The sequence below is a fragment of the Prunus mume genome, linkage group LG5 (genome assembly GCF_029339155.1).
Source record: "Prunus mume cultivar Tortuosa linkage group LG5, ASM2933915v1, whole genome shotgun sequence".
In the NCBI taxonomy this organism is placed as follows: Eukaryota; Viridiplantae; Streptophyta; class Magnoliopsida; order Rosales; family Rosaceae; genus Prunus; species Prunus mume.
In genome coordinates this window covers 13,326,269-13,382,546 of record NC_142702.1, presented here as the reverse complement: position 1 = coordinate 13,382,546, position 56,278 = coordinate 13,326,269, and the positions used below count along the sequence as shown (strand labels likewise).

General features: G+C 37.2%; 5 protein-coding genes and 1 long non-coding RNA gene across 58 annotated transcripts; 4 read left to right on the top strand and 2 right to left on the bottom strand.

Moving 5' to 3' along the window:
* Nucleotides 1-7,199: 7,199 nt before the first annotated feature.
* Nucleotides 7,200-12,264, bottom strand: LOC148916994 (GABA transporter 1-like). 3 transcript variants are annotated; one of them, XM_089053610.1, is made up of 7 exons: nt 12,099-12,264; nt 10,104-10,334; nt 9,738-9,835; nt 9,400-9,586; nt 9,110-9,240; nt 8,214-8,447; nt 7,200-7,766 (listed from the first exon to the last, which is right to left on the bottom strand). In XM_089053610.1, the coding sequence occupies exons 1-7, from the start codon at nt 12,223-12,225 to the stop codon at nt 7,386-7,388; spliced, it is 1,389 nt and encodes a 462-aa protein (XP_088909736.1). In that variant the 5' UTR covers nt 12,226-12,264; the 3' UTR covers nt 7,200-7,385. The 3 variants fall into 3 exon arrangements, with proteins under 3 accessions (XP_088909736.1, XP_088909737.1, XP_088909738.1); XM_089053611.1 differs by having other exon boundaries at nt 11,905-12,238; XM_089053612.1 differs by lacking the exon at nt 12,099-12,264 and adding an exon at nt 11,085-11,888.
* A 2,556-nt stretch (nt 12,265-14,820) lies between these two features.
* LOC103331196 (OVARIAN TUMOR DOMAIN-containing deubiquitinating enzyme 5-like) lies at nt 14,821-17,015 on the bottom strand. Of its 3 annotated transcripts, none has more exons than XM_089052783.1 (3): nt 16,771-17,015; nt 16,360-16,544; nt 14,821-16,056 (listed from the first exon to the last, which is right to left on the bottom strand). In XM_089052783.1, exons 2-3 carry the CDS (start codon nt 16,449-16,451, stop codon nt 15,186-15,188), a joined length of 963 nt encoding a protein of 320 aa, XP_088908909.1. In that variant the 5' UTR covers nt 16,452-16,544; nt 16,771-17,015; the 3' UTR covers nt 14,821-15,185. The 3 variants fall into 3 exon arrangements, with proteins under 3 accessions (XP_088908909.1, XP_008232027.2, XP_088908911.1); XM_008233805.3 differs by having other exon boundaries at nt 16,360-16,461; XM_089052785.1 differs by lacking the exon at nt 16,771-17,015 and having other exon boundaries at nt 16,360-16,587.
* Nucleotides 17,016-17,271: 256 nt separating this feature from the next.
* Nucleotides 17,272-19,903, top strand: LOC148916993 (uncharacterized). The gene is made up of 2 exons (XR_016127131.1): nt 17,272-17,551; nt 19,681-19,903. It is a non-coding gene; the product is annotated as an uncharacterized LOC148916993 (long non-coding RNA).
* A 2,967-nt stretch (nt 19,904-22,870) lies between these two features.
* On the top strand, nt 22,871-28,100 carry LOC103331203 (P-loop containing nucleoside triphosphate hydrolases superfamily protein). The gene is made up of 7 exons (XM_008233813.3): nt 22,871-23,214; nt 23,874-24,521; nt 24,805-24,893; nt 25,694-25,793; nt 26,172-26,423; nt 27,075-27,241; nt 27,646-28,100. The coding sequence occupies exons 1-7, from the start codon at nt 23,056-23,058 to the stop codon at nt 27,929-27,931; spliced, it is 1,701 nt and encodes a 566-aa protein (XP_008232035.2). The 5' UTR covers nt 22,871-23,055; the 3' UTR covers nt 27,932-28,100.
* A 2,254-nt stretch (nt 28,101-30,354) lies between these two features.
* On the top strand, nt 30,355-35,852 carry LOC103318535 (uncharacterized). Of its 49 annotated transcripts, none has more exons than XM_089053305.1 (12): nt 30,362-30,651; nt 31,501-31,556; nt 31,649-31,790; nt 31,907-31,986; nt 32,138-32,190; nt 32,500-32,592; nt 32,697-32,760; nt 33,037-33,172; nt 33,405-33,464; nt 33,632-34,432; nt 35,311-35,400; nt 35,589-35,852. In XM_089053305.1, exons 3-6 carry the CDS (start codon nt 31,664-31,666, stop codon nt 32,570-32,572), a joined length of 333 nt encoding a protein of 110 aa, XP_088909431.1. In that variant the 5' UTR covers nt 30,362-30,651; nt 31,501-31,556; nt 31,649-31,663; the 3' UTR covers nt 32,573-32,592; nt 32,697-32,760; nt 33,037-33,172; nt 33,405-33,464; nt 33,632-34,432; nt 35,311-35,400; nt 35,589-35,852. The 49 variants fall into 49 exon arrangements, 46 of the variants coding, with proteins under 46 accessions (XP_088909386.1, XP_088909391.1, XP_088909387.1 ...); XM_089053306.1 differs by having other exon boundaries at nt 32,500-32,609; XR_016127347.1 differs by having other exon boundaries at nt 30,363-30,651; nt 31,671-31,764; nt 31,912-31,986.
* Nucleotides 35,853-39,378: 3,526 nt separating this feature from the next.
* On the top strand, nt 39,379-43,834 carry LOC103331195 (glucomannan 4-beta-mannosyltransferase 9-like). The gene is made up of 9 exons (XM_008233803.3): nt 39,379-40,118; nt 40,210-40,308; nt 40,871-41,123; nt 41,573-41,683; nt 41,782-41,918; nt 42,326-42,439; nt 42,520-42,719; nt 42,999-43,193; nt 43,351-43,834. Exons 1-9 carry the CDS (start codon nt 39,837-39,839, stop codon nt 43,511-43,513), a joined length of 1,554 nt encoding a protein of 517 aa, XP_008232025.2. The 5' UTR covers nt 39,379-39,836; the 3' UTR covers nt 43,514-43,834.
* The last annotated feature ends 12,444 nt before the right edge of the window (nt 43,835-56,278 follow it).

The following is a 56,278-nucleotide window of genomic DNA, read 5'->3' as shown; positions in this document are numbered from 1 at the left end:
GGAATGCACCAAGCTGATTCTTTCTTTGTTTTCTCCAAAATCCTAAAAATCCTTGAACCAATGGCATCTTTCCATTTCTCACAAGATGCTCTTCTAGTTGCCATCAACAACATAATATAGTATCTAATTCTCTCTAGCATGGTTAAAATAGGTTTGTCTCGTACTTCTACAAGGGCACCGTTAAAAGCCTCGCACATATTATTCAAAAGGATGTCACACTTGGAATGAGTTTTAAAGTGAGCTCTACACCATTGTGATGGATCTAAGGCCGCCACCCAATCAAATGAAGCTTGGCTCAACTGTCTCATATTTTTCATCTCAGCATCCCACCATGGGATGATTGTGCTCCTTGCAATTTTCTCCATTTGCAATTTCAACACCAATTCTTTGTGACCAGCAAGCAAAAAATTTGCTTCTAAGTGTTTGAGGCAGTGTTTGTGCTCAGCGTTTGGAAAATGATCATGTACTGCATCAATCAAGCCTTTTTGCTTGTCTGTGATAAAGACATATCCGCAGATGTTTTCGATTCCAAGGTCCTCTGCCAACAGTTGACAAAACCATGACCATGTTTCATAATTCTCCACCTCAGCCACTGCATACGCAATAGGATACATGACATTGTTAGGATCCACACCAACAGTAGATAACAATTGTCCAGGGTGATGACCCTTTATTTGAAAAGCATCAAATCCTATAACTGGCCTACATCCCTACAAAAACCCTTGTTTAACTGCAGCCAAGCAAATGTAAATCCTCTGAAACCTTGGTCTTTCACCTTCCAACTCACATTTCATAATGACTGTGCTACCCACATTTGTCCTTCTTAGTTCAGCAGCATAATCCCAAAATAATTCATACTGTTTTTCATAAGTCCCCTCAGATATGGATGTTGTCTTCTGCCTTACCCTATATATTTGGGATTTAGAAGCTATCACAGACAAATCTTCTCGTACCTACTGCTTAAAAGTTCCCATATCCCAATTATGCTTTCTAGATAGTTGAGTAGCATATCTCTGAGCTAACCATGTTGAGTTAGCATAAAAGTTGTGATCAACTGTCCCACAATCATGCTCATCAACCAATTTCTTCACTTGAACCCAGTCACTACCATTAACTGCTGAAGCAAAACAAACCTATTTACAATTTCCTGCACACACTGCCCTCACCCTATCACGATCATTGCATTTGAATTTAATCATCCTCCTGTTCACAATTGAATAGTTCCTAATTGCTTTCCTAAATAGGTCAGTGGTTGCAAACCTTAAACCCAGCTTAAACACAGGGTTGCGCATGTCTATTTCAGGCCTAAAATCTTGAAATGTAGGCAATTTCTTCTTCCTTTTCTTCTGGTTCCCATAATCCTCATCATCTGAGCTACTATACAAGCTCTCAACATCACTTTTAGCTACATCAGTTGACTCCCGATATTCATCTACAGGGGCATTTGGGTCTTTAACTACTTCTGGCTGGTCTACATAATTTTCAAATGCTTTATCGTCATTTCTCAACAACTCACATTCATTTTCACTCTACTCATAAGCACTGTCAACAAAATCAGGGTCCTCTTCCTTGTCTTCTTCTTCACTGTCTTCACTGTCTTCCACATCAGTGTCACCTATATCAGCCCTACTACCCTCATTGTTCAAGGGCCCATCATCATCACTTGAAACCCAGTCTTCAACTCTGCAAGCAGGCCCATGATGCTCAGTAAAAGGCCGGCCCTCTTTTTCATTGTTCAGTGGCTTACTGCCTTCAGTAGAAGCCCTATTTTCACCACTACCAGGCCCAATATTCTCACTATCCTCATTCAATGCCACAGCTACCTCTTCACAATCCTCATTCACTGCAACACCTTCCTCTTCAATGTGTTGTACATAAATCAGCACCACTCTCTTATAAGAAAGTGGTACCTTATCACACAAACTTAACAGATCAGCATCCTGTATATATCCAGTAACTCCTCATTTACTACTCCTTTAAGAGATACTTTCCCCATGTGCCCAAGCAGTTTCACTTGCTCCCACATCTCTAACATATTTATATACTCTACAGTACACCAATCCAAATATCCTACAGACCCAACAGTATAACACCACTTATTCTGTTTGTTTTTCACAATTCTGCCACCATGATGCACTTCAAAAGTTACAAATTCTTTGTCCTCTACACAGAAACAAAAAGGGTTTGTTTTTAACAAAAGCTAAATAGTATTCTAAGACACTTATTAAAAGCAAGACAATAACCATGGTTCGATTAACATATTCAAACCTAACTAGAAGAAAACAAAAATGGGACCACATCAGGAAAGGTATACTACTTTAGAACCCCCTTTACCGACAACACATAACACAAAAAGACCTAAACCCTATCAATTTCTACACAATGCGTATCACTATCATGTCAAGATTCTTTTCCACGTCAAAGGACAAGATTTCTTTTAAGAAAACAAGTCCCTTTTCAGAAGAATCACTTATCGCACACAGGTTGCCCTGCTCCCGCTTCTCACCAAACGGGCATCGTCGTCGAGTTGAGTAAGTCGCGTCGCTTCTTTTTGCCTTCAAGTAGTTGTCGAAACCAACTGAGACCGCTCTCCCTTTCTCGATCCTTATTCTCAAACGCTAGATCTATAATCCCCAAATCTCAATTTTCCCTCCCAATCTGATTTTATGTTTTCATTTTTGAGTTCTAACACTGATTGTCGTGGCTGTTTTGTTAGATGGGTCCCCAAATTCCACATCAGCATGCAATCAATCCGTTGGAGCTATATCAGATGTTAGAGGTCGGCTCCACATGTACACGTCACACCCTCAAATTGGTGGGAAAAATCCCAGCTCAGTTGAATGGACCAAACTACCCCTGCCACATCATTGGTTTAACGGAATTTGGAATGGCGTAGACGGAAAATGGTTAAGTTAAACACGAAACATTGGTCAAGGGGGCAAAGTGGGTCACTTTAACTTTGAGGGGGTAAAGTGAGAATTGACCAATGTTCCAGGGGGCACTGTAACACTTAAGCCATTAACTTATGATCCAGCTTCTCCTTAATGAAATGCCGATCAACTTCTACATACTTAGTTCGATCATGTTGCACCGGATTGGTAGCAATTTCAAATGCAGACTGATTAACACAGTGGAGCTTTGTAGCAGCATTCGGTCTAAACCTAATTTCAGCAAGTAACCACCTCAACCACAGTATTTCACAAACCCCTTAGGCAATCCCTCTATACTCAAACTCTGCGGAGGACTGAGACACAACGTTTTGCTTCTTGCTACGCCACATAACTAGGTTACCACCAACAAAGGTGAAGTAACCTGATGTAGAACGTCTATCTGTAATATTCCGGCATAATCTGTGTCAGTGTACGATCCAAGTGACCATTTTTCTTAAATAATAAACCTCTCCCAGGAGCAGACTTTAAATAACTCAGAATACACATCACAGCAGCCATATGATCCTCACTAGGTGAATGCATAAATTGGTTAGCAACGCTTATAGAATAGGCAATATCAGGGCGTGGCAATGATAAATAAATCAATTTCCCAACTAACCTTTGATATCTTTCTCTGTTAGTTGGGACCTGATTCACATAAACACCAAGTTTATGATTCTCAACAATAGGTGTATCAGCTGGTTTACAAAGCATTCCAAGATTCTAGCAGATCCATGACATACTTCCTTTATGAAAGAAATAAGCCATGTTTAGATCGAGTGACTTCCACTCCTAGAAAATATTTCAGACTGCCCAAATCTTTCATCTCAAATTCAGATGCTAAACGTTTCTGCAGTTCCTCGATTTCTACAGTATCATCACCAGTCACAATCATATCATCAACATAAATAATCAACAAAGTCACCTTACCAGCCCTATGTTTAATGAATAAAGTATGATTAGCATTAGCCTGTCGGTAACCAAACTTCTTCATAGCTGTGGTAAATCTGCCAAATCATGCCCGAGGAGACTACTTTAACCAGTACAACGCCTTTTCAATTTTCACACCTTCCCCGTTTCACCGGTAACCTTATATCCTGGTGGAAGACTCATGTACACTTATTCTTCTAGTTCACCATGTAAGAATGCATTTTTTTACGTCAAATTGCCTCTGGGTCCAATCCAAGTTTACTGCTAAGGACAACAAAACTATGACAGTATTCATCTTAGCCACAGGTGCAAAAGTATCATGATAATCAACTCCATATGTCTGAGTGACTTTAGCTACTAATCTTACCTTGTACCTCTCCACATTACCATTTGCATTATATTTAACTGTAAACACCCATCTGCATCCTACAGGCTTCATTCCCTTTGGTAGATCAACAATGTCCCATGTATTATTTTTTTGCAACGCCTTCATTTCAATATTCATGGCTTCAGCCCACTTTGGATCATTAAATAACTCCTCAACACGGGTTGAAATTTTAATATTATCCATTCTGGTCACAAACGCTTTGCACTTAGGAGATAACCTGTGATTAGACACATAATGGGCAATAGCATATCTCGCTTTGCCTTTTGGTGAGTAACGATCAGGTGGAATCCCACGGTTTCGTCTAGGCGGTAAAACATAAGAATTATCAGAAGTATGAGTAGAAACACTTACCTCAGGAATATCCAGGGGAGCTTGATCGGGTACTATTAGAGAAGCTTCATGGGGGTAATCAATTCAAGAATGAGTGACATCGCTTAAAATAGCAGTTCAAGAGTTCACGGTTCTTCCCTTTGTATCAAACTATCCAATACTACTTCCCCTTGTAAATCTAGCCAGCTATGTCCTTCACTACTAGTTTCCCCCTAAAGGACATGCTCGGGTGTATCAGAGAAGAACATTTCATCCTCAACAAAGGTAACATCCATAGAGACATATGGACGTCGGGTTGCAGGATGATAGCATCGATAACCTTTCTGATGAGGAGAGAAACCCAGAAAAACACAACGGAGAGCACATAGGTCCAGCTTACTCCTCTGATTCTGATGGAGGTGAACATAGACGACACAACCAAACACCTTTGAAAACAGAGTCAACATAGAAGAGGCAGAGACATGATGGGTCAGTACCTGCATAGAAGTTTGGAAATCCAAAACTCGTGAAGGTAGACGATTCAAGAGATAGACTGCATAGGTAGCAGCATCCATCCGAACCGCTTTGGAACGATGCACCAAGCAAGAGCAGCAGAAGCAAGGATCTGCCCATTTTTACATTCAACAACCTCATTCTGTTGTGGTGTTTGAGGGCAGGTGCATGGAGTACTCCCTTAGTGTGAAAAAAAATGGGATAACTTTGAATTAACAAATCAGACTCTTACCTAAAATACAAGTCAGACATTGGAAATCAGACTCGTTGACACCACTAAATAATGAAGGAAACAAATGCCGTAAATATCCAAATGAGGCATGACCAAATCGGTAATGTAACAACCAAATTCGGCGACGCTGAGAAGTTTCGGCGCTACCAGCACGAAGAACCCGACTAGTTGCCACATCATCCACATAATAAAGCCCCCCTTTTTTAGTACCACGACCAAAGATCTCCCGAGTTTGGATATCCTGTAGTAAGACAAAAGACGGATGCATTAGTATAATGCAGTTTAACTGCTTAGTAACTTGCGGTACAGATAATAAATTACTAGATAAAGATGGAACTAGTAACACTTTGTCCAATGGTAAAGCAGGTGTCAAGAGTATAGAAACAACACTCGTGATAGGAGCAGCATCATTATTAGCAGTTAGAACATGATCATGATGAGGCGGAAGAGTAGTAGAGAATAAAGCAGAATTATACGTCATATGGTCAGTAGCTCCTGAATCAATAATCCAACCTGTATCTCGGTATCATGGGCATGGAAAGCCTTGCCAAAGCTACCTGAAGGCGGAGGTGTTGGAGTGCTTGAGATGGCAGTCAAAGTCGGAGGAGGAGTAGCAATAAGGTGGTTGTGCCTAGTGGTGATGTCAGCCATAGAAGTGGGGGCAACAGCCACATGAGCTTTGCTATCCAGTTGTTCCTTTTTTAAATGCCTATGCTCATTCTCCCAATCTGGTACCCCATGTAATGCCCAGCATGTGTCGATAGTATGTCTCTTTTCACCACAGTGATCACACTTCAGCTTTGTCTTTTTCTGCAAAAGTCAGCGACGAGGCGGAATAGCGAAGAGCTGACCAGACGAGAAACCAAAGCAGTGTTTTGGAAGCAAACACAACAGCAAGTTCCCCAATCTTGGTGCCAAATCCAAGCATAGTAATCTGGCGTTGAGCCTCTCGACGAACCATAAAAAATATATTTTCGATACTTGGAACTTTATCACTTCGTAGAATATCACTTCGGACCTTGTCATAAGTACCGTCAAGGCCAGCCAAAAAATCACACACAATCTGCCATAACAGCAGACTGAAAAGTCTTCATATCATCAACACACTTCATCTGAAAAGGACGTCTCTTGTCAAATTCAAGCCAGATTGCCTTAAGTTCGGCAAAATAGATAGAGACTAAACGACCCTCTTACTTGAGACAGGTAGCCTGACACCGCAATTCATAGAGCTGTGATATGTTAGAGCCATCATAAAACATTTGATTAACAGCATCCCAAATTTCCTTAGCAGTAGTTAGAGTATGAAACATATTCAACAAACTGGGTTCCATAGTTCGCAACATCCAACTTTTCACAATAGCATCAGCAATTTTCCACTTCCCAAATTTTGGGTCTTTGGAATCGGGGGCATCAGTGTCGCCAGTCAGGTAACCCAATTTGCCTTGTGTAGTAGCATGTAGTACGTTCATCGAAGCCCATATCTCATAGTTGGATCCATTCAATTTGAATCCCATAGGTAGGTTGGTGGACGATTCGGTATAAACTGTCATAATAGGAGTAGAAGAAGAAGAGTCAGTGACATCTGACATGGTGATAGATAGTGGCGGCAGCAAAAGATTAGGTGACGATGACGACAGTAAGAGATATAAGACAGCACAGGCATAGGTGTATAGGCTAGGTGCAACGGAAATATGTATTTTTAGAATTAGGGTTTTGATGTTGTAGAGACAGATCGGAACCCGCTCTGATACCAACTCAAAATAATTAGGGTTTAAAACTGATATATTTATTCTTCTCTCAAGGAGGAATATATATATATATATATATATATTACATACAGAGTGGTTACAAATAAGAAATATGTACAAAATCTCATAATTCTACTCAAATTAGATAATTACAATAAAACAGAAATTATATTCCTAATAGGAACGTTGACTCACGCCAACAATGTCAAGTATTAAGAAGGGTGGTAAGCATACACTTTAAGTTAAAGTGACAGCAAAAATATTTCCCTATCTAAAAGACTCCGAATTTTCATTTATAGATATTGAAAGGAGATACGTACTGTTTCCACTATTTTTTACATGTTAGCAAATAAGCGATATGTTTTGGCATCAAGAACTATTTGTCGAACAGATCCCACTGCCCCTACCCCGACCAACAAGAAGGAAACTCCTGCTATCAATGTGTTCACCCAAAAAATAAGGCTCTGTTTGGAGGGTTTGAAAGTTACGTTGTAGAAAATCATTGGCAAAATGAAGTCTAGAGGAATGCATCCAAATGCCCCAAACAAGGCCATGATATCTGCAAAGAAAGGCAACATTGCAGCAAATATTGTAGCTACCACGACGGACAGTGACCGGAGAATCAATCTCGGCACAACATTACGGATGGAAAATTGAGGCATCTTTGGGTCTGCAAATTTTTTCTCAAACACTTCATTTGTTGGCTGCAAGTAAACCTACAGATAGACAGACTCATGTTAGTCTTGTGGAATAAGATGCATGGAGCTTCTAAAAGCACTCAAGCATTTGATCAGTGCACCCATCACCCACAAATATATCCAAACTTCCAATTATACTCCTAAATTTATCGATCAAAGAAATTAAATAATCCTAAATCCTAATTTATGTGAAGGAAAATTTAAACTTGAGAGTAAAAGACAGACTTACTGCCCTGACCAACTGACCTAACCCACGTGTAATATGCTTTTTTATTGGTTTTAAGATGCACATATGTTAAGGGTCTAAACATGTTGGTTAGCGTTTGGGTTTCTTGTGGGCTTAAAAGTCTACCCAGAAAAGTCCATTTTAAAATTAATTTTTTATAATTGGAAAAGTAATTAGTAAGGTTATTTTGGGCTTTTGGATAAGAAATGTTGAAGCTATAGCTTTTCTGTTTGTCTTACCACTGTGACAGCAGAAACTTGCAAAAGAGTGAAGACATTGGTCATGAGCAAAAACCAGGTAGGCAGTAAAGGCTTCTCATCACCCATAAAATTAGTAAGAACTGTTCCCATTGCTTGATTGCCAAACGCCCAGTACCCAGAGATTGCCACACTGAAATATGTTGTCACTATCACACTATAGCAAACACATAGGCCTTTGAACATCTTGCCTTTTACCGGAGGAGCTAAAGTTGCCTGCAAGTTTGATACATCTTTAGCCCATTGAATTCAAATATAGAAATAATTGATTGATTTCTTAGCTCATTATCTTTCAATTAAAGAAATAATTGATTGTCGTTATGGCAATGTTGTTTTCTTGGAAAACAATCTAACCTACTCTATTATCAAACTGTTATTCTGGCCATATATATATACAAGAGCGCACAAGCGCTAACCAGTAAGTTCATATGCCGCTAGTTACTCGTTTGGGACTACTCCACAATGTAAAGTCATAATCCTAACTTTTTAATACTTCATTCAATGGTCACCCTTGTGAAATTTCATCCAAATGAAAGATTGATCGTTCAACCACTTGATTATTACTGCGGTTATTTACTTGTTTATAAAAAACATTGTGTTCGCTTCTTTATTTAGTTACACTTAGATAATTAATATCTATCAATGATCACCTAATTAAAAAGTGAAAATGATTCGGATCATGAAATAAATTATGGTGTGGGCCAAAACTTATGAATATGTCCGTATTAACATGATAAATAATTTTTGTACACCACCATGTGATCACACGAACAATCTCACAAATTTTTCTTTGATTGTTTGACAAGAAAACATTTTTCTAGTTTCAATTCATGAGCTACAATTTAAGCAAGTAAATGAATGAAAAATAGGTCAAATACCTGTATTTCAGGAATTATTCCACTTGCATATGTAGTAGCGATGATTGAAATGGCATTGAAGATACCAAAATTGCGGTCTTTTGCACTTCCTTTCACGGTATAGTCCCTTACAGGAGCCTTATTAGAATGTCCTGCAAAAGAAAAAAAAAATGTATATTTTCTTGAAAATTAGTTTTCACTTTTTTGAAAACAGAAAACGAAAAATTATTACCAAACATGTTTTCAGCTTTTAGAAAAAGTGATGAGAAAAATTAAAAATGAAATGATTATCAAATATGCCCTAATAATACCAATGTATATAGAACCAGCCATGACGCAAGCGCTGTATGCAAGGGAAAGGATAAGAGATACAAGGTTTATGTGCCTTAGGGAGTGGAAGGATGGCATTTGAGCCAAAAATAGTGTCACGCCTCCAAACATAGTTATGAATTGGTAGAGCTTCATTTTCCCATCTGGGTTGGATAGCAGGTAAATAAACTGCCAAAGAAACCCAAGAAAAGACAATTATATATTAAGTTTATACATAAATCTACCAAGTTCACTACCATAAAGTAGAAGTGTAGACATGAGGTATATACTAAAAAATGTACCAAAGTGTACTAATGACAAATCTAGGGGGCACACTAACCTTAAGGCTCTGCCCTCCAAGTAGAGTGCAAGCAATAACAGCACCATAACATATCCCAAATTGCAAAGGACCAACAAAATATTTGCCCCATCCAGGACCTGGCAACACATGAAATTAACCACATGCATAAATATATATAGTCTCATTTTATAGAGGGATCCCTCAAATAGACATTATGTGGGATCCGCTATGAATTCCACTTCAACGATTCAAACCGTTTATGTTTTAAGTCTTCGTTCATAGATATCTTTAGAAGAAAAAAATATATATAAAAATTGGAAACTATTGAGGCATCTAGTTGTTATCAACAAAATCGACATACACGATATTGTTTCAAGAAAACACTAAAATAACAATTACACTCACCTAAAATGTCTCTGGCCATGTCTCGAAAGCGAAGCTGACGATGTCCAAGCTTTTCTTGGTGCTCCAAAACCAGAGATAAAAGATTGTAGGAATAGAAAGTGACCAAACCAGCCAAGGCAAGGCAAATGAGTCCTCCAACCCAGCCTAGCAAGTTGAGAGCAAAGGGAAGACTTAGAAGCACGGGAGCCACTATGGATGTCGTCAAGTGATACCCACAATGCAACCACGACCCTATACCACAAATCAAACCACCCACATACAAAACATTTAGAGACGGAGAAGTAGATAAATACATCTTATAAGTATATCTCTATCTCATAGAGCTTTGAACATTTGCCAATTTGTATTTTGGTCCGTCAAATTTAAGGAGCTAAACAGCCAATTTTAAAGTTTGAGGATCAAAATGTAACGAGTATAAGTTCAGGGACCATTATTCTTGAAAACTCCAGCGGACTCGACTTGAAATGACAATTTTACCTCTAAATTTGACGGAAAATGTAACAAATATGACGACATATGACGACAGGATCAACAGTAAGAGAGGAAATGAAATTAAGTTGGAAGACCAAAATGCAAATTGGCCATAAAGTTAAGAATTATTACTCCTAAAAAGCCCAAAAAAGAAAAGGAAAGAGAAAATAGAACCCTAGTACTGAAAGCTCCGGCATAAAGTAAAAAGAAAATCAAATGAAAATACCCGCAGGATGACTCAAAATGCCTCGAGGAGAGTGAATAAGCCAATTTAAGATTCTAATCAAATAAATAAAAATAAACTTCGGTAGCAGGATTGATATGGCTTATCAATCCTGTAACGTGCTGGGCATAAAATAAAAGACCACGCACAGAATTATTTTACGTGGTAAAACCCCACCTCTGGGGAAAATCCACGGGACTCCTCAGTCCAACACAAATCCACTATAGAACGATGATTACAAGAAGTACTCACACACTTATCCTAGACACATTCTAGATAATGTTTACCGACTTCTTCGTAACTCAACTTCTGTCACGGAATGATCTTCGACACTCCTTATGTTGAACGCAATACTGGCCACGATTGCTTCAAGCTCACCGGAGGAAAACCGCCACCACGGTCTTGGTGCCCTCAACCGTATGAGTCACCGACATGCATATGAATGCAATATGAATGATTAAAGTGTTTGATAAATCACCAAGTAAACATTGAACACTTGATGATTTATCTCAAATATACGCACAGCAGCTTTTCTTAGAATTCTATATGCTCAGAACAAATATCTCAAAAGCTATATATGTGAAAATAAAGACCCCCAATTTATTCAAAGCAGGTTCTCTCTAGTAAGAGAGAAACCCAATAGTCCAACAATTCTATTCCAATGTGATTGTCAAGCTTGATCCAATATGGACTCAAGTCAATCACGTCAAAACCAAGACACACTACCATGCAATTAAGAATGATAACTTTGATTCAATATCAACTACCTATAAGGACGCCAAACATGAGACTACAAATAGTATCAATCATGAATATCATATTTGATCTAGTGTGGACTCTAAATGATAATGCCAAACAACCAATCTTTGTGCGAGAAACAATATCTCCTAAAACAAACTAATTTGACCAATCAAGTAGGAGATGAGCAACGTGCAAGTCATAACGGGAAAAGATAAAACTTAAATCAAAATAGAGTCCAACTAGGAAAGTAATCTCAAGAGATAAAATCTAATCCTATTAAAAATAAGATCAAGATAAAAATACTTTGAGTGAAAATAACTCCAATTAGAAATCTTATAATGAATGCATGATTATGTCATGATTTACCTGAAATCAGTTTTTCATACCGGTCAAGTCATGCTTCAGAAACTTGGGATTGAATGTGTTGCGCCAAAACGTCTAGTAAACGATATTCACACACTAACTCCCAACCTATGCTAGAGTCTAGGAAATGACAATACAATTTTCGTACTAACATCAAACAATATCATATCATGTTCTAAGTTCTAAGCACCAATAACCTTGAGATTTGAGGACGAACAAGGCTCCGGCATCAAGCTCTTTTGGAGGGTTGGCAACCACACCGTTTTCCTTGTGAACACTTGCAGTTGCAGATACTTCCATCAAGTTTGGAGCCACCGTTCCCATCTCTCTCTCTCTCTCTCTCTCAGTGAATGCCGTGACACATATAAGTATATCCAGTACTTGGGGACTGGTGAGAGCAGTGACACGTAAGTATATCCAGTGCTTGGGGACTGGTGAGAGCAGTGACACGTAAGTATATCCAGTACTTGGGGACTGGTGAGAGCAGTGACACGTAAGTATATCCAGTGCTTGGGGACTGGTGAGAGCAGTGACACGTAAGTATATCCAGTGCTTGCTTGGGGACTGGTGAGAGCAGTGACACGTAAGTATATCCAGTGCTTGGGGACTGGTGAGAGGATAAGAAAGGGATAGCCATGCCCAAGTCAAAATCAACCATACACTTTGGACTGTTGGATGCTAAAGTTAAGATAAATAAATAAAATGAAGAAATATATACACCATAAGAAATGATATATAAAAGCTAGATGCATTTGCACGACGACGGCATATTGGAAAGAGGCGTTCTTATTTCAAAAACTGTTTTAGACAAGTCAAGAAAGCCGTCCGCCAACGGCATATTATACTAGGATACAATTTGGTTACTATCTTTATGTAGAATATGTGCTTCTTGGTCAAATGATGGGCTATCCTAAAGCGACAATGGATTAAGATATCTCTGTTTGGCAGTGCGCATGCTTATTTAATTTACTGTCAGAAAATGCATTTTTGTTTAACACTAGAGTCAAATGATGTTTTCTCCTCAGATTATATGTAGATGTTATCAATTCTGCCGTCAAATAGAGTCACTTGTTGAACACATGAGTCACCTTTAAGGGACCTCTTCGTTATTTCACGCCTCATTTTAGTAAGTTACGTTCTCAATACTTGACTTTCTTTTGACGAAATTTAAGGGCACTTTTTGTAAAAAAAATATGGCATGATATGACTAAGAGGCCCTCAAAAGGTTCAACACGTAATTTTATTTGATGGTATCTTAGATAAAATTGCTTAGAGATATGATCGTGAGTAGATTGACCAGTTTTGTAAGGCTAAACAAAAATTCTGTAGCGATAATTTTACAGTGCGTTTTTGGTCTGAGTTTATTTTGTCTATTTATGGTCTCAAAAGTCATAACAGTGACGATTAAATAGGGACCTGAAAGCAATCATTTTACAGTGCCTCACCCAAGTGTGGTGTGGGTTTGTTTCATGTTTTCGCTATATGAAGAAACAACTACGTACAATTTACATGGAGAGGTTTGAGATCCTAAAGCAATGTATACTTATTTAATTTACTGTGAGAAAATGCGTTTTTGTTTAACATTAGAGTCAAATGATGTTTTTCCTCATATATATATGTAGATATTATCAATTCCCCCTTCCCCCTCCCTTCTCGGAACTATATAAAACTGGTCAATCTACTCTCACAATCATAGTCCTGACAATTCCAATTAATAAGATGCCGTCAAATAAAATCAAGTGTTGAACACATGAGTCACTTTTAAGGGCCTCTTTGTCATTTCATTCCTCTTTTTAGTAAGTCACGTTCTCAACACTTTACTTTCTTTTGACGAAATTTAAAAGCATTTTTTGTAAAAAATATGACATGATATGACCAAGAGGACCTTAAAAGTTTCAACATGTGATTTTATTTGATGGTATCTTAGACAAAATATCTTTGGACTGGCCTAAGTGAGTTCAATTTCAGAGGACACGTTTTGTAAAAAATATGACATGATATGACCAAGAGGAGCTCAAAATGTTCAACATGTGATTTTATTTGATGGTATCTTGGACAAAATATCTTCGAACTGGCCTAAGCGAGTTCAATTTCAGACTCTCTTGTTGTTATTTGGCTTGATGCTCTTGATTTTGTAAACTTTGCCATTTGATTTTGCATTTTCTTGCATAGCTTCTCTAATTCCATGACCTTCCACCTTGCAAATGTGCTCTAAGTTTCTCATTGTCAGCCGAGAGATCGAATTTATCAGCATAAACCACATGTTGTTCATTGGCATTAAATTTCCTTTCCCCATTTCTAACCTCATTTGCACTACATACACCAACGACAAAGCATAAACAGCGTCATATAAATAATCTTCAAAAGAGACTCAATATATTTTTTGGTCGAAAGGGTGGGTGGTGATTTTCTCACTTTCATTTTATTCACTTTCACTCCCTTTTGTCTTTTTAATACTTTTTACTATAAATAAAAAGGAGTCTAAGTGAACAAAAGAGGAGTGATAAAATACAATTTAAAAAAAATGGAGTATAATGTAAGTGGATAAAAAAGGAGTAGGAAAATCAATACCCTTTTTTAAAACGTTCTATTTTTTTATAGAATCAAAATTTAACAAGAATAAAGGTTATGCAGTGGAGCAGTAGAGTGCAGATCAAACCCACAAAACCAAAAAAAAAAAAAATTCCTGAAAAAACAAAGTAGTTCTTGCATATTTAGCTGTGACAGTAATCTGACTGAAAAGGAGTCCAGTACCTTGGGAGTTGATGAGAAAAAGTGCCAAATAGAGACCATAACAAATTTTCAACACATGACACTAATGAGTCATACCTGCTTTGATGTCAACCGCTGCAACCTTCACAACTATTATATAACCATCCAAAAGGAAAAGAAGAAACTAATAGAGATACAATGATAAAATTACAAAAACAAGACTTTGTTCCCTTCCTTATTTCATTCCCTTTTCATTACAACTTTCCATGACATTCCATTCCTTTCAAAACTCCCAGAATAATACAATAATCAGGAACAAACCGCCAATTACAGATTTGACAGCATTGAACATTGCTTCTAAAGCATCTGGATTACTAAACTTTTGGCTACAAAACTTAGTCCAGAAAATTTAGAAAACTTAAAGGGAGAACCAATCTGAATATAACCAGTCTACTGTAGTATCAATAATTAATGTAGAGCTCAAAACGTGCCTGTTCACACCACAAATTACAAACCAAGTGATGAGCAAACCAAGTGTGTTTTTGTCGTGGATTGCGGCACCTGTTCAATGATCATATTCGGACCACAGAATTATAGTGCTCACCAAGCCCAAATGCATGCTTATGGTACGACAACATAATACTCGAATCAGAAGAACCAGTACTGCTTCTATCAGATTTGTACTCCTTGCCCATCTCCACATCAGGGAAGGATCCTGAGTATATCATGATACACTTTTTGAGGCAGTGAGTTAAAGCACCAAGCTCTAGCTGTCCTCCCCATGCCGCTGTTGACTCCACTTCTTTACAGTAGTTCTCAAACCTCTCTGCAAGTGAATCCCCAGAATCTCCATCTACTGGATTCTCTGACAAGAAAAATGGGAGAAAATCAGACGCATGCTTCCTCATATAAGCAGCCACCATTTCCCGAAGCTCTTGGTACGTGTACGGTGATGAACCTCCAGAAAGATGGGCCAGCTGATCCTGGATAGCTCGGTAGAGGCAATGACCATCGGGCTTTATTTCATTAATGGTCAAACCAAGCGGTTCAAGCTTTTTCGCTAGTTTCTCATTCTCAATCAATCGATCACTTACTAGGTTGCTCTGCTCTTCTTGAATTCTTTGCTCCCTAGCTGCATCTTGCTGAGCCCTTTTGTCCCGCCTCTTTGAACTCTTGCTGGGCTTTGCTTGGTCAGGTTGACTGGTGACAGAAACACCAGCTATAGCTTTCACTAAATTGTCAAGTTTGGCTTTCTCAGTTCCATTACTAGTGCTATAGCCTAATGAAGCAAGTTCTTCAGCATGTTTTTGTTTAAGCTTAGCAGAAAGCCGAGAAATCTCTTCCTCCACCTGCTTTTTCTTAGCTTTTTGTTCAGCCTTGCTCCCTTTGGCAGCTGCCTTCTTCATTTCAGTTTCCTTGTCCTGAAGTTTTGATATCTCTTTCCTGTATAAGCAGACATGTCAAAGGGGAATAACAGAACTATCTATGGGAAAGTTAACAAGGTCGACCTAAACAATTTTAAGGCACCAGCCTCAATGAACATACAATAAATCGCCATTCTTGTTATATCAACCACCTCTTGGAGAACATGAAAATGCATCACCAACGTAATTTCATCAATGCAAATATATAGAAGTTAAACTGATCTTATTTGCACTACCAATGTAACCACCAGCCAAATACAACATCATAAGAATACGTAGAAGATAACAACTGATAAAAATGCAGACATGATGAACAAACAACCTGTGCCTTGAAAGCATTTCATCGCGAGTTTCCCGTGTATTTTCAGATGATTTGTCTGACATTGTTTCAGATACTTCTTGGGCATCCTCCATTTGAGCAACCCTTAAAGCCACGTTGAAAAGTAGTAGTATTATTATCCATCAGGAAGATCATAAAGTTTCCCACTTACTGGCCTAACCCAACATCTAATAAAAGAAGAAAGTATGAAATTTTCATGACTAAACCAAATCCAAACATGAAAGATAACACCACGATATACAAGGACCAAGAGCTAATTTCACAATTAAAAAAACTCAAAATTAAGACTCTGTTTCGGTTCACGGATTTGAACCAACGATTTGGGCATGCTGAGACTATGAATCTGAAATTCCAAATTTATTTTAGCTGATATGTAGAACGAAATCTACTTACCTGAGAGTCCTAATAAAATTTGATTAGCCTTTGCAGACAGCCGTTGATGACCCTGGTTGACCGGCGACGTCTGGGAGTTTGAGAGAGAAACAGAGTGTGAGAGATGAGAGATAAGAGATCACAGTTTGGGTTAGGGTTTCAGTTCGAGATATGGGCTGACGAAATGAAAATTAGGTATTACGGCTGAAACTGAGAGTTTGAGAGAGTCTAGAGAGGTGATGGTGGTATGAGATAAAAGAGTGACAGAGAATAGTAGGGGAAAAACATGCTACAAATTATATATATACTAAAGCCCAATGCAACCAGATACTATTCATAAGCACTGTTCCTTGAACAGTGAACTGCCATAAAACCCCCTGTTTCACTGTTGGACAGCCTTATATTTTCCCAACCCTACAGTAAATTGTCGATTTTGCCCTTTTTAAAATTTTCCTTGATGTTCCCTTTTTGCCCTTCTCTCTTTGGATGCTAACTCTTCTCACTGTTGCTTTTCTACAGATCGATCGTTTGTTTCCAACGAGTTTGGTTAGGCTGGTTGGGGGGCAGCCATGGGATGCAAGAGTTCGATCTTCGGGATTCGTTTGAAGCGTTGATTTCCATTTGGGATGGCGCTTTGCAAATCTCACCGTTCGCTTAGTCTTCATCTCATCTCTCCTGTCGTTGGTTCAGCCATTCCAAAGTTCATCTGAGAGATTTTCAATTTGCGAGTTTTTTCATCCTCTGTCCAACGTTCGTCTGATAGCTTTTCGATTTGGCGAGTTCTTCCATCGTTTCTCTTCAGGTTTGCATCTCCTCAACTTTTTAATGGATTAATGATTTCCTGATGGGTTTCTGAGCATACTCTCGCGTCCCTTGATTTCTTGGCCGAATTGATTATGCTGAGTATGTTGGTGATTACAATATCTTGGACATGGTTTTCTTTTGTTTATTGTAATAAAACAGAAGCAGAAAACCATGTTCAAAAAACATCAATTTCTAGGGTTAGGGTTTTCGTTTCATTCTCAGATGATTTGATGGGCAACACGATTTGTTCAGGATGACTCTGCATGTATATTTTTTCTGATTAATTGAGGGTCGAGATTATGAATGAGAACTGTCAGATGGGTTTTTGAAATTCTCCATTTTTTACTTTACAGGAAGAAATGGAAAATTGTTATTGATTATATTAGTATAAATTGTTTAGGCACTGTCTTTCTGGGATTTTATTGCTTGCAGAATTTATTCTCTATGTTTTTCTTTTTGATTCATTGCAACTGAGGTATTTGAGCTATCTCAGCCTTTGATTGTTGTTTTTTTATCTGCTTTTGGTTGCTGTATCCTAAATATGGAGAAAAAAATTAATGATAAAACACAAGGAAAAAAGAAGTGAAGATTAATTAGGTTTCGACAAAATAGAAATTGGGAATGATTAACCAGCAACCATACTGATAAAGTGCCATCTTCCCTTCTTTCTGTACTCTTTAAGTTCTGCTCGCGTCAATCTTTTCACCATATGCTTTGAGACATAGCTATGTGGCTTAAACTTTGGTTTTCGTATATGAAAAATGTAGTTCTTGACTGCGAAGCTTCTGTATATGTCACAGGTTCTTAAATTCTATCCTAAATACCCTATGTTCAACTAGAAAGAAAGGTTTCCTTTTATCTTCTTGAAATAATTCATGTTTTAAAACCCATTTATCTAGATTGACTCTCAAGCATATGGTGTCTGGGGAAACATATGGTTTACTTTGTCAGTTCGATATGCTTGGTACCTAAGTTCTGAAAATTGTATGGCCGGATTGAGCAGGCATGCTGTAGAGTTCTTGCTTGAATGTGTGTGGTTTGTCCTTTAAAATTACAATTGAACATAATATCCTAGATATTAGGATTGCCGCAGGCTTATGTAGATCACAGTCTGTGCAACGATTCAATCCTGAGTGAGAGAGTGGTTTTGGGATTTTGATTGTGTAGGGTGACTTTTGATTGAGATGTTCGATTGAGTTGTCAGGACAAAGGGAATGTAAATCTAGATCAACGCTTACAGAAAATTAAAGTTATATACTGAAGTTTTTGGTTTATAGAATTAGAGAGGCTGAGAAAACAGAAATCATGCTACAATCTGTTATGTCTTTGGCCTGTCCAAGTTAGCATATATTAGATAAACTGTACATTGATATTTATCAAGCAGTTTAGAAAGTGTCACCTTATAAACAGGGCCAAATCCTCCCTCTCCCAGTTTATTCGCTACATTGAAGTTGTTTGTTGCAGCTAAAACTCTTTTTAAATTGAAGAGTGGTAGTTCTGCATCATTTTTCGCAGCTTCAGCTCTTTTTTGACTTATAGTCTCACTCATACAGCCTTCGTGCTCTCTGTTTCATTCTTATTATTAGAGCATTGGTTATTTGGAACACTAGAATATATAGTGTTCCAAACACATATATTAAAGCTAATGAACTAATCAACCAAAAACTGACGCATAAAAGCATTGTCAGGGACCAATGTAGCTTTTCATATTTGATTTTCAAGTCTATTGGTGCTCAGGGACCAATCTTGCTTCTGTTATTTATTGTGGTGCTAATTAATTAAACTCAAGTTATTTGTGCCTAATGAACCACTACTATAATATATATATGTTTGTGTGTCTATTTGTTTTTTGGTATATAAGCAGACTGCTGTCTTGCATACTACATGCTGAGGCTAATAGATAATTTTCATGAATTAGAACTTAATGACACAAGGAAAAAGAGATGTAGGAACTGTCTTTACTCACAATTAAGATGTCATTGTCCTCTGAATGAGTTTGAAAATAAACCAGTCTTTGCTTCATATCTTCATATTTTCATGTTTCCATTTGTTTGTATGAGTGTAACAAAGGAGGTGATTCTGTTGGGGTCCAAATTTTTTATATTTCTTTCATGTTTGTTTCAACAGGATTGAAACCCTTGCAAAGAACAAGAAAGACAGAAGCCACCTCTAAAGTAGAGACGACAAAAGATGGATCCCTTTCAACAGACATCAAAGCATAATAATCTCCTTCCACCACTCAATGGCATATAAAGCATGTTATTAGTGTATTTTTTTAACTTTGCTAAACAAAGCATGATGGCACTGTTTAGATTTCTATGTCTATATAAATAATACCATCTTCCCTGCATATTTTAACGACTTTGTACAAATTTCGCACAGTTTTAAAACCCGCAGTATCGCGCGGGTACCTTTGCTAGTACTACTACTATACCCCACATAACCACATTAAGCACAATTCCAAACAAAGCTAACGAAACCCTAAATTAACTTAAGTGCCTAAATGAACACTATCACTATCATCTGAAGAAGCGCTGTCGCGGTTTATACTCACCACCTTATATAGTCTTAAAGCGACAAAACTTATGATAGATCTAAGGAAAACATGGCTTTCAATGATCTAACTATGCATAAGAGCGAACAAATACGCCAAAACAACCATTACAAAGAACAATTGGGTGATTGGTGGAGTCTTTTTGTTAGAAGGCTTGACTATGTTGTTGGTTGTTGGACCACTAGAAATAAGGTGCATCAAGCCTTTGTGTACCCTATTTATGAGTTGGCAAGAACTAAGCCCAAAATACTCCGAAAGATAGAGGATCTTAGGGAGTGCTTTGTTTGGACTCCTTATTGGCTCCTTGAACTGGAAATGAAAATGAGATTCAATGGTTGAGACAAAATTAGAAAAGGACTTGGCATGAGAGGCATGAAGTGTGGGAGCTAAAGACCCACAAGTTTAGCAAATGAGAATGCATGTGTGTTCCCTTGGTGTTGGCTATTCTTGAGCTTGGGACTAAGGTTTTTAGGAGATTTTGGTGGTTAAAAACATTTTGACTATGGTGATGTAATGCATAGCTTGGGACTTTGAAGGTTATGGTGTTTATGGGTATGATTCTTAGAGAAGTTTATGAGTTCTGGAGATAGGAGGATGAAGTAAAGGCTTGAGGTTATGCTTATGTCTAGATTTTATAAGGAAGAAGGATTTCAATGATAGAAAGGTGAGAGAAACGTTTGAGTAGGTTATGGATGGGATGCTTGCAATAGCCAAGGGAAAGGGGTCAATGGTTGCTTGGATGCTTGCTGCTACCTAGAGAAGGGTCCCTTTGCCTGGGTTATGAATGCCAAATTATATAAGGCGAAGATCTTCCCTTATTTTCAATAGGTAAAAGTAGGTGTTGGAACCAGTGTATTTCCAACAAGTAAAAGAGAGCATTGAGACATGCTTATTTCCACTAGGTAAAACTATGTATCAAAAAATTGATTATTTCCTATGGGTAAAAGGAAGTGTTGAAAATATATTACTTCGAGCATGTAGGAAGTACTGGGAATGGCTTGTTGCCAATGGGTAATAGGAGCGACAAAAATGGCTTGTTTCCCATAGGTAATAGGAGGCGCCATAAAGTATCTCATTTGCTTACCCATATGAAAGAACTCCAAGTAATGGGCTTGGATTTTGGTGCTCTCTATTTTTTAGTTAAAATTTAGCTAAAAACCCACAAAAGTTATTTTAGGAGGTCTTTATAAAATTTGAACTTCAATCATGCTCCCTGGTTTAGGGAGCCATAAACATTATAATTATTTTTTAATTCAATGGAAATGGTCCATCTCTATAAATATATATATATATATATATATATAACTTTCTCATTGTTTAGGTTGTTAGAGTATTCACAATCACGCTCTCTATTTTTTAGTTAAGGGTAAATTACTCAAATAGTCCTTAAACTTATACCTGAATTACATTTTGGTCCTTCAATTAAATTATTCTTTCAAATGGTCCATCAACTCTATATTAATCACTCCATTGATCCCACCGTTACATTATGTTAATGTTACCATCAAATGTAAGGATAAAACCGTCCATAACCAGCCTATGTTCCCCAAATAGGTAATAAAGTGGTAATACATAAGTAATAAAGTGGTGATACATAGGTGATAAATGGGTGATACATAGGTCAAAAATCTTATTTGCCCCTACAAATGTAGCATGTGCTGCTCACATAACTAAATTTAACATAAAATGTAACGGTAGGATCAAAGCGCCTATTAATAAAGAGTTGGTGGACCATTTGAACGAATAATTTAGTTTAGGGACCAAAATGTAAATCGGGTACAAATTTGAGGACCATTTGACTAATTTACCCTTTTAGTTAAATTTTAGCTAAAAACATATAAAAGTTATTTTAGGAGCTCTCTATAAAATTTAAACTCCAATCATGCTCTCTAGTTTAGGAAGTCATAAATGCTATAACTCTTTTTTAATTGGTCCATCTCTATTTAAAAATAATATAAAAAATAGTTGACATTAATTAAAGGTTTGAAATACTCATTAAATAAAGCAGCTTTAAATTATAGGGAGCCACTAAAGGTATAGGGAGCATGGTTGGAGTTCCTAAAGGTATCCATAGATTTAGGAGTTCCTAAAGGTATCCATATTTTAGGAAGTGAATAGGGAGTATGGTTGGAGTTATATTTTTCCAATTCTTCTCTAAAATTTGTCTAAGGAGGTGGTTTAAGGAGTTCATTGTAGATGCTCTTAAATGATATATACTCCATCTCCACATGTTATCATATGGATAATAAGCATATGGTTGGTGATGCTCGTTAATCACATAAGTACATTCACGTTCACATGTGAAGCTATCTCTACTTATTGCACACTGCATTAAAATTATGTGCTTCGCCATATATTAGGTTTGAAGCTCCAAGTAGTTTCTTGTCTATTTGCCAAAATTTGCAAACCAATCTTTGTCCCCAGATATGCAGTGAATCTTCACGTTTTGTCCACCCCCTAACTTGTTGGTTATATAGACATGCACTTTGACAGATTTTTGGACGGAACCAGACGACATAGACTACTTTTGAGCACGCATGTTAATGAGGACCACAAATGACATAAAGAAAAAAACAAAAAGGATACAATCTAATAATTTCGTAAACCTTATGAATGTTTTGTGATAAAGAGAAAAAAAAAATGGTAAAAGGATTGGGTGTCGTGTAAACAGTTTTCAGTTGTGGGTTTTCGACCACGCAATCTTAATTGAAATAAAAAGCCCATCTCAAATAAGTTTGGGCTTACAATGGAAATGGGCATCTCGAACGTCAAACGAGCATCAGTTTCAGACACAGCAGAAGCTCAAATCTTGCAATATAGTTTTCAAATGACCAAACTACCCTTACACCCCCAACCGCAACTAAAGTCTCACAGAAGGGCACGCACTAGAAACCGCCGACCTCACTTGAAGAGAAGAACAACCTCCCCTGTCTCTGAGCGTTGCTGCTATGGCGAAAGGTGACGATGCAGTGAGGAAGAAGCAGAACAAGACCTATAGAAAGAAACTCCGCAAGAATGACCAATCTAGCTCTGCAGTTTCTGCTCGCGTTGCCTCCATTATCGCCGCCAAGAAGCGCCGCCATTCTGGTAAACGCCGCAAATGCCAGGTATTTGCCGTTTGCCTTTCTTCTTTCTGTTCTTGGGGTAACACGGTTTCTTAAATTTGATTATTTTGTACGATTAAAGACAACACATGGAGCAAAAAGGAGAAATTCGTATATCTTTTATGTGAATGTCAGTTTGTGATATTTTGTTAAGATTGCATTGAAGTATACGGAAAATGAAATTATGGGTTTTTTTTTTTTTAATGTGATTCTTTTGGGTTTTGTGCTTATTTAGGTGTGTCAATATGGAGTCTAAGTTGGATATGTGCTTATTTAGGTGTGTCAATATGGAGTCTAAGTTGGATATATATATTTTTTCTTCTATTGGTGGATAAGTTGTGCGTGTGCGCATGAGTTTTGTCTTGAAAGATTGTACATTTACTATGGGATTAGTTTGAGTTTGTTTTCCCTTCTGTTATTAGGTATTTTCTGAATTAACCTCCTTTCTGCAAAAAAAGTTGTCAATGTATAACTGTGTTGATCTATGTCATTTCAACTGGGTGGCTTCCTAAGTAGTTCTTGTGTTGCTATCTTCCACATGATATGTGAGGCCAAGTTTTACAGTCGTTTTCCTATATTTGAGGAATTTTCAGGGAAGCATTTAGATTTGAATATCTGGTCCTGAGTAATTAAGACCAGTTTTATTTATCATGACATTGCAGGGTATGTGCTTTAGCCTTCCTACCCTTGATGATCCCTTCAACGACAGGAATGGTGCAAAGACTTTTGAAAGAAGAACAACCAAGAAAGAGATGCTTCCACGTAATCATGATAAGGTGTTTTTGAACGAAAAAAGTAGAGAAACTCTAAGAAACAGTGAAAAGGTAGATAATCCAGGGCAGGAAAAGGAGACAGCAACAAGTTTGAAGGATAAGCTAAAGAAATCACTGACATTGATTAATAGCATGGCCCAGAAAAGCCAAATTGACCCAGGAAGGAAAAAGACTCAGCTGAATGGGAATGGTGGCGTCTATGGGCATCATGGACAGGTCTCTGAAAACTTAGACTGTCCATCTAAGTATCTTATTCAGTGCTTGAATGCAATAGAAAATTCATTGCGTTGTGATGGTACCTACAATAATGAGGAGGACAAGCCTTTATTTGTTAGTACTTGGGGAGTTGATTTTTGGAAATGTTATTCAGCTCGAAAAGATATACTAGAGACAAGTGGAACTTCTTCTACAATAGAGCAAATTGCATGGATGGTTTCCAGCGCTGCTGATTCAATTTCTAGAAAGGATGAAGAAGATCTATCAGTAACCAGCCCATTTCTTTTGTTCCTTGTTCCGTCCCAGGAGAAAGCCACACAGGTTTGTGTCATATAGTAGCTTAGCTATCATTGGTCTTGCCTCTCAGTTCATTGTCTTTACATAATGGTTTTAAGCAATCATTGTTGAAATTTTTAAAGACCAGTTTGAGTGGCTGAACACTGTAAGGTTCAATATAGACCCCATAAAAATGACATAAATAGGGGGCTTGAAAATATTAATTTAAGCATGATATAATTTATCACATGAAATATTAATTTAAATATATATAATAGACATTATGCCCTCGTTAAAAGATTAATCTGGTTGTTTAATATTTTTGAAGGTACGCGCAGTATGCAAACCTTTGAAGGTTCTTGGAATACATACAGTGAGTATACACCCTGGTGCTTCCTTAGATCATCAGATTGAAGGGTAAATATCAACTCTGATCTTATGAAATTGGTGCCTAAGGATAATGCCATTTCGGCAATGTTTGTTGTGGATTTGACCCAAAGTTTATGGCAAGTGGCCTTTTATTAGTATCCAAAGCCGATAATTAGGTTATTCAGAATACTGGAGTTCTTGTCATGGGCATTCTTGTACCTATGATATGGCAAAAAGTTGGAGTTAATATACTCAAGTACAGTGTGCCTAGCCTAGCTGGGTAAATCATGTTTTAGTCTGGTCCAAGTCCAATTAAAAAACTGTATGCATTTTGCTTGAAACCCTGTTATGAACCTGGATGCAATTGACAGTTGAGTTGAAATGAATACTTGCCAAACTGTTCAAGTTCAGTGCCTTATTGGTTCTTGATGAGACATACTATTTGGATACCCTTGTTTTTTGTGTGGAACTTTCATATCCGTTATATTGATTTATATTTATGTTATTTCCGTTCGATTAAATAAAGAGTATTTTGAGGATTTCTCATTTTATGTACTTGTTGACCTGTTAACATGTAAATATTAGTTGGTGAGTTTCATCACCTTAGTTTTATTTTATCATTTAAGTTTTAAAAGCTATTATATATATATATATATATATATATATATGTACAATGATGCTGTTCCATGTGATGCACATCTGTGTTTGCTTTCTCTATGTATGCAGAGCTATAAGCTTTAAGTTGTTGGTCTGTACTTTTATTGTATGTGCTGGATCTACTTAGCCTTTCATATACAGTTTTGCCTTTATTCAGTTGCTGATTAAATTTTGGTTTTGTAAATAAATAGTCTAAAGAGTTCTGAACCTGAGCTTATGATTGCAACACCTGAGAGACTTTCAGAGCTTCTTTCCTTGAAGGCCGTAGATCTATCTGGTGTTTCCTTGCTGGTAATGTGTTTGAGAATTTTTTTATTTGTGAACCTTATTTACATATAACTACACTACCGCTGTTACATAAGGTTTCATATATTTGATTCCTAGGGATTATTTTTGTCGTTTTTATATTTTTGAGTGTGTGGACATAACTCTAGAATTTGTCTACTTAGCTCACAGAGGCCTTTAGCCGATGCTTTTTTTAGTGCTCTATGAAATATAGGATTGTATATTTCACCAGAAGACCAATGAGAACTAACAGTAAGTTTTTTTCATCAATGATCATCAATCCACCAAAGTGTTACCATCATGACTTGTTATTTTCCTTTTCTTTCTACCTGTTTTCAGAAAGAAAGAAAAAAGTTTGTAATGCATCCCTTGTCACTTGAACAGGTTGTTGATGGACTGGAATCTTTCTATAAGCAAGGTTGCTTTGATAAAATAAACTCCATTCGCCAATCTATGAGTGGAAAAACCCATACAGTTGTTTTCAGCGATTGCTATAGACATGCCTGTGTACGAGGGGTACAAAATCTTCTGATGGGATCAGTCCATAGATTATCTCTAAATAATTCTGTCACCGGTCAAAGTGCATGCATCATTCAGTCTGTAAACATTTGTCTGATGAAAGAAAAACTACCAAAGGTATGTATATGATTTTCACAAAAATTTAATTGTGGGGTTTAACTGTAATTCCAAAAGAAAATCATTCCATAATTTGTTTCATTTTGCTACTATAATTATTTTATTTTATGTAGGAAGTTTGGTATATATATATATATATATATATATATATATATATATATATATATATGTATATATATATATGTATATATATATTTGAAAAGAAGAAAATAATATTGGTTAGAGGTACTGTTGTAGGATGGACTTTCCAGAGTTGAAAATGGAGGTGAGCTGTAAGCCTCAATGCCTAATGTATATCTTAATCTGAAGAATTGGATGGTAATGATATTTAGAGTACTTAGGGTTGGTTTGTTGAAGAGGGGAACTTGGAACTCTTTTCATGAGCAAGTTCCAGAATTCTTTCACGTACCCAATGAGAAGTGGGAAGGATTCCATAAAATATATTTGCATAAATACTTTTGATCTCTCTCTCGTGTTGAAAAAAAAAAATATACACGAGTAGTTTGTAAGAAGATGTTGCTGAGTTATAGTGGAGAGAGTGCATTCGTGGTATTTATTTATTTATTTAATTTGTCAGTTAGTTAAACTGTATTCTTGGGGACTATATCCTTGAAGTAGCATTTTCAGCTATACTGTCAAATACTTTTGCAGGCCATCCAAGTTCTTGATCAGGCTTACGGTGGTCAACTCCGTCCTCAGGCTTCAAAGGTGCTATATATAGTAGGGAAAGATAACAAGCATCATAAACTAGTTAATGCGCTAAAGTTCAAGGGCTATTCCATCTCACCTGACTCAGTTTTCTCAGAAGTGGGGAACAGGTTGAAGTTCATATTCTTTATTTTATTCCTGGACGCCTCTGATGACTTTCATTTCATTTTTTTCATTATGGATATATGTTTGGACTTGATTGTTATCCAACTTTAGGTTTAAACTGAAGGCAACTTGTTCAATCAATTGAGTTTCTAGTCATAAATTTGTAAGGCTTGTATGCAGAAAGGTAGACGTTAGTTTACATTGGACTATAAGGTAGAATTTAGGTACATTCTCGGTTTACATGCTCTTAAATCTGTCATTTAACAAAACCAAAGTTGATCGGATACCTCTGCGTGTTTGCAAAGGAAAGAGTTTTGCTTCCCTTTTGATGTCTTGTAGATGCTGCTCTATGTATGTTCATACTCTCTTTGTGCAAATGACTCATTGTTTGTCTTTGTCGTCTGTTCAGTGTGGAATCCAAGGGCAGGGCAAGGCCTGCGGTCTCCATGATTGACATAGACCAAATTGGTACAACCGAATTAGGTGAATATGAAGTTGTAATTATACCCGATATGACTCGTTCAATCGAGAGTTACGTTCAAATCCTCACAAGAATGGCTCGCTATACTGTGAATGGCGTATTGCATAGCTTGTTTACCAGAGAAGACGCAGAGCTTGCTGGACCGCTGACAAAGATCCTTGAACAATGTGGGCAGGCAGTGCCTGAGGCCCTAAGAAAAATGTCTTTTTCATAAGCCATGCCGGAACGTTGACATTTGAGTTTGCTTTTTTTCCTTTTTCGCTCCCCAGTTTTGCCAAATGTTGTCAGTTTATGATAAATTTCATCTTGCTAGCTTTGTCAACTTGTGTAAGAACTTCTACAACGATATAATGCTATATATAACACTGAATTTTCATTTTCAAGTGTAAAAGAGTGCAAATTTTTCTTACTTTTAATCGGGAGATCAGATTATATAATGCTATAATGTTGTTCGTATGGTTTAAAATATTGAGAGGTTTACACCCGGAATATAGGTTTTCAAAATGTATTCGTTATCCTTCCTTTCTTATTTTTTCTCAAAGTAAACTTCTATTTTTTAAAATTTGTTTTTACTGAAGTGTATAATATTAATAATCTTAATATTATCACGTGTATGGTTAATCGTTTTTGTCCTCACATTCTTGATTTTCTTGTTTGTCGTCTTCCTCATCAATACAATCAAGAGCAAAACAAAGTTGGATTATGTTGGCATTTTTTTTTATATACAAATTTATAAATAAACCAAATCCTAGACATGTATTTATAAAAAAATTCAAACACTATTTAAACATAGAAACACACCCAAAATCAACCCCAAAGTCAACTTTTTGGGTGTGTTTATAAATGGGTTTTGAGTGTGTGTAATGATGGGTTTGGGTGTGTTTATAAAGTGTTTTGGGTGTTGGGTTTTTTTATAATTTCAACCTCTATTTTGGGTGTTTTAGTGAAACTCCCTTTTTTTTAATGCCAAAGTTAAGAAGGAGATGAGGGAAATACACACATACGGATATTATGGGGACTTGGATTTAAAATTACTTGGGAGCACACTAAAAATCTGGGCCAATCCAACTAACATCTTGTTGGGACTTGGATCTAGAATCACTTGGAAGCACACCAAAAACATGGGCCAATCCAACTAACATCCTGTTAGGACTTGGATCTAGAATTATTTGGGAGCACACCAAAAGCCTGAGTCAATCCAATTAACACTATTGGTGTTTGTATTATTTTGTTCATGTATACTAATTGAGCATACTGATCATGAATGATCCAAATTCAAACGCTCAATCTATATAAATAAACTCTCTCTTTATTCATTCCAAGGACATAATTAGCATTGAATACGCCACTAACTTGAATGTCGTAACTATTTGTTTTGTCATAAAGAAAATGCTATATGCAAACAAGTAATTTTATGTGTAATTAAATTTTTTTGTCGGCATAACTCAAGGGCTTTGGTCTAGTGGATAAGAGCGGACTAGGTCCACAAGTTCGGTAATGCCTTTGAGCACTATCCTTAGGGAGGTAAGGGGTTGGAGTCTTGTAAAGAACTTCCTAGGGAGAGCTTTCCGTAAACAACGACCCGGCATTATTCATTTATGTAATGGTACTCTTGTGGTCTAAGAGCAACTCTAAGGGAGATGTCAAATGCAAAATGTTAAATTTGAATTTGATGGCTTATGTGGCAATTTGACATCTTGAAAAAAATTGAATTCCACCCAAAATGCCAAATATCATATTATTTTATTATATTTTTAAAAGCAAATGAGGCCTATATGATGTATAAAGTTTTAAAAGAGATTAAATGATAATGCGGTCCATAACTAAAAAAGTATTAAAATAATATTTGACATTAAACTTTTTGATATGTTATTTTTAGCATATCTTTTCGAAGTAGAATAAATTCAAAAGACAATGAAATATCAAATGAACAATCAATTCCAAACTATGTTGATGAATTTACAAAATATTGTTGTTCATAAAGAAATTCATGTTGCATTGTTTTTGTTCATAAAGAGACGGACTAACGGCCCACTACTAACAACACCGATATTGTCCTCAACTTAATCACCTATAAAGCCCAATAGGTGTGAGATTTTATCACAAAAGGCCTTGGTATAATTAGTAGTGGAACCATTCATTATATGTCATATTTTATTTCATCAAGTTTCCGATGTGGGACTTTATTCTTCAACATACACTACTTTAATTACACAGTGCCTCCTGTTATTGTACAAATACGTTATCATAACAAGAAACATTTTTGCCATGTGTATAACTCAATGGACTTATTAGTGTTGTAAAAGTAGTAGGTTCATTTATAAGCGGTTATGGATAGACGATGCATTTTAACTTAACCAAGTTGAAAAAAATCTCGTCTTTAATATTGTAGGTGATGTATTTATGAGGTACTAGAGCTTTTTGATATCCCAAATCATTCGGACCCTTGCAAGAAATCTTATAAATGAACAAGTACTTAAGACTTGACTCCATCCAAGACTTATTTCCATTTCCTAAAGAAAATTATATATATACTAAAACTGAGTTCACGAATTCACTGTTCCTAGACTGTAGCTTAGGAATAGTGAAGTGCCGATTTTGCCCTTTACCGAAATTTTCCTTATGTTCCTTTTTTGCCCTTCTCTCTTTGGATGCTAACTCTCCCCACTGTTTCGTTTCCGCAGAACGATCGTCCGCTTCGAACCAGCTTGGTTGGGCTGGTTGGGGGCAGCCATGGAATGCACGGCTTCGATCTTCGGGATTCCTTTGGGGCCGTAGATTTCCATTTGGGCTAGCGCCTTGCGAATCTCGCCGTTCGTTTGGTCTTCATCTCATCTCATCTGCTCATTCGTTGGTTCAACCATCTTTCATCCTCTGTGCAACGTTCGTCTGAGAGATTTTCGATCTGCAAGTTCTTCCATCTTTTCTCTTCAGGTTTGCATCCCTTTACTTTTTAACGGATTAATGGCTTGCTGATGGGTTTCTGAGCGTGCTGTTCAATCCTTTGATTCTTGCCCAAAAAATTATTAAGCAGTCAAGATCTCTCTGTCTCTCTCTATTTGAGCATGTGGATAATGAACCCTAGGAGCTTAATATCTGTTTGCATCTAAAAGAAAATATGATTAGGAGCTGATATTCTGAACTAATCGACCAGTCTCTTAGCTGGAAGGTAGAGATGGTTGGTTCAATATAAGATCATTCAAACAAAAAATCTGATTTTACACTGTATAAAATATGTAGAAACCTACTTACTCTCTGTTTGTTTGTTTAGAAAATGCAAGAAAAAAACAGAAAATGTCATCTTTTTAAACATTTTACTGTTGTTTTGTGGGTAGGAGTTCAATAATTATGCTTATAAGAGCATTTGAGGTCACCCACTTAATAACATTAGTACTTTTTATTGAAATCACTTGGGTTTCTGTGGAAACTCAAGGACATAAAGGAAAAAGTTTGAGTCTTTGTTCTATAATTATGTTGGATTGAAAAGTTGGTGCCTTTGTTCTTTCATACATGTGCTTAGCATTACAATGAAAATTTCCTTTCATTGTTTTTTGGTTATTGAATGGTTTGAGCATGAGGAAAAAGGTGATTTTGCAACCTCAACAAAGCATTTCAAGTAAGAACCATATCCTCGAATTGCCCTTTTGGACCAAAATTAAGCCTTTTGTGTGATGGTTTATCATATAATTGGGTTCTATGTTTGGGCTTATGGATTGGTTCATGGTAGATTTGAATTGGCATGCGGAGTTGCTTGGGTGAAGCTGATGACTCTGTGCATTGCAGGACTACAACAAAATGGTGCACTTACATCTATTCGTGGACTTTGAAATAGAAACAAGGTTTGCATCTTTTAATCGCCTCCACTGTATTTCAATTTCTTTCCCTTTTATTAATTTTGATTGTATTTCTCCCCTGTGATGGGATTGAACAGGCTTTTGAATTGGTAATGGCAGGTGACTGTTTGTGCGTGAATAAAGGCTTGCCATTGCCCTTGCTGATGTTGTGGGACAGAGCCAGTGTATATGTACAGAAGTTGAGGGATACAATGTTCTCTCTCCCTCTCTTTAATTTCAGTTATTTTTCTTTTAATAGAATTTCGTCAAATTTTTTGGTTCTGGATTTTTTGTGTTGAACAAATTTACAATAAAGGTATTTTATGACGTTCTGTGTTCGTAAATATCTTTTGTAGAACAGCACAGAATGTTGACTGACTTTGAAGGTGTTGCAAGAAAAAACGAAGTAGGGTTCCGCATTTGGACTAGCAAAGAGGTTTGTCAATCGTTCTCTCACCCTCAATTTTTTTTCTTTCAATAAGTCGATTACATCTCAGCCTTAAATTCGCTGTTTTTTATTTCTGTTTAATTTAATGAGACAATTTCTGTTACAGAATTCTAAATTATGCTTCTTTTTTCCATGTTAGGGTATTGGGATGCTAAGGGGTTCTTATAACTTAGATGGGTATGCTTCAAGAAGGTTGGTTTTATTATGGAAGAATACCCATTTGGTTTTTGACATAGTTTATTTAGTTAAATATATGGTTGCTGGTGAAATGGATTAGCCAAATATTGCATATGTAATATGCCTACAAATTCTTAGTATTGTTGTGAACAGTCAGTTTAAGTGGAGGATTGTTGTATGAAATTTGGTGAACAAATATCTAGAAATTATCTTCACAGTTTCTTAGGTTCCATTTAATTTGGTATTTGTTTTTGTGTGATATATTTCTCTTAGGGCATGTCAAATGGTAAAGCTGCAATTAATGGTGTCTTTTTTGTGTTGCAGTTCCACCAGTACCAGGTTGTTGGGAGAAAGCTCCCTATGGCATCTAATGAGCACCCCAAGATTTACCAAATGAATCTCTGGGCCACAAATGAGGTTCACGCCAAGTCCAAGTTCTGCAATAATCCTTAGCCTTCCCAAATGTTCATTGGTGAATTTTTGGTTAAACTTAATATTGTTGGTTGATTTGTTTGGATTAGGTATTTCATGAGGAAGCTGAAGAAGGTCAAGAAGAGCAATGGCCAAGTGCTTGCCATTAATGAGGTTTGTTCTCTTTGCCGTTTATACTTTATTTTTTTCCAATTAATAAATTTGTACCCATTTTGATTATTTGTTAGTGTCTAATGTAGTCAATGTTTTTTTGGGGTGGGGAAGTGGTTCCTTCTCAACTCTCCTCCTGGCAAAATCCAATTTGTTGCCAAAGGGCTCCACCTTTGACCCCAAAGCGTCACTCTTTTATCACATTTATTTCGCTTTTTTCTAATTTTGTTTCGATAATTTGAATCGTATTTTGTATTTGATGTTTGGCTTTGGTGGCAGATGTGAAGGAGGTTGCGTCATAGGCATCCTCTGGAATATTATGAAAACCTATCAGCATATCCACACCTTCTTTTACACCCGATTTCTCTGCACATTCTTCTCAAAAACTTAAATGCTTTATGCTCCATAGCCTTTGGTAGTTTTCTCTTCTTTCACTTGGTTCCATTTTAAGTTTGAACTTTTTAAAAAAAATCTTTATTGTAAATTTGTTACTTTAAATCCTTAATTTTAGGATTAGTTGTGGTTTATTTTTATACCTTATAATGAATTGAGATGTGGACAATGAATGTGTTTCTTCCTTCATAGTTATGGTTTATTTTTATACCTTAAAATGATATTTCTCTTGATATCTTTTCTTTGGTATATAGGTGACATGAAGCAGAAACAGGGAAGGAAATCTCATATGAAATGGGTATTTTATGTTGGAGGTTAGGTTTATTTTATGATTTTTTAATGTTAGATTTCATACTGAATCAATTTGAAAGGTTCCCCTGAGGACTATATGAATTTCTTTTTAAGTTTTTATGGTTATAAGTTTAACACATTAAATTTATTTTTTCTTATCAGTTCTTTCTACTTTATTTTGCTAATTCAGTGATAGTAGTTGTCAAAAATGGCATCAAAGCTTGGCAAATCTATGCTTGATGGGGTTGGTATTACGATTTGATCAGTGATGGGACGTTTGGTTAAATCCCAAGCAGGGAATGCATTCTTTGCCATAGTTCCCGGACAGGTCCTCTTGGCTTCCCTTGATGCTATCAGTAAGTTGATTAGGGTTCTATAACCTATAGGTGTTTATAGGTTATTTCTGGTTTTATAGCTTCTCCATTAAATTAACATAGCCTATAAATGGGAATACATGTATCAGTTTTGACCATAGGTGTCTAGAGATAATCTATTCTTTTGTACAACAAACTTGCACATGGTTTGATTCTGTTATGGGTATTTGGTTTGATTCTATTAAAGGCTGGGTCTTTTGGATTCATTCTGTTATAGGTATTTAATAATTTGTGGCAATGACATTATACTTTTGTCCACCACATTCGTAGAATGTGGCGTATTTAAATTGTGGTTTGTGCAGTTGATTTTGTGGCCTTAATTCTGTAATAATAGCCATTGTCTTCACTAAATTTTCCCATTTGTTTGCACTAACACCTACCAGTTTCCAAATTTGTAGCAATAGAATAAACACCCATTGATTTGAGGCTATTAAAGGTTGAGTGTTTTGGCTTAATTCTCTCATACCTATTTAATTATAAATTATCACAATTGTTCTAAGTTTGTTATCAATTGTTATCTGGAGGCTTTGACTTTATAGGAGTGGCGAGCGTTGGTCTTCTTCTTAAGATTGAACTCCAACTTTTTCTATGTTTCGGTCTCTCTCTCTCACTGATCTGTAAGTAAATTTTGCTTCATCTTTCCATTCAATTTTTGTTGTTCTTCTTTTTCATTTTTTTTTTGTTACTAATATCTTGGATCTTATTTTATTAAACTATAAGACCTGTTTTAATTTGCTGCCCTAAAAGTCCAAATTCCTAATTTTTCCTCATAGTGGATCTGTGTTATTGATTTGCAAATGTTATCCAAATACTGAAATTGATTTGATTGTGTTATTATTTTGATGAAACCAGGTGAAACAATTTAGTTATTAAAATACTATATGATTGCTTTTGGTAAGGTTTTCTGTTTGATTATTAAAAATTAGTTGGTAAACCCTCAAAATCGGTATTTGGATATGCTGGTTCTTTTGTTACAGGGTTTATGATAGCTCTGTTTTGGTAAGCAGGATATGCTGCTATTTGGGTAGTTATGTTTAAAGACATGTTCATTCTTTTACTACAGGGTTTTAATTCAAATTCGTTCTTATACTGGTTTATGGGACTGGGGATTTGAATTTGATAATTTTTGTTTTGGTAGGGGAAAGAAAATTTGGGAGTGTGATTCTAGGAACTGATTGCAATGTTTTAGCATAGTTGACTTGAAGAAGATTGGTTTAGGAAATATGTGGGATTTGAAAATCTGACTTCTAAATTGGAATTCTGTTTGTGGACATTAGAGATGACGAGAAAGAATTCAGAAAAGTTAAAATTCATAGGTTTTTTTGTTTGTGGGTTTGATTTACCAAGTGGATTTTTGTTGATTTTTGCATTGAATGGAGACTTATTGAAAACTAAAAAAGTTTGTATATCCTAATTTCAGAATGCAGAGTTTGGTTATATTGTTTTTTTTCCTTTTCATGGGCTAATAATTTGGCCATGCTTCTACTCTTTGCAGCTGCTAGGGACTGGAATGGATACGCAAGATACATCTCCTTCAGTGTTGCTATTCTTTGACAAGCAAAGATTTATATTTAATGTTGGAGAGGTAAGGAACTCAATTACATACATTTTCCCTGTGGTTTCTTTCCATACAGATTTTGCTCAAGCTAATTTTTTGGTTTAATGAAAAGATTGTGCATGCATAAAATACTCAAGCTAATTTCTTCCCCGATTTTTCTGTTTTTTCTTTTTCTTCTTTTTAAAAAAATCATGTTTTCTTTTGATATTTTGCAGGTGGTCTTTCTTTGCTTTGGATAGAGCAGTTTGGTTGGTGTTTTCAGTTCTGTTAAGCAAGGGGTGAGTTTCTAGGCTGAAATTTCAATTAATTGTTTTAAGTTTTGTGAATAGAGCATAGGAATTAGCTAATGGCATCAATTGACAATTGGTTGGTGTTAATTTGTTGTTGTAATGATAGGTTTAGATGATTACAATATTTGAACATGTTGGTAAATCCTTTGAGTGTTTTGGCAATTGGGTAGTTGAGATGTTCCCTGCCTATTTTCATCGCTTTATACACATTTCACGCAATTTTAAAACCCGCAGCATCGCGCGGGCACCTTTTGCTAGTAAAAACTAAATCAGTACCACAAAGCACTATCGCAGTAGTAAATATGTATCAATTGTTGGTCATTTTGCTTTTGGCTCCTTCCGGAATGGTCTTTGCAGGTTTTGGAATTCCAACTTCAAAGGCATCAAATTTGAAGACCTTTGATGAATGTAAAAAACATATCTCCATATAGTGCCTTCGGGAAGTTGGTGGAAGTATTTTTGAAGTTGGGACTAGTGTAACGAATCGTTGTTGCCATAATCTTAAGTCTGTAGGCAAAACTTGCCATGATATATTCTTCAACTATGCTCTTGTGTCTAAACCCAATGTTAACGAATCTGAAGTTTTAGAAAAGAGTATGCAAGTTTGGAACCGATGTGTTGAAATTACAGTTCCCCCAACATCTTCTATCACAATTCCAACTTCAAAGGCATCAAAGCTGAAGAGCTTGGATAAATGTAAAAAACATATCTCTATTAAGTGAGCTCGGGAAGTTAATGAAAGTATTTTTGAAAGTGTGACTAGTGTAACGAATAGTTGTTGCCATAATCTTGTGTCTGCGGGAAAAACTTGTGATGATCTATTCTTCCACTATTCTCTTGCTTCTAAACCTAATGTCGACAAATCTGAAACTTTAGCAAAGAGTACACAAGTTTGGAACCGATGTGTTGAGATTACAATTTCTCCTACCTCTTCAATCTCCTAACCAGAAAACTAAATCGATCATAAAGAGACACATGTGGAATCCAAAATTAAGATATACAGAGACTCCAATATTAAGAGACGCAGTAGCCAATTATATTTGAATATTTATACTAAAATGAATACAATGTTATATATATAACATTCTGAATTCTCATTTTCAAGTGTGAAAAGTATTACAGTTTAACCAGGAGATCAGATTATATATTTTTATATTACTTTGCATTAGCATTAATTTCAGACAAATTTGTTCAGACCCATCGATTTCAAGTGTGGTATGCGAGAGTTGCTTCTGACTGCTGTCATGGGTTTGCCAAAGTAGAAAGATTAAGAGACTTCCCACCTGCTTTGGGCTACATGGGCAGCACAAACACTTGACCATATCGTTGAGCCGTTCTATCAAAACAATTTCCGAGAATTAATTTTGGTCAAGACCAATTTATTAGGTACCAATAGACTATGGTCAAAGAAATTATTGCAGAAAATTCTAAAATTTTGATCTACATATTAAGTAGGAAATCCAATTAAGTTCTGCTTGAACACAACACAACTGCTGTCGACAATTGGTCTAACTTTTCTCAACTGTCTAACTTTTCTTTCTAAAATTCCGCCACAAACTATCATTATTTGAGTTGGACACCTGAACCAAACACACTCAAACACCTTTCTAAACTTAAGTCCCAAGGTTTGAATCAAAGAATATAGAGATCATTACAGTTAGATCTGCTTCGCATGATGAATCCTAGCTGCTTCGCATGATGAACACCTCTCATGTTTCCCATTTCTCATGGCTATATATATACATATATATATATATATATATTATGCCAACACTTTGTAAGTATTATAGTTCATCCCTCTATCAAATGGTCATCACAAAACAGCTCAAATAATTTTTCAATAATAATAAATAGTTTTCATGCATCAATCATTTGGTTGTTCTTTAAAACCCCCTATGAGTTTGTTGACTGTTGTCTTCGAACAACCACATTTCTATTAAAAGCAAGAAATATCATTATCACAACATTCAAATGCTATCAGGTGCCTTCCATCCAAGAAGTAGAAAGAGGAAAATTCCGATGAAGTATAAAGTAATTGTAAGTGCTTCCTATACGTGGCAGGCTTCCAAAATGCCACATCATCAGTCTCTATATTGTCAATGTGTATGCCATTTTTCATGCTTTCAATAAATACATCATTGTACATTTGTTATAATTTTGTTACTAATTACCCAATTACTTTTCCGTTTGAGCAAAATTAGTGAGGCAATTATAATAAGGCATCTCACCCTGGTTATGGCCTAGGTTTTGAGCCGAAATGACTATTTTATGCTTATCTTAACAATACTTAACTTTTAATTCGAGACGGGACGTAAATGCTAGTTATCTTTTTCTTTTGTCTTTTCTTATTCACTACATGTCACGTGTATTCCACTCACACATAAATACTAAGCGGCATAAAATGAATAGAGAATGTAAAAAGGGAAAGGCAAGAGGAAAGGTACTTCACAACTATAAGAATTGGATGTTTAATTTAATTAGCATATCATGAAAACGAAATGTGTTTCTAATCATTTTTTCCCTCTAAACACAAAGTCTGCCCTATGCCGTAAAAGATGATCATAACCATAGAATTATTGTCATGTCACACAGGACCTGCATTGTGGACAGTAAGATAAGACAGGGTCCTTCCCAATCATTTCCTTTTTTTATAAACAGCCGAAGAGATGGGAATGCATGCGGGCTTAATTATTTTCACTGCTATAATAAGCAAAAGAGGTAAAGAGAAAGTTGACATACCTTGTGTACAAGACAAGCACACAATAGTCATGGTCCCTTTCATGGTCTACTAGATCTAAAAGTTTAATAGCATAATTGGGTAAACAAAAAAATAATGGTGTGATGATTCTTCTTCAATTAGAATCACTCTTCCTCACTTTTTTTGGATGATGGTTTGAAATCCCACAGATTACCTAGTCCATAGAAAAAAGCAGTCACGATACTGTTCAAGCAAAAAGATAATAAAAACACAAAGATAGAACCCATCAAAATATATGTCTACCAAAAAAAAAAAAAAAAGGCTATGAGCATTGAACGTTATTTCTTTAAAAAATCAATGATACTAGGGACACCGATTTTTTTTAAACCAAGTTTATTCACTAATTAAATGATGTGTCTGCACATCTATAACATGTTAGAGTCTTACTTGTTAAAAGCAAATAAGATTCAGAATGGATCCATATTTGAATAAATGATAGACCGACATATTATTTCCCTCAAATGCTAGCCAGGTTGTTATTTTGAATAATTAATTATGTAGATTTTTGTTTGAATGTATGGTCTAAATCAGAGCCCTCGTTCACCCTCAATTTGATTGTTGAACATTTAAATTTCTGAAGAAATAAACCTAGCTGGTTTTTGGAGGCACCCAAATGAATCCAGAACCCGATTAATTGAGGTCTAATTCAAGGTACAGCCAACGTTTTACCTTCCAAGAAAATGATAGCTAAACTAGCCAATTCCAGTTAATGAGCATTTAATATAAAGAAGAAAAAAAAGGGAGTGCCAAAAGGAATTTATAGATAGAGGCTCAACTTATGATAATAAACAACTATACTTTTCTTCAGAATAATTGTAAATTGTACTGCAAACGCTGCCGGAATATGACATTGTTTCAGGTCCACTGTCTTTATCATTTTGACCTGTCTCTTGTTCTTCATATAGCTATTATTTTTCTTTTTCCTTATATATACATACACTGCATGTCACACATAATTTGCAGCCTCAAGCAGTAAGACTTCTCTGTTTTCATAAATAGCAGAGCAGGATAGCCATTACTGAAGAGAAAGAGAGACACTTAATTATATTTGGTTCTCTCTCTCTCTCTCATCAGGTTTGGCTTGTTTTGGTGCTTTTCTTGGTGATTTTTTGAGTAAAGTCCAAATCTAGTTCTTCAACCTTTCATTCGTGATCATAAAAGCCAGAGAGTGTGCTCGGATCCAAATTCACTGACACAAGTACATCCAGCTCTCCAGCATTAGCTTGAAGTAACTCAGAAGCAAAAATCACTGCAAACACACCAAAAGCTAAACAGAGCGAAAAAGAAGCTTGTTCTTTTCGCAAAGCCAGAGAAACACCTTTACTATATATAACCAATAAGCACTTCTAGTCCCAAACCCAAAAAAAAAACAGCACTTCTAGTCCCATCAGTTTTTTCATTGCTTTCTCTTTCCAATGGACACATTGCAAGTAGGGCAATTTGGGTTGGTTTTGCAGCAAGCCAAAGCCCCACTGATTGTGCCATTGCTGAAGTTTTTGGTGGTTGTATGCTTGGGCATGTCTGTGATGCTTTTTGTGGAGAAGGTGTACATGGGCATAATAATAATATTTATTAAGCTGTTTAGAAGAAGGCCTGTGAAGCATTGGAAATGGGAGGCCATTAAGGATGATGTTGAGCTTGGGAACTCAGCTTACCCCATGGTTCTTGTGCAAATTCCCATGTACAATGAAAGAGAGGTACTTGTTTCTTTTGTCTTTTGAAAAGATAGTTTTTTTGTATTTGGAGTTTTTTTTTTTTTTTTTAAGCGCATTGTGCTGCTTGATGCAGGTTTACCAGCTTTCTATTGGAGCTGCATGTGGGCTTTCCTGGCCTTCTGATAGGATCATAATTCAAGTTCTTGATGATTCAACAGATCCAACCATTAAGGTTCTTCCTTCAAACTCATTTATTTAATTTAATGATTTTTTTTTTTCCTTTTGCATATTCTTTAACCAAAGTAGATAGACCGATATGTCATATTGCTCTGATAAAGTGTAAATCTGTACTAGGCATTTAAACAAACATGATCAATAATTGATACGAGTAATTCTATCACGTAATATGTTAGACTGTTTGATAAGAGAATATTTCATATTAATTTGTATATTGTTTAAAGTTTTTTTAGTGTCTGTGGGTCAAATCTTATAAAAGTGTTTCAATGATTAGTCTATCAAAGAGAAAATGTTAGTTTATGAAAGAGAATAAAAAAAAGTCATCTTGGTCACCCGCATAGATAAATTTTAACCAATCAAAATCCATTAACTAATGTTTACCAATCCAAACGTGCTCTAAAGCCACTTTGACCTCCTTCTTTAAGCATTCCCTTTTGGGGAAAGAGTCCAAAGCAGCAATTTCCCCATCAAAACACATAAAAGACCAAAACTTTCCCGATCCACTCAACAAACCTTTCAATTTCTGATGTGGATTTCTGGCCTGGAAAAAACTACAGGATTTGGTGGAGCTAGAATGCCAAAGATGGGCAAGCAAAGGAATAAACATAAAGAACGAGATCAGAGACAACAGAAATGGGTACAAAGCAGGGGCTCTCAAAGAAGGCATGAAGCACAGTTATGTCAAACAGTGTGACTATGTTGCCATCTTTGATGCTGACTTCCAACCTGAACCTGATTTTCTCTACCGCACCATTCCATTTCTGGTCCATAACTCTGATATTGCCCTTGTTCAAGCTCGCTGGAAATTTGGTAATCTTATGATTAATCTTGTTTTTATTGTATTTAATTAAATTATGCTCGTTACTGCCTTGGTTTGGTTTTGGTGACAACCATCCTTGCTATGAATCATGAATTTATTGCCTTTTGGATTTAAGTTTCTGGGTCTCTTTGACAATACTTCTTTTCTTTAAAAAAGATATAGAAATCTAGAGCTAGTGCTTAGATACAGGAGAAGTTTTAGTCCACATATGTTAGTTAGCTGACGCATAAGAAACCAAATCCCGATTAATCGAGCACTTAACAATTGCAGGGTTTTCAATTTTATGGATTTTTAATTGTATTTGTTTAGATTCTGCTGTGAAATAACTTGTGAGAGAGGGAGGATAAGTCTTTACTGGTTATCCAATATAGGAAAATAGAGTTGTAAAGACACAAGGGTAAGGGTAAGGGATGATGATGGCTTCTTGGTGGCATTGCAGTAAATTCGGATGAGTGTTTGATGACAAGAATGCAAGAGATGTCACTGGATTACCATTTCACGGTGGAGCAAGAAGTGGGGTCTGCAACTTATGCCTTCTTTGGTTTCAATGGTATATCTTATTTTATTTTTTGAAAATTACTAACGGAGCTATGTAGAAATGTTTCAAGTATCCCTAATTAATGATATGACACTGGGAATGTGATGCAGGCACGGCGGGTGTTTGGAGAATTGCAGCGCTCAATGAGGCTGGAGGATGGAAGGACCGCACAACAGTGGAGGATATGGATTTAGCAGTCCGAGCTAGTCTCAGAGGCTGGAAATTTGTATATCTTTCTGACCTTAAGGTAATGAAGTTTGTTAAAACGGTTGTAGTCTTGCAAAAATATCAAGAAATCTCAAAAGAAGTTAGCTACCTAAGCTTACAACGAACTAGAATTAGACATCCTCTGTTATTGAGGTTTCATAAATTACCTCGGAAATAAAATTATGCTGTTTTAGTACAATTCCATTGACATGAGCAAATCCCATATGATACTTTCTTTGTTTCTGGTAAGAAAAAGGCATGCATGCATGTATAGTGCAGGTACTGTAGATGTAATATGAAAACATGTTGGGAAAACAACAGAAAATTATTTACTAACCAACCTGAGTAGAGAGCAACCGGTGGTCAACGTTTCATTGGACTTTCCTTATTGTGTGATAATTGTCCATTTCACATTTGATCCCATATTAATAATTGTCTACATTTCAGGTGAAAAATGAATTGCCAAGTACTTTCAAAGCCTACCGTTATCAGCAGCATCGATGGTCTTGTGGCCCTGCTAATCTCTTTAGAAAGATGGTAATGGAGATTGTGAGAAACAAGGTATTTCCCTACCATATCTGTTTTAGTTTTTGCCTAAGTTTATTCCTTCATACTCACTGTTACTTTACAATATATTGCAGAAGGTGTCCCCATTGAAGAAGTTTCATGTGATCTACAGCTTTTTCTTTGTTCGCAAAATTGTAGCACATATCGTCACATTTGTCTTCTACTGTGTCATTTTACCAGCAACGGTTTTGGTTCCTGAAGTTCAAGTTCCCATCTGGGGTGCTGTTTACATTCCTTCTACCATTACTCTCCTCAATGCTGTTGGAACTCCTAGGTCTCCTACGCTCCCTTTTGTTCTTTTCCTTTTGTAGTGAGCCAGTTTTCTTTTTTCTCTTGTGGTACGTCGCATTATTAATGGCAAGCTATTTAGCTTTTCAACCCAAAACGCAGTGTTTTCTTGGGGTTTGGGTTTACCGTGGGTAACGTTGTTGTTTCAACCTGTTATAAACTTTAGCAAACCTGCAGAACTTCTAGCTCTCCATTGACAGATATGCAAATGTTTTCCTTTGTATTTACTTATTAATTGCTAATGCTTTCGAGGTCATATTTACAGATCACTCCACCTATTGATTTTCTGGATCCTCTTTGAGAATATCATGTCTCTGCACCGGACTAAGGCGACATTTATAGGTCTTTTTGAAGCAGGGAGAGTAAATGAATGGGTCGTCACTAAGAAACTGGGAGATGCTCTCAAGAAAAAATTAGGTGCAAAAGCTCCCGGGAAACCTCGATTAAGAATTGGAGAAAGGTATAAATCTATGCATTTGGTTTCTGTTCTGTTGATAGAATTCCTTTAAAATGAATAACTTTTCAATTTGTTATGATCGCATTTGATGCCACAAGATCTTGTCAAATGTAAGAATATGAAGTTTACATTTTCTTTTCTTGTGATTACTAATAAACAGACTACATATGCTTGAGCTCATTGTTGGATTCTACCTCTTCTTCTGCGGCTGCTATGACCTTGCCTTTGGAAAGAACGGCTACTTTATCTACCTATTCATCCAATCTGTTGCATTCTTCATTGCGGGGGTTGGTTATGTTGGCACCTTTGTCCCCAACTCATAGCCCTACACATTGTTTCAAGAATTCATTCATCAACATCCCTTCCTTTGTACTGTAAAAAGAAGCACCAACAAGCAGCAATAGCATATGGATTTTGAAACGAAAAGCAGAAAGCAGAAGAAAATGCAACTGGTGTCTAGAGAGGAAAGTTGTCAAGCCTTGCACGCAAAAAATTGTTTCCCGCATCATGCTTGAGGGGGCATTTGTTGAAACGAAAAAAAATTTCCAAAAAAAAAAAAAGAAAAAGAAAAAAAAGAAAAAGAAAAAAAAGATGGCTGCACACATTGAAATTCCTATAAAATAAGACCACCAATATTCCAGCTATGGAGCGCGTGTTCAAATTTAATTACAATTCTTTGCCTATAGGTTATTTGTATGAACAGTTTTTAAAAATTGTCAATATAATGGCAGGTGAATTAGTAGAATTTGAAGCTAAAGTGTTTGTGTCAAAAAATAAGGCCAAGGAGTGATCATTAATTTAATCTCAAACTCTTCAAAATTAAGGGCCTATAAAAAGGGGTACATGGCTAGGAGAAAGTGGGGAGGCTGTGGAGGGATACAAAAACATAAAAAGGAAGCCGCAAGGCCTTGGGGAAGAATGGAGCACATCTGTGCTGAAGAAAAATGCCGCAAGTCCTGCATACTTGGTATAAAATCCATGAACCAAATTCTATGGATGATGAATCCATTTTGGGGTCAAACTCATAAATCAAATTCAGTGGGTGAGCAACCTTGAAAAATCATTGGATACGAAATTCATTATTGGGTGAGAAACCCTGAAATTTATTTGCAATGAGAAATCCATGATTGAGAAACCCCGAAATTATTTGGATGCGAATCCATTGGTGAGTAACCCCGAAAAATCATTGGATGCGAAATTCATTATTGGATGAGAAACCCTAAAATTTATTTGGGATGAGAAATCCATGGGTGAGAAACCCCAAAATTATTTGGATGCAAAGTCTATCATTGGGTATTAAACCTTGAAATCAAATCATCGGGTTTTGCACCCCGGAAACAAAGCTTGGGTTTTTCACCTGAAAACAAATTTGGGGATTGCACCCTAAAAATAAAGTTTGGGTGTCACTCTCAATCAAGAATTGGGTTTTGCACCAAAAAAAAAAATCATTGGATACGAAATCCATTATTGGGTGAGAAACCCTAAAATTTATTTGGAATGATAAATCTTTATGGGTGAGAAACTTGTCTTTGATAGAAATTCTCAAACAAGCATTAAAAAAGCTCTGAGATTTCTATTTGAATTATTGACCGCTAAAGAGTTCAACATGCTGATCTGTGCAAAGACCAACCTCTCAAACCAAAGCTCGAAGGGCCCAACTTGTTCAAATTACTGTTGCTGCCAGCTGCAAGGAAAAATGATGCTTGTCACTTTTTGCAGGATTGGCTTATTAACCAAATATCTTTAAATGGCTTTCAAGCATTATGACAACTTGAAGAACCCAAAGAGATTTGGTCCACGTCAGATGGCAAACCAAATGGTCAAGCCTTTTGTATAAAGCTCACGACAAAGCAAGTCATCGTCGTTGGAAATTGATGTCTTGCACATCTAAAGAAAACAAAGCCAGCTTTAAAATAGAAGAAAAATAGAAGAGGGATGCGGCAAAAGCCACAGCATGAAAGTCCCAAAAAGCAAGAGGATTTCTTCCCTTGGCATGCGGTAAGCTAACAAATCTTTGAGTTTCACTAAAACACCCAAAATGGGGGTTGAAATTATAAAAAAATCCAAGCACTATTTAAACATATAAACACACCCAAAACCCATCATTACACACACTCAAAACCCATTTACAAACACACCCAAAAAGTTGACTTTGAGGTTGATTTTGGGTGTGTTTCTATGTTTAAATAGTGCTTGGGTTTTTTTATAAATACATGTCTAGGATTGAGTTTATTTATAAATTTGTAATTTTACAAAGCTAATGTTATTGGCTGGAAATCCAAGAAGGCCCACATACTCGAGACAAGTTCGAGAGAGTAAAACACCAAGGCTTCATGCTTGAAAGGATCTCAATCTAAAGTCCGTTTGCAATAGTGTAGGTCCGGCTCAAATTCAAAGCTGAGTCTATCAGGGACTGCCAAATTAGTTGAAGTGGGCTTCATGGGCTGCTTGTACAAAGTCACAAAGACCACGCAACAAGTTCGAGAGCTAACATAAAGTCTAAGTTATGCCCATTAAATCCAAAGCGTCCATTAATTCCCAAGGCAGCAAATTAAGGCTCAAGTGGTGTAAAACCACATCAAAAACCTAAGTGGTACAAAACCACTTCAAAAGCCCCACTAAGAAATGTGGGAATCAATCATTGTGGCAAAGAAGCTATTCATAAATGAGTGTCAAGAGATTCATCCATGGTGTGACGGTGACTCCAATCCAAATAAATGATTGGTTATGCCCTGAGCATAAAGTTCAATTTCAAAAGATAGCAAAGGAGCATCAATATGGATTAACAGGTTTATCAATAACAAAAGCCCATTAATCTCAAATCCTCCAAATCATGCATCGATATAAATGCATGTGTCAGTGATCAAATTAAGTTAGTGGGTTCATCAAAATTGCCCATTAGTTGTTTTTTTATATATTGACAATGAAAAAATGGTACAAAACCATTCCGAATTTCTCATGGGTCATCTACTCTTGCAAATTTCAATGAGATCATATTCAAATATCTCAATCACAAATTTCTTAATTAGTGGGTCACACTTACCCATTAATTTCTGAATTTGGAACTACGTCGGTTTTATCCCGTCAAGGATACATAGGCAGTCTAGCATCCCAATAGACGCAACCACAACCATAAGAAAAATGTCGTCAAAGGTTCGTGCAAACACTTTCCCAAATGCAAATGTCAATTGTAGAAAATTAATGGGTTCATCAAAATTGCTCATTATTTTCTTGGACATTGACAATAAGAAAAATGGTACAAAACCATCCAATTTTTCCCATGGGTCATCTACCTATTCAAATATCTCAAACAAAAATTCTCAATTAGTGGGCTACACTTACCCATTAATTTCCAATATTTAGACCCATCCAAATTTCAATGAGATTAAATTCAAATCTCTCAAACACAAATTCTCAATTAGTGGGCCACACTTACCCATTAATTTTCAATTTTTCTCATAGGTCATTTACTTATGAAAATCTTAAAATCTCAAAATTGTCTCCAAGACACAAATTCTAAATTAGTGGTCACACTTACCCATCAAGGGTACGTAGGCAATCTAACATCTCACTAGATGCCACCGTAACCAAATTTGAATCCTTGGTGTATTCTAACCAAATTCACCAGAGCACTTTTCCAAGTGAAAATGTCAATTTTAGAATATTAGTGGGTTAATCGAAATTTCTCATTATTTTTCTTGGACATTGACAATAGGAAAAATTGTACAAAACCATCCAACTTTTTCCATGGGTCATCTGCCCATGCAAATTCCAATGAGATTAAATTCAAATATCTCAAATACAAATTCTCAGTTAGTGGGCCACACTTACCCATTAATTTCTAATTTTTTCTTTGGGTCATCTACCTATGAAAATTTCAACATCTCCAAATTGTCTTGAAGACACAAATTCTTAATTAGTGGGCCACACTTACTCATTAATTTCCAAATTAATTCTTTGAACTACTTTGATTTGATCCCTTCGAAAGGCTACATAGGCAATCTAGAGACTCAATCTAGATGCAACCGCCCAAATCTTAAATCCAAACAGAATCTCTGGTTTATTCTTAACCAAATTCGCCCCAAACACAATTCAAAATTGAATCATCGGTTTATTCAGTTAAATTCACTCAATACAATATGAATCAAATTTTCCTTGCAATGAGTAATTTATTCATTGTAATTTTTTTGAACTACGAGTGGCTTGATTCTTGTAAGGGATATGTAGGCACTTTGAGGTTTGACTTAGGAGAAGCCGCAAAACTAAACACACACGTTCTGTTTCTTTATGATGGAATCAAAGGATGTTCCTTTGAAGCAAGGGACTGTAATTAAGAGACACCGCGTCTCGAATGAGTCAAACCTAAAATAATAAAACCCCATTATTTAATTAGTGGTGGTGAAATTATGTTGGGAGGTTCACATTTTTTCTTCAACAGTGTGGTCTAAATCGAGCCCTCGTTTGCCCCCAATTTGATTGTTGAACATTTAAATTTATGAAGAAATAAACCTAGCTAGTTTTTGGAGCCACCCTAATGAATCAAGAACCCGATTAATTGAGGTCTAATTCAAGGTCTAGCCAACGTTTTACCTTCCAAGAAAATGATAGCTAAACTAGCCAATTCCAATTAATGAGCATTTAATATTAAGAAGAAAAAATGGGAGTGCGAAAAGGAATTTATAGAGGCTCAACTTATGTTAATAAACAACTCTACTTTTCTTCAGAATAGTTGTAAATATGTAATGCAAATGCTGCCGGAATATGACATTGTTTCTGGTCCACTGTCTTTATCATTTTGACCTGTCTCTTGTTTTTCATATAGGTATTATTTTTCTTTTTCCTTATATATATGGCTTTTTATCACAAAACGTCCCTAAAGTTTGTGAAACTATCAGATTGCATCTTTAAAGTTTTTTTGTATCACTTGTGGTCCCTAACATTAATATGAGTGATCTTAAATAGTCTTTCCGTAAAAAAAATCGTTAAATCCCTATTTTATGAGGGATATAATCGTTAGATCAATCCCTTTTTGACCTCTTCAAAGCCTGAAACCCATTTGCCACTAATTTGGAACCATTTCCCTCCATTTTCTTTCATCACCCTCGTCCGACAGCAACTTGCATCAATGTACCTCCATGGCGAATCTCAAGAGTAAGCTTGTCAGGATCTGCCAAAACAAACACTTAATCAATCCCAATAATTGAAGCCTGTTTTTTACCTTCATTACCTGTTTCAAGCCCTAATAACATACTTAAGACAAACCAACACTAGCTATTTCAAAGCCTTTCTATAATAAATACATACACCAACCGCATGAAACAAACCAAATATGAACACTTCGTTTTTAAATTCTTCAATAGATTCTCAGCTTTATACATTGGAGCCTTTCCCCCTTTTCGATAGTTTTCATTTGCTCATCCATCTTCTCTCAATCACTTATGCAGATAGGCTTTACTGCCCAATTTTCCACTACTGAAAAATCTAATTTCTCAGAGAAAGCTTAGAAATGGGTCTGATGATGTTGACGATGACATCTAGGAAATATATTTGAAGCGTGAGGAGGTAAGAGGGAGTTGATCTGACAATTATATCCCTCATAAAATGGGGATTTAACGAATTTTTTGACGGAGGGACTATTTAAGAGCATCCATATTAATGTTAGGGACCACGAGTGATACAAAAAAAATTTAAGGATGCAATCTGATAGTTTCACAAACGTCAAGGATGTTTTGGGATAAAAAGCCTATACATATATATATACATACACTGCATGTCACACACAATTTGCAGCCTCAAGCAGTAAGCCTTCCCTGTTTTCATAAATAGTAGAGCAAGACAGCCATTACTGAAGAGAAAGAGAGACACACTTAATTACATTTGGTTCTCTCTCTCTCTCTCTCTCTCTCTCTCTCTCTCTCTTGGTGGTTTTTTGAGTAAAGTCAAAATTTAGTTCTTCAAGCTTTCATTCGTGATCATAAAGCCGGAGAGTGTGCTCGGATCCAAATTCGCTGACAAGTACATCCAGCTCTCTAGCATTAGCTTGAAGTAACTCAGAAGCAAAAATCACTGCAAACACACCAATACAACCAAAAGCTAAACAGAGCAAAAAAGAAGCTTGTTCTTTTCGCAAAGCCAAAGAAACACCTTTACTATATATAACCAATAAGCACTTCTAGTCCCAAACCCCAAAAAAGCACTTTTAGTCCCGTCAGTTTTTTCATTGCTTTCTCTTTACAATGGACACTGTTTGCCCGTTCTTGGTTTACTCCTATGATGGAAGGGCAAAGTTCCCTACTGGCTTGAGAACCATAAACTGGTCAACAAGTCAGCTTTCTTTGTTGTGCGAGCATGCCACTGCTAGCAAAATTTCTAGCAGACTTGGTTTGGAATGGATAACTTGCGTCCCAAGTTACTGATTTCTGCAAACAAACGATTGTGAATTTGGATGAGGAATATCTCCCAAGTAAGTTCTTTTCCTGCCTCAGACTGGTGAGGACTTTAACAATTTATCTCAGTATAAGGAGGTTGCCTTGGCCAGAATGGTTTGATGGGATTTAAATTGTTCTTTAGGCGGAACTGCCTTTTACAAAAAAAAATATATATATATAACAGTGAATGCTTATATTAGAGGAAGATGAAGGGACAGCCGGGGCTTTATTTCTGTCGAGATAGAAGGTTCAGTGCACTGGATCGAGATACCCGGCCGGATGGGACGCGGGTGGATGGACCGTTGACAACCTTGGCTGCTAGGCTTCAACTTGTAAATCGATACCAAAGGCTGATTCTGGCAGAGCTTTGATGTACCTCATGCTTTTGTGAAGCTTTTGAGTGGCAGAACTGCAATCTTCTTAATCTGCACGGGCAGGAGTGACGGTTTTTGAGGGCTTCAGATGGGCTAGAGACTGCACTGTGAATTTTGTTGAGGTTTTCCATACTTGGAGGAGACTCAAACCCTGCCTGTCTTGGTTTGCTGAACCAAATTTGTAACGAAAGAAATCTCGTTTTGAATGACTTGTTTCTTAAATCTGGATTTTGTGTATCCTGATCTGGAGCTGGTTTCACTTGAAATTCAAGTGGGCTTGTTGGTTGATTTTGAACTTGTCTGTTGACGGTTTTCTTTGTGTAGGATCTTTGTTTGATTGGGTGATGATTTTTTTGTTGTGTGTTCTTTACCCTGTTCACTCCTTCTTGTATTTATAGTAAAACTGTTTCTTTTCTGGAGTAGGGTGATTGTGTTTATTTATTGGGCGGCAAAGATATCTCCCCCCTTTTTCTTTTTTTAATGGAAGGAAAGAAAATAGGATTTCTTCAGTTTTGGCAGATAGGCTCTCAAATAGGCAATCACTTCCCTGATTTTCTTGAAAAGGAACCTAATCTCTTTCCTAATTTCAACTGCCCCTTGTGAGATTTTACCCGTGATGGTTAGTTTGACTCCTTTTCGACAGCTCCCGCTTTCCGCTTATCCCTCTTTGAGATTGTAACTTGCCTATCTCCTTGGGAGAATTACCTTCTCTGAAAAGACAGAAGAAAAATCTCTGAATATACATATATATATGTAAGAGGGATTTGATCTTCAGTTTTTTCAGAATCAACTTGATGTCATGAACCCTTCAATCACTTCTTCTATGACAGTTGCCATTGCTGACTTTTCTTTATCCCAGAGATGTCACGTGGGATTGTTCCTATTTCTGGGCTCCCTCTTCCTATTATATTGGGCCTGTGAGGCCCAAATTAGCCTTGTTTGCTCTGATGAGCCTTGGGCTGGTCTCTTCTGGTTTTTTGGGCTTCCATCTTTCTTTGATTTTTTGCGCTTTATTCGGGCCTAATTTTATTTGGGGTGTGTCAATTTTGGCCCAAACAATGCTTAAGTCCAATCGTTTTGAACGCAGTTTCTGACTTAAATGACATGGCCATTAAATTGGCGTGTGGTAAATTCCCGTTACCTCACGTCGCCACTCTTCCCACTAAGCTAGTGCCCGTGTGAAGCAGTTTTCATTACTAGCTCTTTATTAGCTAGTCAATATCAGGTGACGCCTTGTCTTCTCCATGTCGATGTCTTCTCTTTCCCACGTTTTCTGGCTTCTTTAAAAGAAATTTAAAAACCCTCCGTTTCTGTTCACCAAAAAAACCTAGTTCTTTCAAACTTGATTCCTCTTGAGCTTTCTTTCTTTCGATAACTTCCTTTCGCTCGATCCTGCCTTGCCCTTCCTGTGAACCTCCCTTTTTAGAAAAAATAACTCCAAGAAATGTCTTCCCCGAAATCCCGTGCTCAGTCTTCCTCTGCTCCAGTTCTTCCAGACTACATTACTGGGGCTGGGATTGATAAGCATGCGATAGAGGTTAGGAGCAAGCTCCATCCTTTTGCCCAGAAAAACCTAGATGAAAATGTCCTCCATTTGTTCGAAAACACCTTGGTGCTGGGGCCTCACTGGTTTGGCCCCGTTCCTCCCGAGATGGCAGAGCTGATGAAGAAGGATGCTGAGGCCCCTCTATGTTTCGAGAGCTCTTCTGCTCTGGCTTCTCATTCTTGGGTTAGCAAGAATTTGAGTCGTTCGTTCCCATCCAGTGAAGTGAGAAATAGCCCACCAAGTGGGTGATTGGATTGATGACTTCTTCCTCGATTTGGGGCTCACCGGAAGCGGGCTGGAATTTATGACGCCATACTCCTATCCAAGCAATCTATCAACAGGATGAGAACTCGCTTGCTCTGTGTTTCGGAATTCGCCAAGAACACCTTCGATTTTCAGATAGGCCCCATGGCTCCGACTTGGATATGGCTCGATTTTTGGCTTTAGGCCTCATGGAAGACCTGTTGATGCTGTTGGTGATTATCACAGAAGAAGGATCAGCAAGCTAGCCAAGCCATTCACTATTTCACCGATCAACTGTAATTGCTCCTTCTCCAATTATCTCGAAAATTTAGTGAGAAGGACAAAGATCGCAGATATGTTGTTCCTCCCAGTATTGGTGAACAGGTTTGTTACGCTTAATCGCTCTTCTCGCAGCTTCGCTTGAGTATAGGCATTTGGCGTAAGCTCGCATAATCATACCGATGTTGGACTCGGGCCTACAGCTCGCTCATCTATTCAAGAACTCGCATACCGCCACCCGAGTATCCGCGCAAATCATCGCCTCGGTGCCTTACGGATGATTCAGATCTAGCCGCAGTCTATTTTCCGAGTTAAGGTTTCAGATATAGTTCGCTTGAGGACCGTGTTCGCTCAACCATTGTTGTCGCGAAGTCCCTGCGATCAATCGATGAGTACCGATGATCTTCGGCATTGTACCAAAGGTGCAGCAGCGATGGCAAGTGGTGATCGGGAGGACCTATCCGTGGTTTCAACTTTGACATCGTCCCGCTTGAGAAGGAGCAGAAGATGAATATGCCGAATCGATTTTAGGAAGAAGTTCCCGAGTGTGACCTTACCAGAGATTCGCCTCATAGAGGAGGAAAACCTCCAAATTATCATTTAGGCTAAGTCTACCATCCCAACTTCTGTAAGGCAACTTGGCTGCCTCACCATACCCCTCAAGTCATACTGTGTCGAATCGGGGTCTTCTTGGAGGGACGCGGATGACTTGGAGGTCCACAAAGATGCCAGGTGTGCGGTGAATAAAATCAACAATAGTGCAGATGCCCTTTATCCTTCATGGGAATTGAACTCCTGCAGTTCTGTGGAGTTTGATGCTTGGTGGAAAGCCGATTCCGTGATCTGCTTCGCTCAAAGACCGCACTTCAGTCCTTTTAAGGGCTGGGACAATTGGAATGTCCATTCGACGATTTAGAGACTCACAAATTCATGGTGCAGACCATCAAAGACATCAACATGCAAGTTATAGAAGGTAATCTCTCAGTTCTGTCTGTTGTTGCCCATTCTGTTTTTAGTGATGATGCTAATCTTTTCTCAGATGTACTCAGATCCCTCTTTGACAAAGAATATAGGGAGCCAACCAGCCCAAAGTGGAGAGGTGTTTGGTAAGTTCGTGATATTTATTCAGTTTCTCCTACTACTCTTCTACTGGTTTGACCTTTGACTTTTGTCCTCCGTGATAGTTAATTCTATTATTGCTGGGGATCTGAGCCCTCCAGAATGGAGAAAAGGAAGAAGAAGAAGAAGAAGAAGAAGATCGGTAGAACAGACTCTGAGGCCACTTCTCCCGTTAAAAGAAAGAGAAAAGAAAGCCCTATGACTCTGTATTTTTTGACAGCTTTCCTCTTTGAATTCTTCATAATCTTGTTCTCAAACTTATTTTTTGTCTGTTGCAGTTAGAAGTCCTTCTCCTCCTCTTACTAAGTCAAAAAGACTTGGAAAGAAGATTGTAGAAGAATATGTGGCCCCGGAGGGAACTAGGGTAGTTCCTACCACCACTTCTGGCACGGATGATGACTGAGAGAGGCTTTCAAAGCTGTGGAGCAAGAAAGGGAGCTGGAAGAGCTGGAAGAGGTAGGAGAGGAGCCTCAAGAGAAGGCCAAAACAGTGGAAGAAGATGTGAGTTTTATATACTTGGCAGTATTTGTTTCACTGCACTCTTATTTTCCTGTTCTAACTTCTGTGCATCCATAGGAGGAAATTCTGCTGAGGTGATAGCGGAGAGCATTGCCTTGGCTCAAGGCAGGAAGATATAGGGCGAGGCTAACCAACCAGAGGTGGCCCTTTTTGATGATCCAGAGGCAGAACATTCCACCGCCGCCCAACACCGAGGATCAGCAGAGCAAATCGGATCGAGCCCGGGAACAATCGAAGAAGTGGTTCCCGCTCCAAACCATAGTAGAAGTGGCTGCCTCGGCTTCATGGTGAGTTCTGCCTTACTGCCTTTTCCTGTCTTAGGTGGTTCTGTCCTGTTCCTCCATCTCTTTTTGACCCTCAAATCTTTATAGGCGTAAACATCAAAACCGCTGGGATCTTGGCAAGGTGAGGACCATCCCTCACACCTCCGATTGTTGCCGTGAGTGCTTTTGTACTTTTGTTTTCTTCTTTTCTGCTTCTGCCTTGTTTTGACTTATGCTTCCTTCTACAGATGCCTATACATTCCCTTGCAGTTCATCTACCACGGCCTCTTTTGCTGATCCGAGTCGGGAATTTGAAGCTATGGACCTAGATGCCCACTGATAAGTTGGAAAAGCTCACTCTCTGTTGGTAAGATAAAGTCCAGAGCGTGGAAGAAGCAATGGAGAGACCAAGATCCGCATCAGTAGAATTGAGCTGGATGAGGACAGAGAGGCCTTTGATCACCGGTGATGAAGGATCTGGATCTGCTGCATAGACAGAACATGGCCCCAAAACCCATACTTGAGATGAGCCTTGGCTTGGCAAGGGATGTGCTTAACCTTCACGAACAGCTTGCCGTGGGGAAGGCCCCACGGTTTATTTATTTTTAAATAAAGTTTATTTTTGTTGTAACTTCTAGTTTTTTATTTCTATTGATGGAACGAACGGAAAACAGAAGTAGAAGTACAACAAAGGGACAAACTCAAAGTAAATCTAAAACAAGGGTAATTTTGAAAGGAATCAAAAGATTTTTAATGTAATCTTGTGTCTATCCCAGGGTCTGTTTGTACAGCCTGTGAATCCCACATGGTTGGATAAAACTTTTTTAACCATTTGCCATTGATTGGGGCCGTATGAATTTCTCCATCCCTATCCTGCAATCTGTATGCCCCCATTCCGAGGATCTGATTGATTATGAAAGGGCCTTCCCATGTAGGCGACCATTTTCCATAACCGCCACATGGGTTCCGAGGGCGAATGCCTTTCGGACTATCTCCCCTTCTTCAAAACTCTTGTTCTGACTCTCTTGTTATAGGCCCTTGATACTGCTGTTTTCCTGCCAGAGTTTGTTGAGAGTGTCAATGCCTTGCATCCAATCCTCCAGTTCCAGGATGGCACGGGAGTAGTTTTCTCCTACTAAGTCATGTTGGTGAGCAATTCTGAGGGACTGAACAGCTATCTCCATAGGCAGAATTGCATCATGACCGTAGGTTAACGCATAAAGTCATGCGATCGCTTCTTTTTTGAAGTTCTATATGCCCACAGAGTTTCTGACAGCTTCTCATGCCATTGTTTCGGATTCTTCTCAAGCATTTTCCTGATAATGTTGATGATCACTTTGTTGCTTGATTCCGCCTGTCCATTGGCTTGGGCATAATAAGGAGTGGATTGGAGCAGTATGATTTTGAATGCCTCTGCCATGTCCAGCATTTCTCCGGATATGAAGGAGGATCCTCTATCAGTTGTGATTGATTCTGGGATGCCAAATCTTTGTATAATCTGCTCTTCTATGAAAATGATGATCTCTTGAGATGTAGTAGATTTAACAGCCTTGGCTTCCACCCACTTAGTGAAATAGTGCTGTGGCAACAATGATAAAGCGATCTTTGTGGTTCTTTGGTGGATAGATCTTACCAATGAGATCCATTGCCCATCCTTTAAAGGGCCATGGTTTTACCACTGGATTCATGGGAACCGATGGAGCTGGACTGGGCCGTGTCTTTGACAAGATTCACACCCCTTGGAATAGTTAATGCAATCTTTCATCATGGTTGGCCAGAAGTAGCCATATCTCCTAATTAACCAGCACATTTTTCTCCCACCTTGATGCGCTCCACAGATTCCTTCATGGGTTTCCCCATAACTTTCATGTATTCTTTCTTTCCGAGGCACCTTAAAAGCACCTCATCCTTGCTCTTTCGGACCAAATCTTCATTCCACATAAGGTAGTTTAAAGCCATGATTCTGACTCTCTTCTCAGAGGGCAAAGTTGGATATCGTAGATAGGTCATGATAGGATTTCTCCAATCATCTTCAGTGATTGTGGCAGAGTTGACATCTATCTCCATCCCCTGGCCAGCAGATGGTAGGCTTTTCTTTCCTATCCCGATGATTCTTTGTACACAGTCTTCTGGGCATTTGTACGCTGTTGCCACCTGGGCCAATTCATTGGCTGCAAAATTTTCTTCCCTTGGGATATGTTCCCAAGTGGCTTCTCTGAATTCATCAGAAGATTCCTAGCTGCCACCAAGTAGACACCAAAGAAGGGCTTAGGCATTTGTATTCCTCAGCAATTTGTTTTAAAACCAACATGGAATC

Bases quoted from the DNA above. Each gene is read 5' to 3' on its own strand.
- LOC148916994 (XM_089053610.1), bottom strand. From the start codon at position 12,225: ATGGGAACGGTGGCTCCAAACTTGATGGAAGTATCTGCAACTGCAAGT. The intron at 9,587-9,737 runs GTTAGTGTGCCC...TTTCTTTGGCAG, and splicing joins TTGGAGGGCAGAGCCTTAAG to TTTATTTACCTGCTATCCAA. The intron at 7,767-8,213 runs GTAAGACAAACA...GTCTATCTGTAG, and splicing joins AAGTTTCTGCTGTCACAGTG to GTTTACTTGCAGCCAACAAA.
- LOC103331196 (XM_089052783.1), bottom strand. From the start codon at position 16,451: ATGGAGGATGCCCAAGAAGTATCTGAAACAATGTCAGACAAATCATCT. The intron at 16,057-16,359 runs GTTGTTTGTTCA...CTGCTTATACAG, and splicing joins GAAATGCTTTCAAGGCACAG to GAAAGAGATATCAAAACTTC.
- LOC103331203 (XM_008233813.3), top strand. From the start codon at position 23,056: ATGGCGAAAGGTGACGATGCAGTGAGGAAGAAGCAGAACAAGACCTAT. The intron at 23,215-23,873 runs GTATTTGCCGTT...ATGACATTGCAG, and splicing joins GTAAACGCCGCAAATGCCAG to GGTATGTGCTTTAGCCTTCC. The intron at 27,242-27,645 runs GTTGAAGTTCAT...TCGTCTGTTCAG, and splicing joins TTCTCAGAAGTGGGGAACAG to TGTGGAATCCAAGGGCAGGG.
- LOC103318535 (XM_089053261.1), top strand. From the start codon at position 31,664: ATGGCAGGTGACTGTTTGTGCGTGAATAAAGGCTTGCCATTGCCCTTG. The intron at 31,987-32,499 runs GTTTGTCAATCG...TTTGTGTTGCAG, and splicing joins GCATTTGGACTAGCAAAGAG to TTCCACCAGTACCAGGTTGT. The intron at 32,761-32,846 runs GTTTGTTCTCTT...TGTCTAATGTAG, and splicing joins AAGTGCTTGCCATTAATGAG to TCAATGTTTTTTTGGGGTGG.
- LOC103331195 (XM_008233803.3), top strand. From the start codon at position 39,837: ATGGACACATTGCAAGTAGGGCAATTTGGGTTGGTTTTGCAGCAAGCC. The intron at 41,684-41,781 runs GTATATCTTATT...AATGTGATGCAG, and splicing joins TGCCTTCTTTGGTTTCAATG to GCACGGCGGGTGTTTGGAGA. The intron at 42,720-42,998 runs GTCTCCTACGCT...TCATATTTACAG, and splicing joins AATGCTGTTGGAACTCCTAG to ATCACTCCACCTATTGATTT.